Genomic DNA, 72,089 nt, shown 5'->3' on the forward strand with positions numbered 1-72,089 from the left:
ACTAAAGTCTGACTGATACGCCAGCTACACTCGGGATCCGGCAAACCGGAAGTGGTGAGAATCTACCCTCATCATTCTGAAGATGTCTATCGAACATGATAGACGAAACCGTCAATCGTGAGTACAATTCTGTTTATCTACAACCCTGATGAATCTATTCAGTAATTACGCTGGTAGGTCTTTTAACATGTCCACTTCATGACTTTTATACTAATAGGTTCTTTTGTCCATCTCCATCTCATGGATATTCTTCACATGTCTATTTTATGGCTATTGTTCTTGCTGAACAGTTTAGATGCACTTCCTCGTCGCCATTGTTCATTAGCAGACTGATGTTGTAGGTTCAATGAACAGAAGAAGAAGAGAAAGTTTGTTTCCCAACACTTCACGTGCGGGTGCCAATATATTTCATACGTATTCATGGTTAATGCATAATTATGTTCATAACTTTCATATTCTGTAACTTTGTATAATAACTGATGTAGTGTTTCTAGATTATAATATACCACAGACACAAGTACAGGAGATCGATAACTAGGGCTGTAGCTTAACACCCGCCCGCACACCACTCGCGGGTAATTTTTCTGTCGGGCAGGTAAAGTTTCAAAAGTACCTGCCCGTCTGGGTACTATCTTAGTGTGGCAATCAAGCACAACTTGAGTACTGGCTGAAAATTCAGATCCTGGCACCACTGTTAGTGCCGAAGTGCTAACATAGCCTGGTAGTGATTAAGCTAAAGGCCGTGTAATAAGGCATTTACCATGAACCTGTAATTTCCCTACTTAGTAGAATGGCTTTAACTTTGACAAAACTGTTGTTTTCCTCGTTTTTTGCCAAACTTTTCGTTTAAGAAATACCTAATGACAATTTTAATGACTTTTTAGGCAAAATTATTTATACACAATTTTAATTGTTTTACACTTTCGCTGGGATCACTGAATAAACCTTTAATTAAGACCCCTCCCCCCCCCAATCAGCATCGCTATCACTCAAAACACACGGTTCGTCACTTATCACTGATGATGTTGCCACAGTATAATAGCGAAGCGTCTGATTTGAGACAATGTTGGAGGCTTCTGTGTGACTGTTGTGGCTCATTAAATTAAAAAGTCACGTTCTCACCAATTCCCCCTAATCATTGGAATCCGTCCAACAACGATGCCGAATGGCCCTGGCCTGGCCTACAGCTGTATGTAGATATTTTTTGAGAAATTAATGAATTTATCGAAAAAATTTTCGGAGAACACTACTTTAATGCTCAACCCTTAATGAATGAATATAAAAGCTGCCATTTGTATTTATTATATTGGTGACTTAAACAACGAACCTTTATATGTTTGTAAGGCCTGTCAGCTCTATCCGCATCTGTTAAAATAAAAGATAAAGTGAGACTGCATAAATAGTCTATTTCTGGGGTGCAACTGGTCGTATGATAATTTGCATCATCATAAAAAATTGAGTTTAAATTTACAATGGTAGTGCTATAAAGGGGCACAATTTACAATTTGTCTTACGCCATTAAGGGGCAAAAGTTACTGCAACAGAATACTAGTACGCTATTTATGGTGCGATTTTTGAGATGCTCAAACTAGCTTTTCTATGGGAGGGACTGATAACACTTTCCTCCAAAATACGTGTGTAAACATATAAGTTGTGGTAGGCTGTATAAAATGGTGATGTTTCAGATAGCTGAGGGAAAAAGCTAAGCTTATTTGGCGGAGCATTACTCTCTTGCAGGTACCTTAAAAGGTACCTGCAAGAGTGATAGGAAGCCACGGTAATTTATTGTTCAATGTTTCAATTTTTACCAAAGTCATGCAACTGCATCTGACAAATATAGATATCTTATTAGAAGTTCCCGACCGCCTTTGTGATGAAAAATAAAGAAATTAAAATCACTTTCAATGCATCAATACCTAATTAGTGTATTAATTTAGCATTCTTTGTTTCGTAATATTAGTGAAATTGGAATATACTATCATTTTTTAATACCTTGGCCATAGTTATTAATCACCAGAGTCCCTGCATTATAGCTGTCTCCGCTTACTACTCGCTGCTCATTTATATTAGTCTGCTGTTCTACCACACTGGCCTTGTTACCATGGATAGATAATGGGGCACGTGCACTTTCCCCATCCACTATTTGTGATAGTCTCTCTTCTACACGTATATTATCAGTGTGCAGTTGCATGTCACTATCATTGTTGCCATCAACAGATGCCACGGGATTCACCACTATTTGTTCGTTGACTTCAGTCTGGTATGCCAGTTCATGTTCACCTGTAAAGATTCATTGGACAGTCTTACTTAATCCGTATAGATAAGCCCGGTTGTCACTCACTAAAATTTAATGACGGGAGGTGCGGACATATTGACCCCAATTTTCCACCTCCCTCCCATCCAATGACCCCATTTTTGTCCAATATGTCTATGACCAGATCTTGCTCAGCGCTAGTCCGAATCTGAAAAAAAGACTGCGCTAGTCCGAATCAATCTTCGGACTAGCACAGTGTTTTACAGATTTGGACTAGCGAATTGGTTCACAGATTCGGACTAGTACAGTGGTTCACTGTCACTTAGATTTTAAGTTTAAGGCAGGTATTTTCTATAATGTTTACATGCAGATATGTAAAGTGGTATTATTTCCATCTATCTTCGTCCCTGAAAATTATTATAATGCACATACTGCAGTTACTGTTCATTTTCCTATACACAATACACACACTGAAAGCCAAACTGGAGTCCAGGTGACTCTAAAAGTAGAGTACAGCCACTCTGCGACTCTATGTCTAAAATGACTCCATATTGGGAGTCATGGCTTGACCATCATCCTCTTGGAATGGGAGAATATACATTCCATGGTGTCAAGAGCCAAGCAATTACAGAGCCTGACTCCCTTGAAGAGTCATAATTTTTTTGACTCCGATGACGACTCTGAATGTAGAGTCAATTGACCCCACAGGTAGAGTCAACTGACTCTCCTGTGATAATCAGGTGACTCCTTTGGAGAGTCAGTGCTAGTTTACTCCGCTTATAGAGTCACTTGACTCCATTCTGGCTATCAGTGCAGTTCTCTCACCATTGAGGTGTGACCTCTACAAACAGTGTATGTTAGAGGTATACGGCATTTCCTAGTTAACGTCACTGTGTAAAAAATAACCGGCCAATATTTATAGTACTCTTTGAAATTCTAGGAAATATAGTTTTGTAACATGTCCTAAATTTTTAACTAATTTAGATATTTGAAAATATTCGCACTTTGGTGCTTTTTAGCAAGTAGGGCACGGCATGGCATGCAAAATTCCCTGTGTAAATCGAAAGCAACTTTTTGTGACTATCACTCACTTGTAGACCGCTCTCTTTCTAGGGGCATTAAAGCCGAAACCACTTGACTGATATTTTTTTGTACTTGATGTATGTGGGGCATCTGCAGCAAGCCAGGGGATTTCAAGTGGGTGATTATTGATTGGCAAGTGCCATATTTGGTCATAAGTGCAGTCCCCCATTCAATGTGGAGGATAGACTGATTTTGCGATTGATTTTGCTGGAATAGTTTCCTGTTAACCAGGTTTAAGTACTGCAAAGGTCGATTCATGTTTGCTGTGCAGTATAACTACACTATGCGCTTTTGTTGATCCCCGGTTGTGGAACAACTTACCAGCTGCTCTGCGGTCTGCGCCATTACTCAAATAATGATTCTTTTCTTTCATATTTTGTTTGCTTGCTTTTATTTTGTTTGTTAGTTTTATTATAGTGTATCATTACACTCGCTGTGATCTTAATGCAACAATGGCTCAAGGTACGCGTTTTCTAGTTCAAATCTAGTTTTCGTTATCAAAATTAAGACTTTGGTATTAATAAAGGCCATTGTTTTCTCATTGATTTTTTAAAATGTTATTAGGGCTGAAAATTTTTGGGTTGCATATTGTATAGGCAAAATATTGAAAGCCCTGGTTTGGAATCTATATCAATTCAATTCAAATGACATTTTACCACTACCCTACCCTTGAGGTTTTATGTTCAGGCTAATTCGTGTAATTAAAAAGGACCTTGGTGATATTTTCCTGTTTAAAATAAGCAAAAAGTAAGATTCCATAATCATTAAACCATAGACAATTCCTGGTTTGCTCGACACGGCCACACATTTATTACAATTGTTTTCAAACTAACCTAATGTCTGATTGTGTATCTCAAAAGAATGGAATATTCTTGTCTTTTGTGATAAAGCGACAACAGATCGTTTCACAAATATTGTCAAACCAGAACTAGACCAACTGTGTAGAGATCATCAGGTGGTTATATCAAGGGAATTCACGGACAGGCCATGCGACTCAGTCATATTTGCTTTTGATGTAAAATCTGTGAGATGTGGAAAATTAGACCTGTCATGGGAAAAGAAATTGATCAATCACTGTGGACAGAGTATGTACAGGTGAGATATTAAACATACATGTACTAGTTTGTGACCGTCAACCCCAACACGCTCATAAAGTCGGCCCTGGACTATTTTGTTTTATTTCGGTTTTAGAAAATATATATCATACGCTTTCAAATGATATATCATTTGACTTCAAACGATATAAAAAAAGCGGAGTTATGACAGTACTCATTACTCAAGCGCGTGATCCCGTTGACATGGTAACATTACGTAACTTCGCTGGCGAATTTCCACTCCTCCCTACGTGCAAAATAAAAAAGCTAGCCCAACTGTCCCTTAAATTAACATTTATCGATCAATCAAAACAAATGAACAATATATCACTATTCGTCATATGATACAACAAGGATAATCTCTCCTGTCACTCGTGTCATTTTTTACTTATACGTTTAAATTATGTACAGTTGTGTACAACTTACAAAATTAGGCACTTGTCGGCTCCTATATTTTTATATTGGTTGTGACAAATAGCTAGCCAACAATAATACTGAATTCTACAGCGTATTGTGCCTTCAACAACAGGAGTTTTGGTTGAATAAAAATCTGTTTGACCGTCATTAATACTTATCATACATATGATACTGGGTAGCCTCCTTCACAGTCGATTTCTGTCAGTCCTAACACTCGTCGTTCGTAACATACCAATCAATCAATCAATCAATCTTTATTTCATTCAAAATACAACAATACAATAACAGCAAAACAACACATTTGAATGAGGAGATGCTCAGAAGGCCAAAAAGGCCTGAACAAGCACCCCCTTAACCTTAGCCTAAGTTTCTTAATTTGTCTAATAAAATACAATTACATACATACAAACACCCCCCACCCTCTTTCATACATTCATGTAGAACGAACTAAGCAGGAAAAAAATGATGAATAAAGAATATGCAGAATATAAATTAGGATTTCATAACATTTGCTCACGTACGTATATCGCACAAGAAAGCTGACATTTTGTGAATATAGTATAAATGCTAAGAGATCAGTTAATTTTAATCGATTTTTTGTTATAAAGGAGAAAAATAAAAATAAGTAAATCCAAACTAAGAGGTATTAAGTGTACATTTCTATAAGGTTTGTTTTAATTTGGGATCTAAAGAGTTTTACTGATGTAGCCGTTTTGGCCCATCTGTCAATCGAATGCCATTTTCTTGGCCCGGCGGTTCTTATTGTTTTGTTAGCAAACTCTGTTTTTGTAAGACAGATCTTGTAATCTTCAGCGTTTCTTGTGTGATACCTGAGGTGATTCCTCTGCTCAACAAAATAACTATTGAAGGCCTTTGGTAACTGATTGGTATTATACTTGTACATAAAAGTGCTTAGTTCGAGATCATAACTATCATAAACATTAAGCAAATTGTAATTCTTGAAAATAGGGGCTGAGTAAATTAAAAAGTGACTATTCGATATCATTCTAAGGGCTTTTTTTGAAGTTTGAAAATCTTTTCCAAATATTTTTGACAAGTATTTCCCCATGCTAAGATACCATAGTTTATGTAAGGAAGTATTAAAGTACAATATAGTGAATACATTATTCGCTCGGGGACAAAATGTTTCAGTTGGTTTATTACACCAACACCTCTAGATATATTCTTTGAGATGTTGGTAATATGAAATTTCCAAGTTAAATTCTCATCAATTGTCACTCCAAGAAATTTGGTCTTATTCAACCTTTCCAGGATTACATTATCTAATATAATATTTTTAGTAACATTGTACAATACGTGTGATGTTTTGTGATTTGTACCAAGCACCATATAATAAGTCTTGCTTGCATTCACTGATAGCTTATTAGCCTTAAACCAATTATTTACTTCTTTTAATTCATTCATCGCAGACCATCGCAGTCTGGGCGGTGGCGTAGCGTGGGTCATCATATTGGGGGATCAGTGGATGCCACCATACCCCTATGACGCTACGCCACTTATTCTGGGCGCGAGACTAAGAATTGGATTGCTACGAGAAAGTTTTTGTGGAGGAGTAATGTGGAAAGATGGTGGGTTTTATGCAAAAAATCCTCATAGAACCCCTATTAAAAGTTAATTAACTAGAAGATTAGATTACCATAAAAACAAAAAAAGTAATCTTTAGCGGGGTTCTATGTGATTTTTACATAGAATTTTCATCATCTTTTCAGTCTTTATTTTCACTAAATTAAAAAAAAAGCTATGTAAAATACAAATTGTGCCGCGATTGAGTATCACAAATCTATAATGATGTACAGTTGATATTCATATATATTCCTTAATACATAAGATGCTTCAGTTTTGACACAAAAAATTCATTGAAAACCCTCCCACTCGGTAACCAGGCTTTCTTAAGCATGTGCAATAAAACAGCATTAATCTTATTCTATAGTGATTCTAGAAACACTTGACGTATGGCGTTCACTGCTGTGCTTTATTTCGGTGCTACACATGCCTCTTTTTCCAAATTGCTGGTAATTATTGGCAGTCATTTCAAATCATCCCCAAGTCAACGAGGTTCAGGAATGTCCTCTCATTGTTAATTGTTGGTTAATACATAAGTCGTGTTCACACGGTCGGACATAAGCGAGTTATTACCGGTAATAGACGAATTATAACCAGTAATAGTGACTTATTACCGGTATTAAGTGACTTAAGTCCGACCGCGTGAACACGACTATACCTAGACAAAATACAATGCTTTGTAACCCACCACTTGAGTAAGATTTAGCCAAAGCAAATAAGTGAGTTATAACCGGTAATAAGCGACCTATTACCTGTAATAGTGACTTATTACCGGTAATAAATAAAAGTCCGACCGTGTGAACACGAATAAAGACTAGAGATATTCAAAATTCTCTAGGTATAGGTAGAAGTCGTGTTCACACGGTCGGACATAATGTGAGCTATTACCGGTAATAGTGACTTATAACCCCACCTTCCTGCCACCCCATCACCCCCCCCCCACCCCAAGTTACTAATAGGGGTGGCTGAACCAAACGGTAGCTAGGCGCCTCTCAGTGCTTGGAAGCGATCCTGATATTCTACGGAACCAAATGCTTTCTTGTAATCAATGAATCCAATACATAAGTCAAGTTGATATTCGTTTGAATTTTCAATGAGTTGGTTTATTGCAAGTAGGTGGTCCATGGTCAGATGGTTGGGAAACTTTCCCTAAAACCCGGGAAAAATTGGGACCATGATACACTCCAAAACAGGCCCGTACGCGGGATTTTTATGGGGAGGGGAACTTAAAAAGATGGACATTTTTGAATGCAAAGTGAGCTTGCGCAGACTTTTTTGAACGCATTTATCACCAAAAAAAGGACCCTTTGTAAATTTTTCTACCACGTTGGGGCCTTTTATATTAAAAACATTACGAAAAGTGGACCTTTGTGGACTTGCCGCACCCCGAGTATGGGCTAGCGCCCAAAACAAGTGTTCTTAAAAGTGATTCTAAAAGTATCAGAATTAAAAAGCTCATGACATAATCTGGCAACATGTACAAAGTTTTGCATATTTTTAGTATTATAATATTCATTGTTATGTGATTAAAAATAGTTTTTGTTCATTCATTGCAACAAAAGGCAAATCACCATTCATTATAAAACAAACAACTACATACAATCATGCCACTTTACAAGGTAAAAGGTCAAATCAAGTATTTGGCATTGAATAAGTATTACTTTTGCCTGTTAATCTTATAACCTTCGTTCACGGTACAAAAGGCTACATCACAACGTGACTACAAGCAAGCATCCGACGTGATTCGATTGCGCAATCATCCTAGCGCACATACATACGAAAACACTTGCCATATGCAGCAAAGCGGATCGAAGAAAACAACTTTTCTCTTCAATTTCTTCTTTCTTTCCTTCATCCTTGCTTTCCCCTTCGCCAAAAAGCAGAACTAGCGTTTATAGGGATAATCAATAATGAATGCAGTTTGGATTTTATGAATGCAGTTTGGATTTTGTTTTGAAATGTTTAGCACACACAGTGCAGTGGCGACGCCAGGAATTTTTATCGAAAGGGCGGGGCATTAGAGGGCAAAGTGAATTTCAGGGGGGAGAGTCAACAAATTTTGCGGAAAATTGCTGTGAAAAGTCGAAATTTTCGAAATTTTGAACTTTTTCTGGGGGAACTGGGGGCAAGAGTTCGGACTGGTGGCATTCCCCTATGCCCCCTGGCGCCGCAACTGTACTGGGCATATAATATTTCAGCAGTGGCGTACCGTGGCCGCTTCTACCCGGGGGGGGTGGCTGCAGAAAAGGCTAATTTTGCCGCCCCCTTCATCACCCCTCGAAAAGGTTGACCCATTTATTTCTTTTTCGATGGTTCAAAAAGTGAGGAGCAAAAAAGGATTATACGCACTAGCAAAAAAAAACAAAAAATGCTGATGTGTTGGTTTCACAATTTTTAAAACCTTTTTCATAATTTTTTCGCCTATTTTTCTTAAATAATTCTTTTTGCTGCCCTCAAAATTGTAAGCTGCGTGGCATAATGTTTTTGATTATCACTTTACTGAATGTCCTACACCGACATACAAAAGATCATTATTTTGACAATTTAGTGCTGCAACCTCATTTCAAATCAGCTTAGAAGTATCAGCCTCTGTATCAGTTGTGATTGGTAAGAGTTTCCTTTTTCTTGACCCAAAGACTGACAGTTAACTTGTTCACTTTATTTGCTGGGAGTGGCCTTATTTAGGGACCGCTCATTATTAATGTGGGAGGGGGGCCGGGGAACATGGTAGGGGGGGGTTATTTGATTTTCACTTTGACAAATGGGGGGGGGTTATGTGATTTTATTTTTCCTGATAGGGGGGGGGGGGTCATGTGAAATTTAATAGTCATTCACTATTTTTTTAATACCAAGAATCCTGGAAGGTCTCGCATACAGTAACAATATCAATCATACCATACATAAATATTGTCTAACTTGACTTATTCGCACAAAATTGTTCCCATTTTGCACCATATGTCACCATTTTAGCTTCAATTGGGCCAAAAAAATGTGCGCTTCGCGCGCATTTGTAGTTATAAACAAAGTCAACGGCCAAAATGTGCTGGATTCACTATACCAAGTTCAAGAAATATTTTCTTTTTCCTACCCCATCCCCCAATGTCAAAAAAGAAATCTACGCCACTGCCACATGCTACACACACCTCTCACTCCTCACCACATGACCACCCCACCTCCACTGAAGCACACACCTATAAATTTTCTCATCAAAAGTAGGCTATAATGGGCATAGGGGTAGATCCCTGGGGATGGGTGGGGGGTTAAATTGCAAATTTTTGTGCGCTTCGCGCGAATTTATTCCACTTTTGCATCATATTTCATCAATTCAGCTTCAAAATGGCAAAAATTTCCTCGCGCTGCGCGCACATTTGTCCAAACCATCCACTCATTTTGTTGCCAAAAAGTGCTGGATTCCCTATGACAGAAATTGTTTCCCCCCCCATCACCCCCAATGTCAAAATCCCAATCTCTGTGACTGAATTAATTAATGTTTAAGTTTGCTTGAAGGGGGGGGTTTATGTGATTTTGTTTGATTCAATAGGGGGTTACGTGAAATTGATTCATCGCAATAGGGGGTTATGTATTTTCACCCATAAAGCTCAACATTCCTCCGGCCCCCTCCGCATTAATAATGAGCGGTCCCTTACCTTGGTCTTTATTGTCAAATCGCTTTGATCTTTTCATTATAGACATGTTATAGGATTTTTAGCTTAGCTTAAGCGTTTCTTTTGAGTCTGGTCTCATCAGGACAAAAGGTGTCTCTGCACGAAGCCACAGTTTAAACAAACAATCAATCATGTTAGAATCAAAACATAAGAATTGAAAAAAATCCATGCTGTATTTCCAAACACATCACCCAAACACATCACTATAATAGAAAACATAAGAATAAAAAAATATGATGTATCTCCACACACAGCACCGTAATGAAAAACAAAGCTGATAAAAATAAAGTACATCCCACTACCCCAGCAAACACAAAACGTTTTCGACGTTATTCGCAAAAGGTTATAAAAGGTTGTCAGAAAACGTTTAAATGTCGGGTTATATAAAGGGTATATTAAGAGTATAAAACGTTTTCATAACCTTAAAAACATTTTTGATAATTTACTGCTCAGCAAACAAAAATGTTTTACAGAAAACGTTTAAATGTCGGGTTATATAAAGGGTATAAAAACGTTTTAATAACATTCCAAAAACATTCTTGAAAACTTGAAAAAATATTTTGCGAAAAATGTTTGCCCAATATATTTTCAATAACGTTTTAAAAACGTTTTCATGACCTTTATATAACCCGACATTTAAATGTTATTAAAAGGTTTGGAAAAAAACATTTTAAGAACATTTCTGTATTTGCTGGGTTCAAACATTTTAACATAATGTTATTTAAGTATTGACACAATATTTGGCAAAAATGTTTGCAAAAATAGTTTACAATAACATTTTTTTGAAAACATTTAAAAATGTTTTTGTAGTGTGTTTTCATACAAAACATTTTAAAACGTTCTCCTTGAATAAGTTCATCAGGATTGTAGATATCAATTATTGGTAAATTATGCTTTACAAATCCACTTGATTACTCAGGTTTTTAGACGTTTCATCTTCCTACGGAAGACTTCATCAGTAATGTGATGAACCAGCAACACTCCTACTCTCATCTCCAGAGGGTGTAGTTCTTTGCAATAGCTGGTCATATACATGATTGAGTGAGTATGTCCCTTCATCGCGGTTGATAACGTTGGCCCCCCGTTATGAAATACCATGCAAAAGTTGCAAGAAGTCGTACATTGGGGAAACCGGCAGACCTTTCGGGGTAAGACTGAAAGAACATTTAAAAGAATCTGAAAAGTTAACAGAGAGGAAATTCACACGCGCTGTTCGAAAGGAGTCGGTCGATGAAATTAACAAGTCCGCCATCACAGACCATGTTTCGCAACAAAACCATGTTATTGATTGGGACGGAGCCAAAGTAATCGACAAAGACTCATGTAAGCAAACCAGATGGATTAGAGAAGCAATGTGGATCAGGAAACGGGGGGCCAACGTTATCAACCGCGATGAAGGGACATACTCACTCAATCATGTATATGACCAGCTATTGCAAAGAACTACACCCTCTGGAGATGAGAGTAGGAGTGTTGCTGGTTCATCACATTACTGATGAAGTCTTCCGTAGGAAGATGAAACGTCTAAAAACGTGAGTAATCAAGTGGATTTGTAAAGCATAATTTACCAATAATTTTAAAACGTTATCATGACCTTTATATAACCCGACATTTTAATGTTATTAAAACGTTTTTACCTAAACCAAAAGCCAAAATATGACTTATTTAAAACGTTTTTAAAACGTTTTTGTGTTTGCTGGGACCCTATTGGGTAGTGAGGATGTACTTTATGCTATGATCACCCAATCCTTGACCGAGCGGTATCAACCTCATCTGGATACCCGAACTGTTACGAGTCCCAGGATGCTTTCAGTTCAGGCCATGCTAGCGTACATCCTTGCCGCACTGCTTAGGTGCGATTCTGGGGTGACGGGGCCAGCAACCCCAACCCTGTAAACATCTTGCTACGAAAAAGACAAACAAGCCTCGAAAGGATAGATTTAAACGGAGACGACCAACGCATGTCCATCGACTACGTGAAACGGATATGAGTATACTGGAGGTGAACATCAGAGGCCTCAGATCAAACTTAGGAGAGCTTTCCAATTTGTGCAATGAGCTTAAGCCTGCTATTGTCGTTGTTGTGGAAACATTCTTGGACTCCTCAATAAAGGATGGAGCTGACTGCATTACCATCCCTGGCTACTCAATATGCTGCCGCAGGATAGACCCAATACAACAGGAGGAGGAGGGATTGCTGTCTACTGCCTGGAAGGTATCGCAATTTTCCACGACAAGGACCTGGACCCTACAGACCTGGAACTGATGTGGTTCTCAGTGGCTCTTAGATCTCGGAAGCTACTGGTTGCTGCAGTGTACAGACCACCGGATAGCAACAGTGATATGATCAGCTACTTTGATACCAACATATTGTCTAAACTTACCGAGTTCAGCGCCCAATCTATGGTCTTACTTGGAGACTTCAACGTCCACCACATAGAATGGCTTGGTAGTCGCAAGACAGATGCAGACCGACGCACATTAGAGATGTCCAACTCTCTTGGGCTGAAACAAATTGTTACTGAGCCAACTAGGAGGACCAAATCCTAGATCTGGTTCTGACTTACCTGTCTTCAACCGCTACAACTTTTGCAAGACTAGGCACATCAGACCACAATCCTGTCTTAGTTAAGTTGAAGGTGCCCATCTACAGAGATAAACCTTACAAACGGAAGGTTTGGCGCTATGACAAAGCTGACTACTGGGGCATGAGAGGTTTTCTTTCTTCTGCAAACTGGACTCAAGTCTTCCAAACCGACGACCCTGAACAAGCTTGCAGTAACGTTACTGACATCATAAGCGATGCAATGGATATATACATTCCAAGTAAGTTTATCACCAATAAAACTGGCGACAAAGTTTGGTTTGATGACAGCTGCTAGAGAGCTGCAAATAGGAAGCGTTGCCTGTTCAAGAAGTTGAAGAAAAACAACACTAAGGAAAACAAGGATAAGTTTGCAGAAGCCAGAAGGGAATACAATCAGGTTGAGAAACAAGCCAGAAGGAAGTACAACAACAAGCTGAGGGAAGAACTTTCAGATGGAAGCCTGAGCAGCAAAAAGTGGTGGAACACGGTTAACACTCTGTCTGGAAGAAAAGCTAGGGCAGACATACCTGTAATAAAAGATCAAAACCAGGTCTACACTACCGCAAAGGAGAAGGCTGAAATACTAGGACAGACTTTTGATAAGAAATGCCAACTTGAGAATGCAGAAGAACCTGCTCCAGAAGTAAAGGGGATACCACCAAATTTTAAGGACTCCATAGTTTTCAAGGCCAAGGACATCAGGAGGCTCTTGCAAAAATTAGAACCTGATAAAGCTAATGGACCTGATGAGATCCCCAATAGAATCCTGAAAGAGTGCAGTGCTGAATTAGCAAGACCTCTCAGCCGCCTATTTGAGCTGTGCTTCGCAAATGGAGTGTTTCCCAGCCAGTGGAAGTGTGTTTCAGTCATCCCGGTCCATAAGAGGGACTCAAAGTCTAATCCATCCATGTACCGCCCCATCTCTCTTCTTAGCAACATCAGCAAGGTTATGGAGGCAGTGGTACAGAAGCAGCTTCAGAAGTACCTGTTGCAGCACCATCTCATTTCAGACAGGCAGTTTGGCTTTAGACCCCATCACAGCACAGCTGACATCTTAACCATCCTCTCTCAGCAATGGTCCAACTCTCTAGACAGAGGTCATGAAGTGCGTCTAGTTGCCCTGGACATCAAAGGAGCATTTGATAAGGTATGGCACAAAGGACTTTGCTCTAAGCTGAAAGGCAAAGGAGTTTCTGGCAAGCTTCTGACCTGGATTGAGAGCTACCTATCCAACCGGTCCATCAAAGTGGTTCTATCTGGCCAATCCTCAAACAGTACGTCCATCAATGCCTCTGTACCACAAGGCTCAATCCTGGGCCCGCTGCTATCCACTGTCTTTATTGATGATCTGGGAGATGAATGCGAGAACACCATGTATCTGTATGCAGATGACTCCACCCTATTCTGCGATATCAGATCAAGTGATGACAGCATAGCTGCAACAGCGAGCCTCAACCGGGACCTGGAGAGAATGAGGATCTGGGCAGACAAGTGGAAAGTCACCTTCGAGCCCTCCAAGTGCAAAGCCCTGACTATCTCAAGAAAAAGGAATCCAACTAGACTAGCACTTTATTTTGGGAACACCAAACTGGCAGAGCTGGAGCACTAAGGAGGGTAGCAAACAAGCTTGATGTTAAAGGGAGAACCACAGTTTACAAGGCCCAGGTTCGTAGTGTTATGGAGTATGCCTCACTATGCTGGATGAGTGCCTCAACCACCACCCTGAAGCTCCTTGACTCCATACAGAGCAAAGCATTGAGGATTATTGGCGCAGACGAGCAGCAGGCAAGAATGGATCTTAACATCCCCTCTTTACATCACAGACGACAGGTGGCTGCTGCATCTGTGCTCTACAAGATGCACACCAGCTTGTGCCCGCCAGACTTGAAAGCATTGCTGCCCAAGCCTTACGTGATCAGACGAGCCACTCGCACCAGTCTCTCAATGCCAAGTCATGCACTGACTGAGCCAGTCTCAAGAACCTTGTCAACAGGCAGAACTTTCGTCCATGTTGCAGTACATGTTTGGAATGGAATCCCGGATTGTGTAGTTGGAGAGATCACTGATTATGGGGCTCAATCCTTCAAGAGCCGTGTACATCAACATCTTTTGGGATTATGATTTAGCAGAGGGTTCTTGTCACTCTCCTAACCTGCTGTGAACCACTCATTAGCCCATACGGATTACTAATATAGTGCCCTGTTGCCTATATAAGTGCTTGACATGGTCATTCCTATTGGGCAATTGTTCACCTTGCATTTTATAAAAAAATAAAAAAAAATAAAAAAAAAATAGAAAACGTAATAATTAAAAAAAACTATGATGTATTTCCAAACACAGCACCCAAACACAGCCTATAATAGAAAACATAAAAATTTTAAAAAAATCCATGCTGTATTTCCAAACATAGTACTTTATTAAAAAACACAAGAAATTAATAAAATATTTTTATGTTTTCTATTTGCCGTTGAAGTGACGTAATTAATCGGATTAACTACCATAGCAATAGAGGAATGCAATTTTGAATATATCGCCCTGCACTACAACATTCACGCGGTACCATATATGTCAAAAAAGGCTGATCACTCGCACCTGTAAGATTAGTATCTTTGAAAAGAGCGGTATCGTATTCAATTTATGTTTGCTGACATACACAGGTGGTGAGTGCAATCTGCTTGTAGTGCAGGTCGATCTACTCAAAAATTGTATTCCTCTATTGCTATGGTATATATGGCCAGTGTTTGTATTGTTTCCACTATCTGGTCATTCAATGAGTCTAGAGTCCTCTCTTCTGGACATTCATCTGCCAAGAGTTAGAACTGGTTTTGCAGCTGCAGTTGAAATTCTATTTTCTTTTCCTGCAACTCTAGGTTGATGCTGCTGGTGTTGATTTTAACTTGCTCATTACCATCCTGTGGTCGCTACCTACATTCACTTTGCTGATGGTGTTTACGTCTTGAATGAAGTGTGAACTGTCTGTGAGAATGAAATCAATTTCATTCTTTGTGCCTCATCTGGGCTTCTCCAGGTCCATTTCCTACCTACTGGCTTTTTGAAAAAAGTTTTCAATATTTTCAGCTTGTTAATACTGATTGAGAATTCGATGAGTCTGTTACCCCTACAACCTCGTTCTCCACTCCCAAATTTTCCAATTGTGCACTCTTCTCCATCCTCTCTTTTCCAACTTTGGCATTAAAGTCACCCATGACTATTGTGAATTGAATCTTGTTGTTCTTTAGTAGTTCAGTTATTTCCTCGTAGAGTTTGTCCACCTCTTCATCGTCTTGTTTATTTTTACTGTCAGCTGAGCTAGGCGTTCATTTATACCTTTGACTTCAGTTATATTTCCTGCGATACTTTTGTATATCAGGAAGCCCTGCTTCACTCTTGTCATTGGTTCTAATGTGGTAGAAATTATGGCCACTCTTTAACTCTGTGAATTCATCTCCTCGTCTTCGGACTTCACCCAGTACAGTGATGTTCTATTTTACCATTTCGACTTCTTCTTCCAACTCCACTAGTTTTTCTACCTGCAACAGTGATCTCACATTATTATGTTGTGATGGTCAAGTTCCTTTGGTGGCCTGTCCTTACCCAGGTATTCTTCGCACCCACTATTACTTTGACGAACCGCCACCTTGGTCCGGAGCAAATGACCTGCTGGGGGCTGGGGGCCTTTGCCTTCTTGTGTCAGTCATGCTGGAATAGTTGGTCCTACCCTTCCACACTGGCCCAATGTGGGATAGAAGGGGATTTTATATCAGAGCTCCACCAGGGCGTGTCCACACGCCGGTGGGCCTGCACGCCACATCTCTGGGATCCAATGCTGCTCCGAGATCCCTTACTGTTTTGCCTGGGTCCGTGTGTTGTCGCTGGGAGGCTCTGTAAGAGTATTGATGTAGGAGAGGCTGTGTACTGGCAGGGGAAGGCTTACACAATCTGCTTCCCTTTTCACCTTACAACTAGCCAGCGGTAGAAGCTGGAAGCAGAAATTGCAAGCACTAAAGTACATGCTAAAACTAGTCTACCTCGCTAATGCACTAGACGCATCACAAGGTTAAATACCACTAATTATGTATTACACGGGTTTCAATGGGAAAATGCCTAATTTCGGGTGGAATTTTCTCATATTCAGAACGCTCACAGTTCAATGCCACTAATATCAGGTGAAACTATATGATTTAGATGCCAAATGATCAAAAATTCAACATAGGTTGACCTGAGACTTTTCTTGTTTTAACGCACTGAACCGTAAACACCTTAAAATGACAGTGCGCCCTCGAAGCTGAAAGTTACAATATGATAGGGCGAATATTTACTAAAAACCGAAGCCGTGCGTATGAATGTTGGTACTATTACAACAAAAATGTCATATAATGAGAGAAAATGTACCATTTTGAAGCATCAAACTCTAAAAAGTACTTTTTTTGTTATTTTACTTGATCAATAATTTCAGCGATTTTAATGCAGTCTTTTCGAATGCCATGAAAACAAATAGTTACTCGTCGTATTTCAATGTATCGCCCAGGCCTATTAGTGGTATTTAACCATTAAAATCCTGTGTCCAAAGGACACCAACACACATTCTTATGAAACACAGCCCAAACACATAACACTATAATACAAAACATAAGAATTCAAAAAATGAAATATAAGAATAAAAAAATCATGATGTATTTCCAAACACAGCACGTAAACACAGCATCATAATTGAAAACATAAGAATTAAAAAAAATCCATGATGTATTTCAAAACACAGCACCCAAACAAAGCACTTTAATAGAAAACATAAGAATTGAAAAAACATGCTGTATTTCTAAACGCAGCACGAAAACACAGCATAAATAATAGAAAACATTCATCCGATGATCGAGGACGCCATTTGCTCTGTTTAGGTGCTATGTCCGAAAACACATCATATTTCTGTCCCTAAATCGTGCAGTATTATGTCTTTTTAATGCAGTAACGGCTGCTGAAGAAACAAAGAAAAAGTAAATATTATCCGATTATACTAAAACAGATTATTATTCTGTCATATTGAACGTTTTATTCCGAATAAATTTGGCCTATCGGGAACTGATATTTAAATAAACAAAGCACAAGACAAAACAAATAAACAGTCATGAATCAATCAACCTTTCTAACGAAAATGTTCTGCATTAGTATGAATTTTGGAAAGAAAGTACTAAAACTGACTAATACCAATAGGCCATAATGAACTTTAGTATACAAATAATAGGGATGCTCTCTTATTTAAGGTTATTAATTATTTTAAACTGTTGTGATTTGGTAGTTCACAGCATCTTACGAATGGCAGTGCGCTTTGGCAAAAACTGCATTACTCAATTCATAGCGAGCGTGTAGAAGAATTAAAATATCACAGATATACTTTTATAGGTGCTGCGGTTCTTGAGTTACGTTGTAAAGAGGGCTGAAACAACAACACTTTTGTAAAACGTACATAACTCATTGGCAACAATAAATTAAGCTAGTTTGCAAAATACACGATTTGTAGAATGAACTTTTGCAAAACATCAAGGTGTTAATTTTCAATAATATATTGATCTAGATAATGAAAACCGATTTTTTTTTGGTTGCTTCGACCAACAATACCTCGTATACCCTTAAAGAGTTAATTGTCGATAGCCTGGTATTCCCTATAGGCATTATTTTGCCATGTGACATAAAACAAACTGTATAGCCTACATACTTAATATTCAACTTACATTTGCAGAAAATCGCTAAGATGCGTGGACCGTAACAAAATCTTCTCCGACCAATGACGGGTAACTGTGAGCAGAAACAAACATCCACCTGGAAAATCATACATGTATGTAGTTACACCACCTCATGATTTGCCAGACTGCATATTAAGAGTTAAATTACGGATCATTCAGAAAGTTATGCACACCTAAAAGAGGCCTATTAAATAATGTGCTCATCCGGAGGATTGTAAAATCAAGATTCAGATTTTTACACCTTTCTTGATTAGTGTCATGAATGTGTTAACATAACCTGCTAATGGTTAAGTTTTGAATTAAAATACAAACAAAAATAAACCCATATTTGTAAACCATAACTGCAACTGTTATGGATTTTATTTCACAATTTCACCCGTGTTCGCAATTTTAAAAGGACAGAACTCTTTGTTTTTACCAACACGGCCAAACACTTTGTTTTAATATTTGGGCCTCTGGGCCCTAGCCTTGAACATCTTGGCCCAAAATAGGCAAAAGGCATCTGAGGGTTAGGGCCATACGTATGTGTCACATATGATCCCTAATGCCTTGCACAGTGTCATCGCCCCGATATCTTCATGGCAGAAATCGCCATGGTAGGTTGAATTAGCCCGGTGACTGACCTCGCTGTGTGTTAGTCGAGCATGGTACACCATAGGTCATATGGGTTTAGACTACCTTCACGATTGGCCTATACACTGCGCTATATAATTCGGCACATATAAATCAAAATTATTGTCAGTTTTTGACTCAAGACGCAAGCTAGTATCTCAAAGCGCAAACTAACGACTATCATATCTGTTAAAAATATATATTCAAGTGCAAGGAACCACATCTGGTTTCTTTATACGAAATCATTTACGGGAGATATTCATCATTTTCAAACCCGGTATCCAAAGATTTATCGTCTGAATATCAATCGTGCATAGCACATCCACGTGTATCGATCCCGTGTATTAATTTCAGTGTCTCTTGCTGTATAGTGTAATTATTAACCGGGCGATGTCGGTGTGCCTTGTAGTTATAGAGCTAGTCTTCTCACTCTGGTGCCCTCTACTTTAACATTTGGAGTCCAGGGGTCCATAAGATGACATAATGGGGGCTCATGTATACTTCTAAATGTAGAATACATTTAGGACTATCAGTGTACCAACTACCCGGACCATCTACATTTTAAATACTATGGGATCCAGGGCCCAATATGTTTAAACAAATGGCCGGGCTCACAGATGGTACAGTGATATCACTTCACCGTTATACCTTTACATGGGAACATGAGCCTCATTAGGTGAGCCCCACAGGTCAAATACATGTATTTTGGGCCCCAGGTATCCAAATGGGAAAACAATTTCTAAGCAAATAAAAACAGTTGCCAGACTTTAAAATTAGTAACTGTTATTGCACTTTCTCATTATTACCCAGTGGAAGAGGTTTTAAACATGTCACTATAACCGTATTATACTTCCTGTTGTCAAGCACAGATCTTGATTTTAGGAAAGCGTAACCCAAAATGAATTATGGTTATGATTTATAACTCCATTCTGATCTATGTTAATATCAAAACTGATCACTTACTTTCTCGAAGACACGTGCTGGCAAATTGCATACATTTTATCAAACTTTTGAATAACGTTGAAAACCTGCTTGAATTACAAAAATGCGTCATATATCAACATTATTATTACCACTCATTTCTACACTGCAGTAAATGATATAGTTAGTTTATGATTAACTTCAGTGACGTCAGTAACTGAGATTAGAATTAAAGTAAAGATGGTTTTCAAAATATATGGTTTATCAAATGTTGCATAGTATGAAAGGTCATGGTATTTCTAGAAAAATAATAACACCCAGATATATATAATGGTGTTGCCGGGGGAGGGGTAGCTGTCCTCCCTTGTGAGAAGTCTGATGCCCAGAGTGATGCTATCCACCCTGATATTTAATCAGGCGCGTAGCCAGCTTTGGTCGGAGGGGGGGGGGGGGAATAAAATTTCGGGGGCACAGACGAAAAAATTACAGTTGCATCATACGTAAATACATGGACGATGTACGCGCGTAGCGCGCAAAAATGAGATATTTTACACTATGTTTGTCCATTATCACGATGGAAATGTGCTTTATATTTACAATGTGCGCAAATTTCGCATTTTACACTATTTTGGCCCATGATCGGGCTCCTTGCCCCTTTTCTTTTCTTTTGCCCTTCTAAATTGCTCTTTTATTTTTTGTCAGAGGGGCACTTTTTTTTTTTCATTTTTTGTCAGGGGGGCACTCTGTCCCACCTGCCCCACCGCTGGCTACGCTACTATATTTAATATTTATATGCCTTGTTTGTACTTTTTAGCCCATCGTCAAATTTTGCCCCCATTCCCCTTGAAAGTTGCCTCGCTTCCCCCCCCCCCTCGTTCCTCCCTCCTCTGAAAAGGTCCTGGCTAGGCCATTGTATACATACTAGGGTGTGGCGAAAAACACTCCATTTCTGTGATCGATTTGGAACTCTCAGATCATTTTACTAGTGTACATATTACTAGATTTTCACAAAATTCCTACTTATATCTGTAACTACTTGCTATTTCTTACTGTGTACCTCTATGTAGAGAAATCAGTACAACCTGGGAAAAAGCTGGAAAAATAGATATTCAGATGACATCATAGCCAATATTAAACACTTTGGGTAGTTAGTTGGACCCTCCAAAACACCACCAGGTAGTAAAAAATCTCAACTTTGTTATACAATAACTGTTCGCTACAGACAGGTATATATGTAGGTAAATATCTATGGTATTAAGATTTGCTAAATTAAGAGGCAGATGATAGTCATGGTAGTATGGAGCATTTCTTCAGTTTTACTCAGTCTATTTTTGCATAGATATATGAACTGCAAAAGTACAAAAAATAATTGAGATACGATTATAGAATAGCTCTGATTTTACCAGGGGTTAAAGGGTCATGTGACATCTGATTTGCAGTAATTTTCAAGGCCATGTGACCTTTTGACCTCTGGTCAAAACATGGCTACCCGAAAAATATAATGTCCTTTATGTTTGGTAATGTTGCAGTTCATATCTATGCAACAAGACCAAAACTGTGCAATTTTACTGAGTAGAACTGGGGAATTCTCCATAATAATACCCCACACCCTTAATTTAGCAACTTAAATATCATCAATATTTAACTACATACATGTCTTTAGCAACGTATAATGATAACATTTATTTGAGTCTGCTAGATTATTTTGTGATGTTTTAGAGGGTCGAAACAAACTACCGAAAGTGTTTAATATTGGCTAGAATGTCATCTGAATGCCTACTTTTCCTAATGATTTCTCTACATACAGTAAGACATAGCAAATAAGTAGGAATTTTGTGAAATTCTACTGCCTGGGTGAAACATATTTCGATCTTAATACTGATATTTCAGCACAATAGTAGTATGTACCCCAGTAAGATTCTCCGAGTTTCAAGTCGATCCGAGAAAAAAGTGTTTTTCGCCACACCCAAATGAAGCCGTGCAATTTTTCGTGAATTTTGCACCGTAAAATTTAGATACTTCTTTTGTCTTAGTGAGCACGTACCCACTTACTTGGAGTTTTGAAGTCAGACATTTACCCTACTTACGGAAACGAATGCGATTATTCACTTGCTTCAAGTTATTAGTAAGTGACAAAAGGCTAGAATAAAAGATTGGTCACACCTGGGAGGCTAACACTTCAGAATAACAATGACATACGAAAACAAAACGGATACGGAAAAAGAAACTGAATAGATAAAAGACCCTTATTATCTTTCAAAAGAGCGGTATTGTATTCAATCATTGCAGATTGCAGACATAAGTCGTGTTCACAGGGTCGGACATAAGTTAGTTATTACGGTAATAAGCGACTTATAACTGGTAATAGTGACTTATTACCGGTAATAAGTGACTTAAGTCCAACCGTGTGAACACGACTATACACAGGTGATGAGTGTAATCTGCTTCTAGTGCAGTGCGATATATTCAAAGATTGTATTCATCTATTGTCATGGTAGTTAATCCGATTATTACATAACTTCGATAGCGAATAGAATACAATTTCTTGTAATACCAGCCACATACACACATTAGTCGTGTTCACACGGTCGGTCGGACTTAAGTCGGACTTACTATCGGTAATAAGTCACTATTACTAAGTAAGTACAGTGTGCGCTGCCGTCCCGATTTCCTCTTCCCATATGGTGGAATATAAATGGCATATTCTTTCACAGGCTCGTCGTTTTTAAAGGAGGACTTCGTGATCCTAGCATCCTCTTTGTACGACATTTTTCAGTAGATATCCACGAACAAGCTTATTTCCAAAATTTCAGTTGATTCCGATTTTGCGTTTGCGAGTTATGCATGATTATGTGTATTACACTGCTCTATAGACAATGTGTTGTAATTTCGTTCTGGTGCACCAGAACGAAATTCAAATTTAACGATATTTTTGCTAAACGAATTAATCTGCAAGAAATATTTGGTACATAAACATTATGTAGCCAGAGGTATCCAGTGGTGTAAAAATCTCAATTTTTTGGGAAAAGTGGGGGATGAGGCTGTGGATCACGAAATGCCCCTTTAAGACGCAGTATATGGCCGAGAAATTTGAGTTGATGAATCTTGACTCTGGCAACCAGTGGATTGGTGTTGGTCAGATTGTAGATGGTTTCATTTGTAATCCGGTCCACACGCTTGATGTAAAACATGACTCTGTAGCAAGATGTTTCAAAGGCATTGATCTTGTTTTCCATGTCCTTGTGATTAGCCATGACTCACACCCGTACAGAAAGACAGTAACACAAGTTGTCTCAAACGGCTTGATTTTTGTTTCCATTGTCAGGGACGGGCTTCTCCAAAGGCGATCCAGTTTCCAGAAAGCTGCTCAGGCTAGTGCTTTTCTTCGTTTTAGGTCTCCAGCACTAGAGCCCATCTGGGAACCCAAGTGCCTGAAGTCGGTGACATGGTTGATGGTACTACCATAGACTTCAAGTGCTGGTTGGGCGTTACAGTTTGCAGTCCTATATTATGTCTTAGGTGCGCTGATGACAAGGCCTAGATCTGCTGCTGCAGTTGCAGTCCTAGTAAGCTGCGACTGGGCCCGGGCTATGGAAGATTCCAACAGGGCAATATCATCAGCAAAGTCCAGGTCATTCAGCATCCTAGCAGAATGCCTGCTTGATCTACGTGGGTAGGTAACAATTCCAGCGTCAATTTCAGAAGTTGATATCTTCGGAAGGTAGTCTACCAGGATAATGAAAAGGAATGGTGCCAACACATCACCCTGAAGCACTCCAGTTGTTATTTGGAAAGGCTCTGAGATACTTCCATCTACCATAACGGCACTATTGGAATCCTTATAGAGCACCTGGATGGCATTTACCACAACCTTTGGTATTCCATAATGCCGCAGCACTGAAAACATGACAAACCTGTTGATGGAGTCGAAGGCTTTTTAAAGTACACAAAAGTGACTGTCAAGGGAAGTTGGTACTCCTTGAAGCCTTCCATGATCCTCTTCAAAATGTGTATTTGCTGAGCACAGCTGCGACTTGATCTAAAGCCAGCCTGGTTGCTTCTAAGGATCAATGTGAGGCCGGATCCTGTTCAAAAGGATCTTGTTGTACATTTTTGCGGCAATGCACATAAGTGAAATACCACGGTAGTTTGTCATGAGAGAGAGAGGTCGCCTTTCTTTGGTACAGGAATGATTATATTTGTGACCCATTGACGTGGAAGTGTCAGCGTTGAGAATACTTCCATACAGAATTCGAGAATAATATCAATCATGCTATCCCCTTTCCCTGAAGTGCTCCAGCAGTTAAAGCACAGTCCAATTCTGCTGCCTATGTTAGAGTTAGGTCACTTGTTACCAGTAATAAGTGACTATTACCGGTTATAAGTCTCCTATTACCGGTAATAACTCACTTATAACTGTGTGAACACGACTTGCAGTGTTATAGCATGTGTTGTTTCTCTATAGGTCATCATAGGGCAGGTTATAGGTCACCTGGGTGAGGTGAAAGTTAGGCATCCATTTTAAACAACATGTGATATCATAATAAGGTTTCTTGGATACATATGTAATGAAAGTTGACCTTTGACCTCATGCTATAAATTGATTCCATAACATTCCTTTATGATCTCATTAAGAATGTACCTACTCGTATATCTTTCATGCTACATATTTATAATTAATACACACACAGGATTGCGTAACATCATTAGCCTAAAATATATGGCCGACACACGCTGCATGAAAATGCATGGAATAATACATATATATATATATATGGTCAAAATGAGGTTTTGTTATATATTTTCTCGTAAATATAAGTATGCAGAGTGCTGCCGTTTGGAACAGTGGTATAACATAATCTGCCAGCTCATAAAACACCCATTTAAGAGCTGGACATTTTGCAGTTGTTTTATAATTTATTTTCAAATATGTTGTTTTTGACAAAGAAGGCTTTTTTCTTCTATGGCAAACTATTCATTTTAAAACAATTCTGTTAGCGGATCAATATGAAACTACTTTTTTTTATCAAAATCAGATCATTTGTCAATTTTTGTTCCCCTGTGGAATCCAAATGTTCACATTTGACCTTTCCCCCATAACTCAAGAACTGTATATCGGAGATTGATCAAACTATACTTTTTGTGAATCCTTATGACACCCCTGCATAAGTGGCCATTTTGGATTTATGCAAATTAGGCACTGTTCCACTACTTGGAATTTTTGGGGACTTTTAAGGCCAGAGTAATTGGAGAGAACATAGACCTTTTCGAGCATCATTATTTCTGAATTGTACATGTATGTCCAAAGTATATATAACTAACTAACTAAACTGGAAAGGGAATGAGTCAAGGAATCCCATAGTGACGTCAGATTTTTTCTAAAATCTCGAGTTTTTGAAAAAATCACAAAAATTCACTTTTTTGTGACAACTTTAAAAAAATCCGTTCGGTGTAAAAAAAAATCAGCTTTTCATGAAGAAGAGACATGAACTTAGGGAAGGTTTTTTTTATTTTTTTGAAATTTGTTTCTTTTTTCGAAATATTGAAAAGAAAAAAAAACTGTGAAAAAAGCAACTTTGTCACTCTATTAAGCTACAAATTGCACATAATGGTGTATATTTTTGCTTCAAACAAATGTTTTGAAAAAATGAGAAAACCTTCCCTAGACTTTGATGTACTCTAAACGATAGCAAAAAAAGTTTACCTTTTGCTTGCATATTTGTCGAGTTATATTGTCACAAAAATCGTGCAATATTGTCAAAAGTGAACTCTGAGAAATCGGCGTTTTAGTAAAAAATGTCAAAATTATGCACAAATCGTTCTTATATTTTAAAACGGTAAGACTTTTTGCACCAATGAATCTATAATGTCTGCTTTTAGTGCGCCAAAATTCAAAATAAATAAAAAATCTAAGTGGCATTTTGACTGCAAAATTTTGTTTTGTTTACACCATATTTGCTGCCATTAACAACATACCGAATGCGTCTTGCCTGCGTTGGACATACGCGTAGAGTTGCGCCACGTCACGCAACGCGGATCGTGCGCGAAATCACAATATTTCGCATTCACGCATTTCTGACTCATTATTTCCCGCCAATTTACAAAGCTGTCTTGAGCCATGTGACTTTTTAGAGTTGAAAAGAGTGAAATAAACTCAAGCAAAAATACGAATAAATATTAGCAAGTTGTATTTTATCAGTTTCAAGTGTAAGAATACATCTTAGTGTTGATAAATATCAAGAAATCTCAAATTCGGGCGTGGACGAATGTGTCTTCCATTACTCTGGCCTTAATATGTTCTTTAATATACTTTTCTGAAATGAATGGTGATAAAATGGTATCTGTTGCAATTAGTGGTGGGTGGTTCCTAAATTTGATTGGCCTAACGACTGCTTTTTCATTTTCGATCTTTTTGAAGAATAGTATTGCTTCCCTTCAAGTCCTAAGGTTGTTGAAGGTCAAAGACGTTCTGTTTCCACACAAGTTTAAAGGCACGTCCATATTTTACCAAAGGCGAACCTGGGATTCAATCTTTATTCGTGCCCAAAACTAGACAAATTCATCATGTACTTTCTAAGTTCTAGACCTCTTGCGTGTCGGGTGAGCGCTCTACCACTGAGCTACACAGACTGTCCCTGATAAACAAGACTCAAAAGGTCTGGGGGTTCAGGTCCCCGCACAGGCAGATATGTCCGGAGTTTTTACTCTGGTATATCTGCCTTTGCATGTAATGTTTCCATTTGTAAATTCATGTTTAGTTGTGCTGGCGTGCGATGCGTGGTTCTTCTTCCCCCTGTGTATTATTTACTTTGTTTTCTTTCATCTGATACCACGCGGGGGTCATACCTTCTTGGCATTTTGAGATATAAAAAGGACATATGTGAATATTGACTCGGGTGTTATGAGGAGTGTCACCCCGCATGGGGAAATATTTTGTTTATATTCTTTACTTTTTTCCTGTTTCATTTGACATCACTCGGGGTCATACCTTCGTGGCATTTCTAGATATGTCCATTTATGATCAAGGCGAGTCAGTAAGTAAGTTAGTAAGTAACAGCTTAATATATGCTGATTCATTTCATGGTTCAGCAAAAACATGAAATCAGACAATACAATCATGACACTGGGTCACCTATGCATACTTGATCTTTGTAATTATATTGTTTACGTATTTTTTGGTTATCACTGTCTGTACTACTGATTGTTTGTTGATAATAGTACAATTGTATTATGAAATATACCGTAAAACCTCGTCTACAAACATAGTAGTTTTTGATGAAAGCAAAATTAATACGACACAGCCGAAAATATGCCAATAAAATAGATTGGTTTCACAATAATACTGGTTTGTATACACGTGCATCGGTTAATTATTCGCTCAAACTCCACAATGTTATAATTATGTGTGTAAATTTAACTGCACTGATACTTTAAACATGTTAAAGGTGGGTAACCCGTTACTCTACCCCCATCAACATGCAGATTTTAATATCAGGTGAACGCTCATATATTTGTCATTAACATATTGAAATTAGGCGTTCCAAATCAATACATTTACGAAGAAATCATCAAAAACTATTGAATTAGTCTTTACTGTGGCGTATATCACGTTTGAGACAAAGTCGACAGTTTTTTGATGATATCTTCAAAAATTCGTAACTCCTACATAAACTCAACCCAGGAGGTATCGAAACGATTATAGATGGTTAGATATATCGGGAACTGAAATATATAGCAAAACCTTATTTAATGTATATAAAGCGCAGCTTTCTCCTGCGCATTTTTATACCTCTTTTGTTGCTCTACGATATCATTTAGTCGAGTTTGAGTGGCTTCAAGTCGGATTTTGAAAGTGGCTTAGCTCCTATTCAAGCCAATGGAAGATAAAACATCTTGTTCAGAGCATGCGACGACGAATCCAGGCAGTGATAGACAGTGATGGTTGGCACACCAAGTATTGAGATGTCAGCAGAAAGAGTTCATGAGATAAGTCAGAGATAAGTAAAGGGTAGCAAGTATTGAAATAAAGTAAAGTTCATGGTTAAGTAAACAGAGCACATCGGTGTCCTTTGTCTTGATTTTGTTTGTTTGTGTGTGTGTACACGACGAACGCATTTCGTATAGGAGCTAAGTGCAACTTTCAAAATCCGACTTGAAGCCACTCTAGCGCCCATAACTGGACCAAATGATATCGTAGAGCAACAAAATAGGTGTTAAAATGTGCAGGAGAAAGCTGCGCTTTATATACATTAAATAAGTTGTTGCTATATATATTCAGTTCCCGATATATCTGACCATCTATAATCGTTTCGATACTTTCTAGGTTGAGTTTACATAAGGAATCTAAATCAAATAGCTTCAAATAATAGTATCACGTGTCACCCTGTGGGTAAAATCGAGTTCTCTATCATCGTTTGTCTTGCCTGAACTTGTTTATAAAGGGATCCGGTCACTGGTCACTAGTTGATTGTGTACGGGGTGTGTATGTGTGTGCTATAATTAGATTAAAGTTTCGTAAAAAAGATTCCAAAAGCTTCACTACTAGTTAACTTAAACATCATACTGCAGTTACTGTCCGTTTTCCTATAGACAATACACAGTGCTCTCACCATTGACGCGCGACCTTTACAAATTGTGTTTGTTAGAAGTATAGACATTTGCCTAGTTAACATCACTGTGTGAAAAATAACCGGCCAATATTTAAAGTATTCTCCAAGCTTCTAGCAAATATATTTCTTTAACATGACCTAACAGCTAGGTTAGATGTTCAGAAATAGTCGCACTTTGGTAAAATATGAGTGAGGTCAAGGCATAGCTAGCTCATAGCTAGCCAACTCCCCGTGTTAATTGAATGGAGATTTGACCGAAAATATTGGTAACGGACCGCTCACTTCTGAAGGATGCCACAAAAAAACGGTACAAGCTACATTTAAAGTATTCTATGCAATTCTAGAAAATATAGTTTTGTAACATGTCCTACATTTTTAGCTAATTTAGGTGTTTGGAAGTTTTCGCACTTTTGTGTTTTAGGAAGGATCTGTAAACGACAGATAACACCAAAAATATGAAGAAATTATTTCCAAACCGTGTTAAGTCAACAATCATTAGGTTGCTCATTTTCAAGAATGCTGGTTAACAATAAGCAGACCATTGTTTCATTTCGTGAACAAAGGCCCACATACTATTGTAACCTTGCGTTTCCTTTATAATTGGTTACCCAACTGAAACTATAATACCAACTCATTGCGATACCGTACAGGTAAAACAGACACATGTGCACAACCAGAGAAGATCTGACTTAATCAGTTGAGCTGTTTTCAATGAGTGTTATCTTGGTTTAATAGCTTTTAATGGTGTTTAAGTCCTGCAAAGGTCGTGGTGAATTCTACTGTAGACATGACTGCATCATGTGGTACTTAATCTTGGGTAGGACACCTAAGGTCACCTGAAGACGTTCAGATCAAGAGTCATCGTGGGGTAAAATGAGGTCAATATGCCCAAGTAATGAAAAAAAAAGTAAAAATACTTTTTATGGGAGGGATGAAATGGGGACCCAAGGATACCAATGTCAAAAGTCAAACGTTGTTTTGATTTGGCAAATACGTGTTGTAAATAAATATGAATGTGTGGGAGATTTATTTAAAAGAACCAGAGGTCTTCCGATGCCAAAGATCGAGGTCAAATTTTACATTGCTCCGATTTGACTTAAATTTGGTGGCAAATGTCACTCATTGCCCCCCCCCCTAGTTAAAATTCAGGCGAAACTACTGTAATCGGCACCATCGGTAATTTTGTTAATAGTAAGAAGTTTACTTTTTCAGGCACATAACTGTGGTACTTTTATGTGAGGAGACAGGGCCTGATAATCCAGTTGACTACATTGACGAGTATGGCTCAGAGGAAGTCAAGGACTTATTGAAGAAATGCGAACATCGATGGGTACTTGTCCATGTTGGTAATGATACAGTCAGTGAGGATGAAATAAAATGTCTGAAACGGTGCATAGATGACGTCACAGCTGAAAATTGCGGTAAGCAAGGATGATATGAACTATCGTTTTATCTTTTCTGTTTCAGGAGCTCTATTGTTCAGAAACGAAAACGCAAGGGCTTATGTGAGTTGATCTGTTCCTTGAATTCATTGTAGTACCAATCAGCTTATTTCAATAGAGGTAGATGTCTGTTGTTAATAAAGGCTGGATGAGACAAGATTATGGAACACCCACAGTGTGTGGAAGACCGGTGGTTACTTTTAGTGGTCTAGCGCCCCTTTCGCTGGTCAATGAATGACAAATAATATACATTTAAGATAGATTTGAGTCTGGCAATTTTGCCTGAAGCAATTATCAGATTACCAATTCCAATGAAAGAAATCCAATTAGTTTCACTTCAACGCATTTCTTTGGTGTTGCATATTACCAGGGATTACCAAGTTTTGAGGTGTATTTGGACGAAAATAATTCCCCGTTTCATCTCTACATAATCATATGATCGATTTTTGCGCAATTGCACGAACAAGTATACGTAGGGAGCACGGTGGCTCAGTGGTTACGGCCTTGGACTCATAATCTGAGAGCTTGCTCGACGTGCGTGGGTTCGATTCCCCGTCCCACCACCGTGTTGCGCCCTTGGGCAAGGCGCTTTGCCTCGATTGCCTCACAGCACCCAGGTGCAATGCTTGGGAAGCTGTTAGGGGTAGTCACAGTCGTTGTATCGATGAACCCTGCGCCACTTGTAGGCTGCAAACGTGGTTCCGACATATTCTAATGACGGCGGAATAAATGTTTACGGCATCAAGCGCTATATAAATGTCTACATTTTATTTTGAATTATTGGCAACACTGATTACTAGTGATTAATGTATATTTATACGATGGGCTATTTTCGCGAGCCACTCCCGCCTAGGCGGAAGTACCTATACACCCAACGCAAGTCAATTGGAGCCGTGCAATTTATCGCGAATTTACGACCGTAAAATTTAGACACTTCTTTTGTCTAGATAAGCACCAACCCTCTCATCTCACATTTGCATGTCAAAATTAACATAACTCCCGAAACCGACAACAGAAATTATCATCGTTCAGCTTTTCTGTAGGAAAAAAAGACTAGAATAAAAGGATTGTTCACACGTACCATGCTAACACTTCAAAATAACAATGAGATCCGAAACCGAAAACTGAAACAGAAACAGAAAAGATAAAACGACGGTAAGTATAGCATTATGTGATTGTTGTCCAATACATTGTGCGCACCTAGCATCATTATTCGTCGGATTAACTACCATAGCAATATTAGATTAATACAATTTTGAATAGATTTCCCTGCCCTGCATGTGAGCAATCATTCATTGAATACAATACAGCTCTTTTCAAAGATACTAATCTTACAGGTGCCAGTGATTAGCTTTTTCTTCGATATCTATGGTTCAATGCATTGGTATCATGTGGACATTGAAGTGCAGGGCGGTATAGTCAAAATTGTATTCCTCTATTGCTATGGTAGTTAATCCGATTAACTACATCCCACATTGTTGGTGTTGTTACGGGTTGTTTTACAATCAGGGTACACAGATTGTCTCACTGGGGGTGAAAAATGAAGTGTCTAGTTTTTCCTCAATTTATTTGTTTTTGTGTTGTAGATGGGTCAAAAAGGAAATCTGTAAAAATTTTAGGCGTCAAGTGTTCAGAGTTTAAAGTTATGCCAGAAACATGTTTTTGATACACATGTTTCTGTATACCCCATTTTTCGGAGAGGACACATTTTGACGGAAACCTGACATCCAACTTTCAAACATGTGATACATGGAAACTAAGTGTAAGTGGACTAAGTGTTTATTATGAGTTTGTAGGATATATATAAGTGTTTTTCAAGAAAATATAATTTTAGTCTTGGGTCAATTTTAACTATGGATTACGAGCTTGTATTCGGAGAGGACATTATTTGACGGAATTTTCAACATAAATTTGAAGGAATGGTACAATTAATGAAACAGTCGCAATCTTACGTGGTTCTCAATTTTGAACAATCATGTTTCAAACATTACTTCTGAACTGTCAAAATATGTTTTTATGGTATTGCTGGCAGTGATATATCATTTGCAAAGTTCACAAAGGTCAAATGAGACAGCTATTTTGTCCCAAAATCATACAGAAATGTATATTTTCATCATTTGCTAAGCATTTCAAACAGTTTCTTTGTGGCTGTAGGTGGAACTAATAGGGGACAATAATTAGGCATGACAACTTTTAATCACAAGTTAATCTAATATTTGAAACAGGGCACAATATGGTGCTCAGCCCAAATGTACCCTGATTGTAAAACAACCCTTACATAGATATGAACTGCAGTATTGCCAGAAATAAATGAAATATAATTTTCGGCTAGCCATGTTTAAACCAGAAGTCAAAAGGTCACAAGGTCTTGATAATTACTGCAAATCAGACGTCGCATGAACCCTTAAACCCCTGGTCAAGTCAGAGCTGCTCTAAAATCATATTTCCATGTATTGTTTGTACTTTTGCAGTTCATATCTATGCAACAAGACCAACATTGTGAAATTTGACTGAATAGAACTGGTGAAATGCTCCATAAGGCTACCTCTACCTACCCCTTAATTAAGCAATATCATCGAATTTAACTTTATACATGTCTTTAGCCAATTAGAGATTGCTTGCTATTTGGCGATGTTCTAGAGGGTCCAAACAAACTACCCAAAGTGTTTAATATTGGCTATGTCATATGAATACCTACTTTTCCCAGGTTGTTCCTACTGTTTTCTCTATATAGAGTCATACAGTAAGAAATAGCAAATAAGTATGGGTTTTGTGAAAATATACTGCCTGGGCGAAACATGCTCCGATCTTACTGATATTTCAGCACAAGTCGATCCGAGAAAAAGGTTTTTTTCGCCACACCCTACTATACAACCTGTCTAAAAAAATTTGTGCAAGTGAAAAGCGCCCTCTTTGGCAATTAGAAAATACCGTTGTGACATTATGCTTACATCAACGACAAGGGCGCAGTCTTAGCTCTCAAATGCCGTTTGTTCTGTTCAATTTGCTTATTTCAATCTCGAGATATGTTTATTTAACAACGAAAGGGTAAAATCACAAATGTTCCACTTTTGCTGGGGAAGAGAGCTGTACAATCCATCGGGGCTCGTGCATTAGACGCATCTACATCCGCGCACGTGCATTTGTCTAATTTCTCACCCAACAAGTAATACGCGTTCATTAACCTATAAGTGTGTAATATTTGTTTGTCTTTTAACATGCCTTAAGTGACAAAGAGAACAGTATTTACCACGATAAAATCATTGACATGCACATGTATTTAATTTTACAGCAGAATGTGAAATATTTATTTATCTTTTAATCTGTTTTAAGTGGAAAAGAGAATCACTATTCCTGTATCATTATAAAACAGTAAAAACATGTTTGTATTGTTGTGTAATTGATGCATTCTTTTGATTTCACGAAGGAACTCTTGATAAACTATGTACAGCCCTCTTCCCAAGCATGCCTAGTAAAAGTGGCACAACTGTGATTTTACAGTCGTTTTTTTTTTTCATTTTTCGTCGTTAACTAAACATATCTCAAGATTAAAACAAGCGAATTCAACAAAACAAACGACATTTGAGAGCTGAGACTACGCCCTTGACGTTGATGTAAGCATCATATCACAAAGGTATTTTCTAATTGCCAAAGAGGGCGCTTTTCAATTGCACAATTTGTTTTTAGACAGGCTGTATATAAATTATACCGATATGGCGGATAGTGTTGAGAGGCTAAGTCTAGTATCATTTCGGGCCTTTGTCGAAAACACGAGAATGACTTTAGTTTTGTCTCAAAGCTGAATTTTGTAAATAAAGACACCCAATTAATACTTGTCACTTGCTATTTGCAAATAAGCTTCCAATTAGCCCTTGTTTTCTAATACAGACAATTTCTGCATTAATGTCTTTTGTGCATTTTAAAGAAAAGCATTATAGTACAGTTCTAATCTGCTATTACCTTTTCTTTGCTACAAAGCAATGGTTTTTGAGTTAACCAGCTTTTTTTTCTAATCTATATATTAATCCTCAATATTTTTCTTTATGTAAGCTTCAATTTAAGCCATCTGAAATGACCAAATTGTAGTTTATGGTCACTTAAATTTGGTCTACTTGCGTTTTCTTTATAGATATAAGCACAGATTGTCACCATTTCCGCGACTCCGAATCCTGATTTCATTTTTACTTTGCTTAAAACAAATGGAAAAAGATATTTTAAAAAAATCTCACAAGTTAGGCATGCTAGGTAAGAGCTACTAAAATATGAAAGAGCTACTAAATGTAGAAGCTGATGGTGGAGGTAGAACTTTTTGAATAACCCTCGTATATTATACTTTCTTTGTCCGCGTAATTTACGTTAGAATTTCGCAACTGAGTGTTGTTTTTTGTTTGTTTAACAATTCGTTTCTGTTGGTTTTGCATCTTTCATTAGGACCTTTCAAGCACCGGTTCATTCTTCTCGGAGGTAGAGATAGTAAAAAGTCTAGTATTGGGAATTTACTTCTTAACAAAAATGTGTTTGGTAAATCAGAACCACCTGAATGTATCGTCGTGGAAGGAGTTGTTGATGGAAAAAGAATACTCGTTGTAAATACAGCAGCTGTACAATCGGAGACAGCCACTCCACCTTTCACTGACATCCAGATGAAAATTGGTGAAGCTCTACTCACGTCGCCTGGACCACGAGTGTATGTTATGGTGGTTCATGAAGAACGAAGAACGTGAGAACGATATGTCAGCTTGTTTGAATGTCTTCGAAAAACGCTTCGGGAAGGCTGCTCGCAGGTAATTTATTTGGCGGGACCGGGTGGGGGTAATTCGCCAGCGAAGTGGTTACATAACTCCCTGGTAACTGAACCACGCACCTTTTGGAAATGGTAGTACATGCCATAGAATTTGTGTTGCAATCATTTTGATCGTGGTGCAGAACTCGAAAGCGTGATCCAGTTGACATGGTGATAATCGGATTACACATAACACTTCGTTGGCGAATATATAGCAAAATATGCGGCCATTATTACCTATGGTTGTCCGATTTTAATAATAGAGACCTTTATGTTATGACTTGCTTTTGCGATAATTATACTTAGCGGATTAGTCTTGTAATGAGTTGGACTGCTGCTCTTGCGATAATTCGTCAAACTTCAGTCAACTAAATTTGTCTTAAGCTTTGTCCATACAAAAATTATACAAAGCACTGTCTCGAAACATAACTCAATATCACTCCAGGATATCACTGCATCAGTTGGTCCCAAATAATTTCACAATGGATTTAATCTTTGAAAAAACCCAATAATTTTGTTCGTTTCTTGTTTTTATTCGTCTTTTACTACAGGCATTTGATAGTGGTTTTCAAACCGAGAGATAGGGCACGTCAGGCCGTTCCAGGTGTTTTACGCCAGATAAAGAATGAGTTGGGTGAAAGATTCATTTTCGGTACTGTTGATCTCCAGCACAAGATCATATCTCTTGCAAAAAACGTTGAAACTACAAGTACGTACGCACAACCTATAGCTCTACAGTGTTAAACATATTTCCGTAAATAATGGCAAAACTGTTAGCAACTGCGGATATATTTTACAGAATTGGTGTTTGTTTTCAAAAAAAACTATGATATATAGCCCCGTATAATGTGTTTTAGAACTCGGGGGAAATCTTTCATTAGCGAACTATATAACTTTGAAAAGCTAAAAAGTTGACCTTTAAAAATCCTCACGGGATCGAAAAACGTACACTGGAAGAGTAAATGTTACTTATAAGTTTAACACCAGGATTATGAAAATAAATAGTATCAAGCAAGTTGGGTTTTACTGATATTTACTGAAAAAATGATTGCTTTTCATTGCGGCGAAAAAATGTTGCTCATTTCAACACCAAATCTGAAAGGTTCCAGTGCCTAATTAAATGACTGTGTGAACCTTGTATATCAATAGCCAGTGAGTGACTGCTCCCTATTCCAGATTACTATTGGTTTTGGATTTAAAAAATTGTTATCTTGTTTTGCCAAATGAAACATAGCTCAATCCTAATCCTTTGGTTAGTTCTATTAAACTGACAACGTCGAACGACGACATCTCTAACTGTAAAGAATCATTACCGAAAAGGTGAATTGGTAATTTCTAATTGATACTTTTCCGTCAAGGACATTCCTTTAAGGCAAACACTCAGGGGCAAAGTTAACGATTGTTCAAGCAAATCACTTCTACAATAGTTCTTTATAATTTATCTGATCACTAGGTTATGGGATACATTTAAAACATTTGGGGAGTACATTGATTTAATTTTTTTGAGAGACCAGGTTTTCCAAAACAATGATGTTTGGTATAACGCCTTTCAGAAATTTTACTGCCGTGTATTAGTTTCTTAAATGTAACCCGTACGAAAACTCGGGACCAGATCCTGGCTGCGAAGGTCAATTGTGGAACTCTAGGGTATGCGCGTCTTAGCTACAAATCTCTGTGTTGTTGATTAATGGTTTATGGAATGATATGGGGCCGTAGTGGTCAGCTACAACCTGAAAAGTGTGCGGAGGCTTGTGGATCATCGTCAGGCGTTGTGCCTTTTTTTTGTGACACTTTTGTGAGGAAAACGCCAAAATGGTGTTCAAAACATGCAAAATGGGTGTTTGTTTACTATTAATTAGATGTCGATCATGTCGGACTGTGTTTACCGTATTTCTGATGAGCAATATCTAAGTTATTATACTTTTTTGTTGCAGAAAAGGAAATTTCTCTTGTGCTTATTGGCCCCAGCAGATGTCGATCATGTCGGACTGTGTTTACCGTATTTCTGATGAGCAATATCTAAGTTATTATACTTTTTTTTTTCAGAAAAGGAAATTTCTCTTGTGCTTATTGGCCCCAGCAGGAAAGGCAAAAGTCATACTGCAAATAACATTCTCAACATACCAGACGGGGATCATGTATTTGACACAGAAAGACGACAAGGAGCTGCCATCATTAGTCGCGTTTCAGTGGCTATGCGTACTATCGGTGAGAATGAAGTACTCATTGCGGATACACCGAGTTTAAAACCACTCGATGAACATGTATTTAGAGAAATTGAGAAGTGTATCTTTCTTCCTGACAAAACCGTACGACCAATCGCGATAGTTTTACAAAGTGATCGTGACCCTGGCGTCAACGAGCTTCGCTTCATAGAGTACATTAGAAACAAACTGCCAGAAGATCATACAGGGTATGTGTTACTATTGTATTTATGTATTATAGATTCTTGGTATTGGTCATATGAGTATTAAAGTCTTAAAAATCGGTTTAACACAGCAAAAAGGTATATAATCATTGAGCCCAATTAACAGTCCGCAGATAATAACAGATAATCTACAACATTGATGAGACACGTATTATGATCACCATAATGTTTCAAAATCTTTACATAATTTGTTTTGTTGGGTTTTTGTTTCAGGAAGCTTATCTTTTTATTCAATAGGAAAGACTTCTTGGATCGCGGAAGGCAGAGCTTCAAAGCATTTCTCCAACGCATGCGTGGAGGTCCGTTAAGGGATATACTTTCAGCTTGTCACTGGAGATGTGTCGCTTTCAAAAATAAGAACGTGGAAGTCCGGTTAGATTATGCGTCAAGGTCGAATCAGAATGAAGTTCTGATGGAGCTGGTGAAACAAGTGATGAATCTCAATCCTCGTTAGTATAATTAACATTACTGTCCAAAGTGCTTTCTAGTTTTGGAAGAACAGATATAGCATGTTATTGTTTACTAATCAATAGTTATTAATTCAGAATAGGTGCCGCTCGGGGCTGGACATTTACTTATTTTATAGTCCTACGCGGGGATACATTAATTTTGGGTGGTTGTGCTCCCCCGGAATCTCGAAGTGGTAGGTCTTTGGGAGCTGACGAAGCACCGGTTAAGGGATCATTCAGAGCTGCGAACGGTCAAAAATCAAGGGTGCTTTCTTGGCTTTCTAGCTGAAACTTACCTGATAAAAACCCAGATAATATGTGGCTAAAGAGTAATCTAGGGCTTTTTTTTGGTCAAATTCAGGGGTATTTTGGAGCTGCGCGGTCCAAAAACAGGGGATTTCCCGGGAGAATGCCCGTATGGTCATTTGTGTTTATTGCCCCCAGGGTGATGCTGCATTGTTGGAGTATAGACAACTGATTGGATAGGCTATTATACATGATATAGTGTCATGTGATCTAATCGAATTGGCAAAGGGGTGTTCTTTATGAAAGCATAATCATGTCAGTATTTAATATAGCATTGTTATTCATTTTAATTTATATTTTATATTCATCTGCAACTTGAACTTTCTTTCTTAAAGTTTAGCTACATGAGACTTACCTTGGTTTCATCTTTTTCCCTTGCCAGTTCTCAACTTGGTTCTCCTTGGTCATACGGGTACAGGGAAAAGTGCCAGTGGAAACACCATTATTTCAACAGCGATGGGACGCAATGACGATAGATTCAATGCAACAGTGGGGCAAACATCGAATACAGAGGAATGTCAGGTTGAAGAGTTTTACATAGCAGGGAGGAAAGTACAGCTGGTGGATACACCAGGCCTATTTGATACTCGTCCTCAATATAGTAACCAAATGACCATGGATGAACTTAGTAAGTGTCTACTGTACACTTTACCGGGACCCCATGCCTTCTTTGTTGTTATCAATGTTACCATGAGACGTACACCCAAACTTCGTGAATCACTGAAGATATTGAAGCAGGCATTTGGCGATGAAATGCTTAGGTAAGTCCACCAACCGTCCTAACATTTTGCAACATATTATTTTATAACGACAACTGCTTGCAGTACTTAAAAAGTTCATTTTGTGGGAAAATATGTGATGTGTCATGTCAAAAGTAGACACTTTTGGGCAGGATCGTAAATGGAGAAATAGCCAAAAATCTGCCCGGGGTGATTTTTTTTTCATAATTTGGGTTTGTTGCGAATTTGTGATGTTAAAATGTTAAAAATATTGTCTGATAGTTTCAGACCGGAATATAACTGGCATCTTGTATTTTTTGAGACATTTTTCAAGGTAATTCCTACTCTCAACATTGTCAATAATATTTTTAAAGGCCGATATCTCAATTTCCAATTTTATATTACCATAACTTACGAACTCATTATCTTCGCTTAGGAATGTCCGATTTCAATGGGGAAAATGGCGTTATGGAGCAAAATATCTCTATATTTAAGATATGTAAAAACCTCAAAATTTATAACCTGCCCAAAAGTGTCTGATTTTGACATGACACGTCATGTAATTACACTTTGATCAGCTCGTAATCGGCGGGCCTTATAACATCACGGATTAATATTTTATTTGAGAATGCTCTTGTGACATCTCGGCAGAAGCATCACAAATTATTAATTCAAGTCCTACACTTTGTCTACTTTCTTTAACAAACAAAATATAGACCAGACAGGTCAACTAATAGCACTCTTAACGTGGGTCTACTTTTCGGCATAGTGGTAAAAGCCTAACATTTCCCGACTATTACGAGCTGATCAAACTTATAGTTGCACCTTCAAACAAAAATAAAAAAGAAAGAATTACTTGCTAATCAAAACAAAGGAACAACATGTCATGTGTAATGATCTATCTACCAAAAAACGTTTCAAAACGTAAAAAGGGGCCAAGTTTAAAAATTCTTTCCTGTGTGGCTTTTCACCCTTTTTTAAACTTGGTCCCATTCAGTATAGTAGTACCGTAATAACATGAAGAATGAGTCCTAATTTATACATGCAACAATTAGGTTTAAGACTGTTCGAAAGCGGTGCAATATGACGTAGGCTATGTATTATCAAAAACATTTGACGGTTTATGTTTCATTATATTGCGTGTTCATAAAGAGTAGTAGAGTATTATATATAAATTTACTTAGCAAATTGACTGTCTGTCAACCTGCTACATATAGGCCCTACATCTGTACATAAGGCGCAGAATCGCACAAGACGATGAAGAATTTAACAAAGTGAGTATTTGCTACTTTTGCTTAAATCAAAATACATTATAACGTCTTTACGGAAAAACTTCAATCAAGCACGAACATTAATTAATTTACTCTACAAAATGAACACTGACAACTAAGAAAACAAACAAGCAGCCTAAAGATGACTTCGCATGAGTCTTTAGAAACTTTCATAAATGGGACCAAGTTTAAAAAAGGGTGAAAAGCCACACAGGAAAGAATTTTTAAACTTGGCCCCTTTTTACGTTTCGAAACGTTTTTTGGTAGATATTAATTCTTTTTTTGAGGTAAAAATATTGCGCGGTAAGTGGTTCTTTGTAGCCATGCGAGGCGAACTAGTTGGATATCCATATTTCGCGGTTAATGGTTCTTTGATTTGCGGGGCAAACTAGTTGGATATCCATATTTCGCGATGAGTGGTTATTTGAAGCTTTGAGGGGCAAACTAGTTGGATATCCATATTTCGCGGTTTGTGTTTCTTTGTAGCTCTGCGGGGCAAACTAGTTGGATATCCATATTTCGCGATGAGTGGTTTTTTAAAGCTTCGAGGGGCAAACTAGTTCGATATCCTCATTTCGCGGTTAGTGGTTTTAACGACCCGTAAATAACCACTCAAATCAGCTGCATGGGGTAAAAGAATTATTAAAAAAATTAATAGCTGAACCCAATAGTTCAGCCAGGGACTGGAAACGACATATTGATGACTATATATAGAGTGTATTCAATAAACCCAAGCGGAACGAGAGCTGCTAAGTAACCGCTATCCGAACCATAAACACATGCATGATCAGGCAACGAGTGTTCAATTTCCTCATAGCATCCCACGTTGTACACACGTCAGTCGAATTTGGCGGTGTTGGTTTGTTAGCCCTCCAAGTTATAACATCGTTCAATTTGTGTTGAACATTGTATGTTTGCCTCACTGTAATAACATAAAGATCAGTCTGATCAGTGTGATATCATTATTTCAAGCCTACATTATATACGTTATATACGTTATTGTAGACTCATTTGAGTTGCTCGTGCAAAGAACTTCACGACATAAAAGGTTCTTTCACTGATAACATTTTATATATAACTGTTGTTGTTGTTTTTATTATTTATATTTGTTTTATAAGATTGTATGTGTGTAGACGTAAATGGCAGGTAAAGAAAAATGTATCGTTTGTAAAAAAGAACATGCAAAAGAAACATCAAATTTTCTCATGTAAAATATGTAAAAACTATGTGCATAAGAAATGTATGAACCTCAGTCGAAAGGAAATTTCGTTACTTAAAATAGATGAATATGTATGTAATAAATGTTCCAAAATCAATGATGTGAATATAGATAATGATGAGGATTCTGATGGCGATAATGACCTTATGAATGAATCTGGAGAAACAATCCACGTATCGGATATTATTATAGACAAATATGATAAAATGATGTTTAATCCAATTAGATTTCAAAATAATAACAAAAATGACGAATTTATTGAAATGAACAAAATACCAGAATGCAATTATTTAACACCGGAAGAATTCAGCCAAAAATATATTGATACCAATAGTGAACTCTCCATACTGAATGTTAACATTAGAAGTATCAAGAAAAATTTTGAAAAATTGAAAGAAAACATTAAGACCTTAAATCACGAATTTAACATCATTGGCCTATCTGAAACCCACTTAAAAGAATCGCCATCCGAATACTTCAACTTAAATGGTTATAATATGGAATATACAAGCAGAACAGAAAGAGAAAAAGGGGGTGTTTGTTTATATATTTCCACTTCAATCAAATATAAACTGAGATCTGATCTTTGTATTTCAAACTCTAATTTTGAATCTTGTTTTGTAGAAATAGAAAGAGAAAATACACGAAATATGTTAGTAGGTGCTATTTATCGTGCACATACGAAAATTGAGCATTTCATCAAAGATATTGGTCCTATTTTTGATCAAATAACTAAAGAAAATAAGGAATGCTATCTAATGGGGATTTTAATATAGACTTGTTAAAGGATGACTGTCACAAACAAACTCATGAGTATCTTAATCTTGTTTATTCATATTCGTTCATGCCAACAATTTACAAACCAACTAGAATAACTGAACATAGTGCAACCATTATTGATAATATACTTACAAATAATCACAACGATGTAAACTCAGAAATAATAGTTACTGATGTCAGTGATCATCTATTAACTATAGTACTCAAAAATCGGGCAGTAAGAAAAACATCGCCTGATGAAAGAAATTATTTTTATAAGAGGAATCATAATACTTGCAATATAAATAATTTGAAGCAAAAACTTTCCAATGTGAATTGGCATGCTGAACTGGATAATGAAGATGTAAATGATAGTTACAATAAGTTTATACATATTTTCAATAATGTATATAATGAATGTGTGCCTTTGACAAAACACAAGAGTAATAATAAAAAAGAACCAAAATTTCCTTGGATAAGTAGAGGTCTTCTCAAAAGTATAAAACTAAGAATAAGATGTATAAGAGGTATATACAAAAGCCATGTGATGAAACGCTTGAGTCATTCAAAACATATAGAAATAAGTTAAACACGTTAATACGAAAATCAAAAAGAGAGTATTATAAAAAGAAATTTGAATCTGTTAAACACAATCTACAAAAAACATGGAAAACAATAAATAGTATTATTGGACGTAACAACAAAAGAAATATGCAAGCTAAATTCAAAAATGATGAAGGCGAAACGGTGTCAGATCCCCAGAAAATTTCAAATGAATTTAATAAATATTTTGTTAACATCGGACCTAAATTAGCTTCCAAGATTACAACAAATGGCAAGAAGTACTATGATTATTTAAAGAGCCCATTAAGCAGTAGCATGTACATGAAACCAATTGTTGATGAAGACGTTATAAAAATAATACATAAATTTAATCAAAACAAGAGTGCTGGTCACGATACTATTGGTAATTACGTGGTAAAAAGGATTGCAAAGGAAATATCGATTCCATTAACTATTATATTCAACCTGTCTATTACTGCTGGTGTAGTACCAAATGAGTTAAAGATCGCAAAGGTAATTCCCATTTATAAGAAAGAAAATCCAGAAGTTTTCTCAAACTATCGTCCAGTTTCTGTTCTGCCATGCTTTTCAAAAATACTTGAAAGGCTTGTGTTCAACAGATGCATACATTACATTGATAAATATGAAATTCTAAATGATAAGCAATTTGGCTTTAGATCTAAACATTCTACCTATATGGCTATCTTGGAATTTATTGACAAAATTAGTAATGCTGTCGAAAACAATGAGACAACTGTTGGGATTTTCTTAGATTTGTCAAAAGCCTTTGACACTATCGACCATAGTATTTTATTACATAAATTGGAACATTATGGTTTTAGAGGAAACGTTTTAAAATGGTTTAAAGATTACTTACATAATAGAAAACAGTATGTGTATTACAATTCTTGTAAATCTGAACATAAAGATATAATATGTGGAGTACCTCAAGGCTCCATCCTAGGCCCATTATTGTTCATTTTGTATGTTAATGATATCATAAATACTTCCACCATTCTAAAATTTGTCTTGTTTGCCGATGATACTACTATAACTTATTCACATAAGGACATTGTGTCCAAATACGATCTTATCAACAATGAATTAAAAGAAGTAAATAATTGGTTTAAGGCTAATAAGCTATCAGTGAATGCAAGCAAGACTAATTATATGGTGCTTGGTACACATCACAAAACATCACACGTATTGTACAATGTTACTAAAAATATTATATTAGATAATGTAATCCTGGAAAGGTTGAATAAGACCAAATTTCTTGGAGTGACAATTGATGAGAATTTAACTTGACATTTCATATTACCAACATCTCAAAGAATATATCTAGAGGTGTTGGTGTAATAAACCAACTGAAACATTTTGTCCCCGAGCGAATAATGTATTCACTATATTGTACTTTAATACTTCCTTACATAAACTATGGTATCTTAGCATGGGGAAATACTTGTCAAAAATATTTGGAACAGATTTTCAAACTTAAAAAAAAAGCCCTTAGAATGATATCGAATAGTCACTTTTTAAGTCACTCAGCCCCTATTTTCAAGAATTACAATTTGCTTAATGTTTATGATAGTTATGATCTCGAACTAAGCACTTTTATGTACAAGTATAATACCAATCAGTTACCAAAGGCCTTCAATAGTTATTTTGTTGAGCAGAGGAATCACCTCAGGTATCACACAAGAAACGCTGAAGATTACAAGATCTGTCTTACAAAAACAGAGTTTGCTAACAAAACAATAAGAACCGCCGGGCCAAGAAAATGGCATTCGATTGACAGATGCGCCAAAACGGCTACATCAGTAAAACTCTTTAGATCCCAAATTAAAACAAACCTTATAGAAATGTACACTTAATACCTCTTAGTTTGGATTTACTTATTTTTATTTTTATCCTTTTAAAACAAAAAATCGATTAAAATTAACTGATCTCTTAGCATTTATACTATATTCACAAAATGTCAGCTTTCTTGTGCGATATACGTACGTGAGCAAATGTTATGAAATCCTAATTTATATTCTGCATGTTGTTTATTCATCATTTTTTTCCTGCTTTGTTCGTTCTACATGAATGTATGAAAGAGGGTGGGGTGTTTGTATGTATGTAATTGTATTTTATTAGACAAATTAAGAAACTTAGGCTAAGGTTAAGGGGGTGCTTGTTCAGGCCTTTTTGGCCTTCTGAGCATCTCCTCATTCAAATGTGTTGTTTTGCTGTTATTGTATTGTTGTATTTTGAATGAAATAAAGATTGATTGATTGATTGATTGAGGTCACTTCACATGATTAAGCTAAACAGCCTAATTCGGCCCTGATTTGGTAAAATGATCTAACTTGAAATTGAGATTGCTGTTTCGAAAAAAAGAACTTTAAAGTTTGAACACTTGACGTTTTTCTTTTTGAATAAAATAAATTATTAAACCGATCTAATGTCTTAGAAAATATATAAATATCATTATTTGGTGCAGAAAAAAGATAAGAGTCCCACGTAACATAACATCGCATGGTAAAAGGTGAAAAGTAATTGAACAAAGTGGTGTTGTTCAACGATGTTTTAATATAAAATTATACACTGACGTTTCGTACAAAAGTACTTTATCAAAGTGAGCAAAAACAACCGTGACACTCCCATCACGCGCCACTACGACGAGATTTCCCATATTCCGTCTGATCTTAGAGTCACTGGCCTTCTTAAACCTCAGGTTCAGATCACTAGCGTTGGTTGAAGGAACAACATACTATACATGTACGAGGGCAGTCAGTATGTTTTAAGAGTTGACTCGTGACGTCACATGTGGATTGTTTTCATGGCATTTCGCAATGATTACATAAACACTGGACCTTTGTCTTTCAAACAACACATGTAAAAATTATATCATACACATGATTACGTAACAGCATTAGCATAAAATCAATATACTAGGGACACTGCCAAATCACGCAAAAAAGGCGGGCCTTTTAAATTACAGAAAAACACGTGTTTACAATGTCCGAAAACAGCAAAAGTACAAGGTGCATATAGCTAGTTTTGGGAAGGAATAAACACTAGGTCCTCCGTTTGCATTTGGTAAAATATGAGACTTGCCATTAAACTTTGGTGGAAATGGGAAGTCTGGAAACTTCAACAACTTTAGGGCTTGAATGGAAGCAAAATTATTCTGCAAAAAAAAAAAAAAAAAAAAAGCAGTTATTACAAATGACATTAATTATCTCTAAAATGAAACAGACTAAAATATAATGACTGGTCACGTGTGAGAGCTGGTACTCAGTGCGATGATAACTGGTGCAAATGAAACAACAATCTGCGCATGCGCAGGTGGGATGACCGATACAACATGGTGGAAATGCACGAAAATTGCTAAATTCCATGTAAATAGGGCCTAAAATATTACAAAATGCTATGAAAATTGTAATTTAAATATTCATATGAATTTTTATGGATAATCTCAACCTGAAATGAACAGAAAAGTTTTAAAATAAATTTCTCATTCAAACGATGGCCTCTCTCTTTGTACCGCTACTTTTTGTATAAATGTAACAATGGTACAATAACAGTTATAGTTTAATCACGGATTCAAATATTTTCTAGGGAGACTCCTGTTTAAATGTTTGGAGATTAGTCAACAGAACTGGCAAAAAATTTAAATTTCCACGTTTGTTATTTTTGGCAATATCAAGATTTTAAAGAAAGAAAAGCCTTGTTTTTATCAAAAATAAGACATATTTGACCACGCATTTTAAATAAACTAAAATCTTCACAGCCCAACAAACATGGTTTAATGAACTGCTAGTTTGTGTTCTATTACTGTTCCAAAAGGCAGCATTCTCCATTCTTTAATTCCCGAGAAAATATAGAAAATACCACAATACCTCATTTCACCCTCTTATTTCCCTTAACAAAAACGCCTCAATTTCACCAGGTGACTCTAGACCATTGATTTTATGCTAATGCTGTTACGTAATCATGTGTGTGATAGAAGTTTTACATGTGTTGTTTGAAAGACAAAGGTACAGTGTTTATGTAATCATTGAGAAATGCCATGAAAACGATCCACAAATGACGTCACGAGTCAACTCTTAAAACATACTGACTGCCCTCGTATACCATTACGGCACCCTTGTTGGCCCTGATAGCATCGGACTTAATGTCCAATTTTCTGCATTCAAACTTTAATTTCCTTTTGGTCACGCCCTGCCCATTTGGTAGATCTTCATTCTCTCCATTATAGCAGTTTTTTGTATTTATTTCCTGTGTTTTCTCATTTTCTTTTTTCCTTCTTTCTTTCTCTCTTTCTTTCTTTCTTTTTCCTCTTCTTTCTTTCTTTCCTCCTTTCTTTCGTTTTTCTTTCTTTCATAGGCCTACTTTCATTATTCCTTTCCTTTTTAGTTCTTTTTCTTTTCTTTATTTCTTTCTTTTCTTTTCCTTCCTTTCTTTTTTTTCTTCTTCTCTTTCTCTACCTCTTTCTTTCTTCCTTTCTTTTTCTCCTTCTTTCTTACTTTTCTTTCTTCCTCTCTTTCTTTTTTTATTTCTTTTTTTCTTTCTTTCTTATTTTCTTTCTTTCATAGGCCTACTTCTTTCCTTTCCTTTTCTTTTTCCTTTCTTTATTTCTTTCTTTTCATTTCTTTTTTCTTTCTTTCTTTCTTTCTCTTTCCTCTTTCTTTTTCATTCTTTACTTTCTTCCTTTATTTTCATCACTCTTTCTCTTCCTCTTTGCATTTCATTTAATATCTAGAGTTTGTCTGCGACCGCTTTGGCTCGCGCTGCTTTAATTTGCGTGTTTCGCGTTTCTCATTTTTGTTTTCCGCGCTCGCAGACATTCTCTATTTTGCTCACTTTGATAAATGTGCAAATTTCAAGTTATTGTCAATTCATTTTAAGCCAGTGGTAAGCAGTATTTCCAAAAAGGGTGTAGCTTTGAATTGATGTGATGGGATTCAATTTTATTCAATATCTATGCTGACCAACAGATCGTTCTACGGTTTCACGATTTAAATGACTATAGGCCTATGCCCTAGATTGTCGAGAAGGCATTGATGCAAACATCATGCATGTGAAATGTTCCAAAGGTTAATGAACGAGAACAGATTAACTTTATCATGTTTGTCTCCCTATGCATGAGTGCGTATATTTATGGCCTTTACAATATTTTCTTATGTTCTTGTTAGGTATGGGGTATTATTAAAATAACAAATAGTTATATTAAATGAAATCCTGGCACAAATAAGTCGTCTTCATTCAATTGTGCTCTCTTTAAGGTTAAATACAATTGATTTTCAAGGCTTGATTCCAGAGGGGCGTAAGTTAATAATGGAAACAGCCATGCAGAAAAGAATGAACTCACGCGTACAATAGTGTATCAATCTGAACTAGGGCCACGGACAAACCGCGGCTCGTGAGTCATCCTATATGTTGCAGGGATAGGGAAGGGCCCGGGGAAGGGGCGACCATGATAGGACCATATGGGCTGATGGGGGGGGGGGGGGGTGATTGTGGGCAGCCGTTTTCGGCAATTTTCCTTTGGATTTTCTAAATTTTCAATTTTTAAAATTATCCGGGATGATATCTGTCGTGAAATAAATCAATGCTTCTATAGGCTATAATAGGCCTAGTATGCATATTTATACCCTGATTATGCAAAATATAGGCCTACAACAATAACTACAACAACAGTAACAAAACCAACAACCAATATTTTGTTAATCTAATTTGTAAAAATATATTAATAGGCCGCGCCTATTAGACTAGTATAGCCTAAAAATTCCTGAATTATATAATGAAAAAACGGGCAAAAACAATCAATCGCTGCAGTCAGAAAGAAAGAAACGAACAAGAAAAAAGGAAAAGTGAGAGAAAAATAAAATAAAATAAAATAGATGGAACGGACCACATAGGGACTCGAACACGTACCAAAGTTTTCCAGCTCAAAACTATAGTATTATATATAGTCGAACGTGAGCCAGCGCGCTAACCGATTGAGCTACTGAGTGATCTGTGAAATCGATTGATCTCAAACTGACTATTATGGAATAGTGCATACCAGGCTCTTATGATAAACAATCTCATCACCGCTGTAAATGTCGGAGGTATCGATGGCGAAAAACCTCGATTTTTGCAAAAGTAGCTTAAATTTGGAGTGAAATTCAAATGGTAAAGGAATCGACATACTTTTGAGAAATAATGTAGGCAGTTAGAAATCAAAATTAATGTTCCACAATCCAGATATCGATAATGTAACATAACAGTGTTTTGTGGTCCAAGATTCTCGAAAATTGTTCCCAAAAACGGGCTAATAAAATTTAATCGGTACTGTTTTTGGTTCTTCCCCATGGCAACATTATTTCTTTGGTCGATTTGTAGTACAATACAAAAAAGGAGAAAACAATCACTCGGCGTAGTTTTATACGGAGCGAATATTTGAAAAAAACTGCATGGAACGTGTTTTTGATCTTGTTAACATGGTGCGTAAAAATGATTTAAACGAAGGATTTTCAAACGGATTCTAAAAATTTGTATAAACACACAAAAATAATGTTAAGATACATCCATGCACCAGCATTTGACTCACTGCGATATTTGATTGCTGAGAAAACGCGGTTTTAGAGAACAACTTTATACGTCTTTTATACGTTTTTTATACGTTTCTTCGTGCAAGTAGAAATAGCTTGTACACTTTCAACATGGGAACACGTTTTGACGTATCTATAATTAGTAAAAAGATGTAGCTCAGCGGCCAGCTAACAAAAAAATGTCTATAGTAGGCCCTATACGAGAAACAAGATTTTCTCTCTGAATTGGCTGTATTTTTACGTGTAAGAAAATCAATCGCATTATCGTGTTCACTCAAAAATGTAGAAAATAAATGGGCACTTCTGGGTTGGGTATCTACAGATTCTATAGAATTTAAGTATGATATATTTTCGATGGTAATATATTTTCACTTTCAAAGTTTGTAGTTTTCATAATTGCAATTTCTGAATATTATATAAAAAGCACGAATAAGTCTATAAATGTAAGAGTATCGGATCATTTTGAATGTTAATAAATGCGAAACGCCGGCGGTATACACCAGCAATATCAGAGATTGCCGCGATTCTTGCAGTAGCTTTTATGAATAGAATACAATAGTGGATACAATAGCGGATACAATAGCGGAACAATAGAGCTCTCTTACGGGCAAATAAACCTCGTCGCGTTTTGCTAAATTTCACTCCTTTAGTAACCGTTATTTTTAAACTTGGCAAAACATCGACCGATGTTTTTAATCAAACCAGTTCCATTAATCTTTCACACGTGACGTCACTGAATCTGTACATTTGGGACATAAATCAAGTATGGAGACCAAGGCATCCTTATTGATTATTAAGGTGATTGATTTTTACATTGCAGACACACTATCGTCATTTTCACGCATTTAGATGAGCTTCAAAGAGATGACAGACGTATTGAAGACATCATCGCGGAAATCAAGGCAAGGAACGATATTGGCAAACAATTTGTAACAGAGAGTGCAGCGTATGTTACATTCGACAACCGTCCTGCAGGGCGCACTGGTAATGAAGCCGTCAATTTGCTAGAAGAAGTAGATATCATGCTTGCTGTAAATGGACACAAACGCTTTACCAACCAGGACTATAAACATCTGGTCAAGCAACTTCAATGGTATGGCACAGGTTATGCGCAAACTGGTCGGTATCTGGTTGGACGCAATCCACACACTGCTATTGCTGCAGGTGGTATGATAGCGGGAGCAGCTGCTGGTGCAGCGGTTGGTTCAGTAGTCGTGATACCCGCAGCTGCTGTTGCTGTCACATTGGCATACATTACAACGCGATGGAAGCTGATGCCATAGATAAGCTTAGACACACTGTTAAGAATGTCCGATTATTGACAGCTTTTTTTTTTTTATTGAAACATCAACTTGCCGTTTTTAATTATTGGAATTTCCAAATTTTAATTTCGTTTTGAATATGGCTCCAAAAATTGGTATCAGCCATAAACCAAAATATTTACCTTTAATTTATGGCTTTTAAAGGCAGCACAAAAGTATGTCTGTAAAAACAGAAAAAGTAATAGAGAGAGGTTGCGATTCCATACGTTGTGGTGTTTACGCCCATGGAGCTATAAAAGATGGAGAAGAAATAGATTACATAACGCATTGAAACCTTGTGCCGATTTGAAATCTGACAAGCTATTCATCGAAAGGTACCTTTTGTTTGGGACAAAGGGCTTCCGCCATTAAATCGGTAAGCTGACCCGACAGTGTATTAACGCTTTACCTAGCAGGCTACTGTCAACAAGTGATCAAATGAAAGTCGCGTGAAAGCGCTTACTGGATTGAAAAGTACCTTTTGTTACCATAACACACAAGGCTGTGATTGAGTAGCCGTAAGCACAAAAGGCACACATTAGCCGCTGATGTATAGTTCGTTGTCACCCCACTGACATTAGGTGCTTCATTTAAATAAATTGAATGCGCTTGTTGATGATACACATCAAGGCTGCCATGTCTGCATGTCTATAGTACTGTATAATGGTAATAGGTACGTAGGCCTATACATGTAACATATAATAAGTATACCGGTATAGGCCTATATAAAAGTTGTTTCACAAATTGACATTTTATTTTATTTTATTTTAAGAAGGAGAATGTCATAAACAGTGGCGCACTGAAGGGGCAGTTCTTCTGTGAGAGGTCTTGGGAGGGATGAGGTGGAGGAGGGATATGAAGAATGAGGGGGACTGGAGGAAGAGAGAAAGAGGAAGAAATAAAAGAGAAATACATAAATAGACGTAAATAAATAGAAAGGTAAGAAAAATGATAGGAATGAGAGGGGACAAAACGTAAGAGGGGATGGAGAAGGGAAGGGAGATAAGAAGAGGGAGTGATACTTTAGCAAGGAACGAATAAGTACAGAGAAAGGAAAAGAAAGGAATGACAGATAAATGTAGGCCTTATAATAATTATTATAGAAACTAAACACAGCCCCCCATACACACATAGGCCTAACACTAACAGCACTATAGGCAGCCATTCGATGATGTCAATGCCTTTATGCGTTACGTATTTAAAACGCCCAGTCAGATATATTTTACACCTGCCAAGCACAAGTCACCCAATTTCGAAAATTGGACGTTGAATGTACACTCTCATGAATATTGATTGGCAACATTTTCCAATATGTCAGCGCTCAAATCGGACACAATAGAACAATAGACCATTCTTTTTTTTTAAAGCGAAATTGCAATTATATAATTTTTATTGTTACAGTCTGTATACGTGATCTACATACTCGCATACTATCCGTCGATTTGTGTGTGAAAGTTCCCGCACAACAAACGTAGTTGCGATTATTATTATTGTTATTACTACTAAAAAACATTTATATGGCGCTCCACAAAGCACAGAGCGTCTTACAAGAAAGCATATACAAATTCAATTCAAGCAAATATACAAAGTAATTCCAACAATTGAAGCAAAATCATGAAATACAAAAATATACAATACTAATCTGGATAAAGATGAGTTTTGAGCATGCGCTTGAACCAGACACCGACTCCACATCTATGATCTCAGTAGGGATCTCATTCCATATTTTGGGAGCACCTATGGCAAATGATGCATCCCCAGCCTTTCTAAAAGAGCGAGGAACCCAAAGGCGGGTGAGATCAGATGAGGAACGAAGCCGAGATCTGAGACCAAGCGCAACACTACTATTCAAGAGATGAATTAGATCAATCAGGTAACCTGGAGCTTGAGCATTAATGCATTTGAAAATGTACAGAAGTAATTTGAAATGAACCATTTGTATAACTGAAAGCCAGTGAATCTCGTCAAGTAAGCTGGCAGATGTCTGGTCCCGTCCACAACTAAAAACCAGGCGCGCAGCTTAATTTTGGAGGCGCTGCAAACGCATAAGATCTTTCGCACGTGCACCTCATGACCTAGTAAAAGCGAATTGGCGTAATCAAGACGAGACAGTAATAAAACCTCTGACTGCGATTGACATATCTGACACAAGTACGCACGCCTAACGCCCGTACTGCGAGTCGACATAATTATGTTGTTTTGTAGCTGCATCACGCGGTTAGTGTAACATGTAGCCAGAGACCTTTTTGCCCACGAAGAAAGTATCATTCTGAAATCATACTGTACATAGAGTCCGACGTAGAGGCCTTAGAATTACCAAAATATTTGTTTCTTGCAAATATTTTAATATTCAGGGAAGCAATAATGCCATTGCTGAAAAACATCTACGCTACTGGTTGTTTTTATCGAGTTATAATGTTACCAAACTTATGTCATGATGAAATATAATCATTTTTGAAGATAAAATGTGCTGAACTTAAAAGATTGAACAATGTTTAAGACTTCCGCTATTCATTTGAAATAATGCAGCTCCTCTATGGAGATATTTTCCATGGCAGCCATCTATGATCATACTTATGAGATTCCACCAAACAAACCTTGGGTTTTGAGGTCTTATATTTTTTGTTGTATGTCAACAAATTTTCAGGATAATCTTTTTCATGTGGTTATAAGGAAATATAATGTTCCAGATAACGCTAGTTAATAAATACATTAAGAAAAAGCACCTTAAAATTGCACTTTCTGTTAGTATTCCTTTTTGGACTTAAACTTTTTAACCTGTTCTAGCAGCCCTATATAAAACCGTGACACTCGAAAGGCCATGTCTCTAGAATGAAACGTCCGATTAAGATTATTTAAACGCCAAAATGTTTCTTTCATCAATTCCCAGTCAATAAGTTAGGTCTGAATCAATTTAAAAGTACTTCAATTTTTAGTGGACATGCCTACTAGTAGTTACTCAGCAATTTTCTATAACATATGGTTCAGATTTATTCTATGATTGTTGCTTTTAATGTTGTAGGATCCGAAGTAAGTTAGTTAAATTAAAGTAGTACTAATATTGTAGCATCAATGGAGCCACCAGTCACTGGTTCCAAATTACCTTGAAAATAAACAGTTTGTTTAATACCTGTAATATATGTAATGCCCGTTTTCAATATTAATTTTGGAGTTATTTTACGGTATTTTTGGTTGTTGAGATATCCAAAAAGAAATGACATTTTCATGCAAATATTGCTTATAGAGGGTGCACACCAGTAAATAGCCCCATTGATTTTCTGTACAAACAGGGTCCAGTTCTTCAAAACTTACCCTTTCTGCAAGTAGAAGGTCAGATGAAGTCATCTATTGTAGAAATTATATATTTATGGAGTCCAGCATTTTTTTCCAGAAAAATGCCGAATAGATCACCCTAGCCCATACAGCTTACGCCACCTTGCAAATAGCTTGGTGTTTCTGAAATGTAACACATTTTGAAAGTTTAGCCAAATCGTCATAAAAAGTCGGATCCTGCTCATTTTTCACAATCTATTTCCCAGGCCTAAATGAGGATTAAATATGAATCAGAGCCTAATAAAGGGTTCACAAAAAATAACTCCCCCCTAAAATTACAAAACATTTTTTTGCATAACTTGATATACATTTCGTTGATTTGAAAAATTTAAAAACCTGTGAATAAAGGAATTGTTTTTCTACTCTCCCAACGTTCTTTCGTCTGAAAATCTTTTTGTTTTGGCCAAAAATAATCACGTTTTCTAAAAATGATGCTTTCAGAAAAAGTTGCACTTTTCAACATCCTCATTTATGTCAAAATTAGCTTCAACAAATCATTATTTAGCACTACGTGATGGTTGCATGGGTGACTAAGAGTTCGGAGACAAAAGGTGAAGGAAAAAACCCCAATTAAATCAATCGTAACATTGATACCGAGAAAGTTTTGTACATTACATGTATCGGATGTTGAAAAGCGCAACTTTTTTTAAAGCATCATTTTTGAAAAATGTGATTATTTTTGAAAAAAAAAAATATTTTAAGAAGGGATAACTTTGGTAGGGTAGCAAAAAGATGCCTCTATTCACAAGTTTTTAAATTTTTCAAATCAACAAAATGAATGTTAAGTTATGCAAAGAAATGTTTTAACTGGAAGCCAGTGAATCTCGTCAGGTAAGCTAAAAACCAGGCGCGCAGCTTAATTTTGGAGGCGCTGCAAACGCATAAGATCTTTCGTTGATTTTACCATTTTGAAACACCGGCTCAATAAAATCTTCTAGAAAAACCCCGTACATGTCAATTAGTCATTGTTTTATACTGCAAGATGATTGCATGGGTGACTGGGTAATCGTATACATAAAAATTAAAGAAAACAAAAACACCATTAAATAAATCAAAACATTGATATCGAGAATGTTTTTGTACATTAAATGTATAGGATGTGGAAAAGTGCAACTTTTCTGAAAGCATCATTTTGGCCAAAACAAAAGATTGTTTAAGGAAAGAACTTTGGGAGGGTAGGAAAATGATTTCTTTATTTACAGGTTTTTAGATTTTTCAAATCAACGAAATGTATGTCAAGTTATGCAAAGAAATGTCTTGTAATTTTAGGGGGTGGGGTTATTTTTTTTTAACCCTTTAGTTGGGTTTTAAGCCTTTTCTAATGTATTACATTAAGTCGTATTGCACTTGTCCTCCTTTGAAACACTGACTTTTTCCTCCCCAGGGTGTAGGAGACTTGTACTGGTGTGCACTCTAGAGTTCTTTACAAACGAGATGAAACTAGGCAGTGTTCATACAACACAACCCAGCCGTGCCGTGCCATTAAGCATTTAAATCAATGACAGAAAATGACCCCTTTCTTAATGACCACAAATCACTGCTTAACTGTTATGCACCAGCTAAGTTAAATGCATATGGGCAGGTCCGTGTGATATTTGATTTGTAAGAGGTATTTGGTAAATGACCCCTAAATGACATTTGACCCCTAATCGGAGTTTAACCTTTGTTCACCAGCTAATGTTAAGAGCCACGGCATCGCCAGTACGTGCATTTTCGATAATAAAGTTTTTTGGTTTATACGTTGGTAAAATATTTCCTCCAGTAAGGGATTCCGAACAACCACCCCTATGACGTCACAGGTTTGATGTACACAAAGGGTTTCCCCTAAAGATCGAAATGACCAAAATAATATTGAAATAAACATCAATAAAACTCGAAAAATTAGCATTACAATCCAGGAATGCATACCTGTGTACCGGTATAAATAATAAGCACATGAAAATTAAATCACATACTGGAAGGCATTAAAACTGTACATGCATGAATATTATAGGAAAAATGTACAACCACAGGAGTATTTGAAAGCTGTACAAATGTATTATAACTAAAAAAATTCAAACATGATAACATTTTGTAAATAATCCTATTATGAATTTTATTTTGGGGAATTAGTCATGGGAAGGAAGAGCGAGGTACCAGATTTGGAGTCCCAAGGGATGAAGGAATGAACGGAAACGGGAATGACAATCTCTAAATGAACAAGGTGAAACAGAAATTACGTATCATAGAATTTATTAGGAAATTACATTATCAGATAAACTGATCAAAATAATATAATGTACTGTATGTATTAATATAAAACCTTACCAGAGTTACATCACATAAGTAGTATAATTTAATATGAGTCACGTGCAAGACATGATGACATTAGAATCGTCATCATGTTACCAGTCTAACTATCCATCGTGAACCAAAGTTGAGTAGATGTGCATCAGTCGCAGGGCTAGCAAGGAGTGACGAATTTATTAACGGAGAAACAAATCCTTGATTCACTCAGTGCAATTGATGCACAGAATTTGAAATCAAAACGTTCACTTGATGAATGGTTATTCATGGCTTTGATCAATAATCAATTATTGACTGAATTATCGTCACAACAATCCTGTACACATTCTGAAGCTATTTGTACAAAAATTGAATTTATTGCAGACAAAAATTATAATCCCAATCCAGCGCACAGGAGAATTTCATAAAAAGTTAAGTATTCTATTTCATGGTCATTAATGTACAAAAAATGTACATGTGTATAATGGCGCTATCAGTGCCCGATTAGATAACGACAACTCTTTTGTTGTGTTACTTTTTTCATTTTAAAATAAAAATGAAAGGACATGGTATGATGAGCCATCAGTACCGGTACCCATCGGGGCACCTATATCGCTATATAAGGGTGTATGAGCATATAATTGTATGTTGTTGTTTTGTCTAACAATATTCAGTGGCGTAGCGAGGGGGGCACATGCCCTGTGCACCGCCTTTTTGGGTGCTGCATTGCTCCTGGTTGAAAAATTTTGGGTCAACAAATTACGTTTAAAAATGTGTGATCCCCTTTTTAGATTCTCGAGCGCATGGAGTAAACAAAAGAAAAATTAACAATTTCAGAATCAGTTTTTTACAAGTTTGGGGCATCATTCTGTTTCTTTGCCCTGGGCGCCACAACCTCTTAGCTACCCTACTGACAATATTAAGGTAAGCAGAGGTTTTTTTAAAAAAAATCTAGAATCATATGCACTGTACAATAAAATATTTAAATGTTTTATGTTCCTTTCATCTTTGTGTCAGTTTACTCCAGTATTTGTAATGTATTTTTTTTTCTGTTACGTTTTGACTGGCCACCGTCATGACCATGTAGGCCTACATAGTCAAAGCAAGGTTGAAATATTCCAATCAAATGATTTGTCACAGTCTACAGATTCCAAGTTTGTTCGGCTACGTGAACCAAATTTCGAAAACTACCTTTAGGTGAGGGCAGCCCACCCGGCTTTATGCCCTCCCCCAGTCATGCCAGTCTGAACTATTGCCCCCCATGTAAAACTCAAAATTACGACAATTTCTAATTTTTTTATTTATTTATTTTGCCCCCTGAAATTCACTTTGCCCCCTCAATTACCCCCGAAAAATAAAAATTCCTGGCGCCGCCACTGTTCTCCTAGTGGAATCCACGGATTCTTGCCATATAACTTTGTCAGGGCTGTCAACTTTTTTGGAATTGCTTGGCGTGAGACAGAGCCGTACCGGGATTTGTTGACTACAATGTTCATTTTGACCCATGATTATTTGAGCCATAGAATCTAAAAAGCGGGAGGGAGGTAGGAGCAACAAATTATTTTGATGATGCGTGAGATTTTACTCATTATCCAGCATTTTGCGTGAGATTTACTACCTAGGAGTGAGATTATACGACCTTGGCGTGAGACCGTGAGAAAGTGACCCAATGCGTGAGACTCACGGCCAATGCGTGAGAGTCAATGAGAGTTGACAGCCCTGACTTTGTATGATAAAACCACAATTTTGTTGACGAGAATCTTTGCGAGAATTGATTCTCAGATTCTCGCCGAATGTCTGACCCTGCAATTTTGTTTTTACTGAATGCACTGGGTGCATTTAGTGCTGCATTTCCGGCGACTGACTGACAAAAGTTTGCAGTGTACCCATACCCACCCCCGCACTCCGTGCATCCGCAGGTATTCTTGCTTGTCAGTGAACTTTAAAAACGCCCCCTTTTACAATTACATCTCATTTCGCGAAGTTTTTAAGGGAAACACCCCTTTTTTAGCCATTTCGCGAATTATTTGCCCTTCGACAATACCCCTATTTTCCCTAAAACGTGAACGATATTTCTAATATACCCTGGCAGAAACACGTCGTAGGCTGCTCTATGAAAATAGCCTTTTTGTCAATTTCCCGAACACATGGTTTGAAAAAACCTGTGTTTCTCGAATCGTGTTTCTTCTCGAAAACACCCCTTATTTCCCGAAATTTTCGACGGGCATGAATACCCGCGGATGAACGGAGTGCGGGGCCAGGACCCACCTCAACCTGTCAAGAACTAAATGATTGCCCTATTTAAAAAAATTTGGCTCCTGATCAAAATCTATGAATGACACTCACATACAAATATTTTTTATAAACAACATGGCTGTGTGGACACATGTAGTAGTAGTCATGATTGATACATGTGCAGTACAGTAAGCAAAAGAATTAAGGTAGCAGTTGTGTTCACCCCTGTATATCCTAAATAAAGACAATTGTGTCAAAATTAAAACATGCAGCCAATGACTGTACTCTTTAGGTCTGATTTAAGACCTTATTTGTTGAAATTGGTTGAGAATTAAAGAAACGGTGATCCAAAACCTAATGAAGGTACGAAATAAAAAGTTGCACTTTTGTGTTCTAATCAATGAAAGCACGATGCTAGTTTTTCGTGCTAATCAATGAAAGCACGGCGCTGGTTCTCGTGTTCGCGAACGCTTTGTGTACAAATCAATAGGACATGCAATGTGGCAAACTGCAACTTTTATGTTTGCATCTTCATTGGATTTTTGGATCGTCGTGTCTTTATTTCTTGAACAATATCAACGAATGAGGTCTTAAATTCAAGCTAAAAAATGCAGCTATTGGATGTTGGTTCCAATTATGACACATCTGCCTTTGTTTAGGATATACAGGGGGTGAACGTAACTGGTACCTTAATTATTTGGCTTACTGTATGTACTGCACTGCACGAAGGCTCAGCATGCGCTGTGCAGGTTGCACATTATGCATGTTCATGATGTTACACAGACATACTGTAAGGTACTAATTTCGAGGAGCATAACAAACACCAAATTGGTGTCATAACAAACACCAAATTGGTGTCGCACAGTGTCATCGACCCTATATCTTCATGGCAGAAATCGCCATGGTAGGTTGAATCCACAGCCATGATTGGCCATTTGGTTCAGACCTTTGAAGCTCTTTGAGACGAATAATTAGTCGAGGGACATGCCCGGGGGACATGACTAAGGCTACTCACAATAGCCGGGGAATTGATCTTGGTTGTGCGTGAATAAGCTTGTATACCCCATTGAGGTCAATGGTCATCGACTTTTAAACTGCCTAGTAGTGAGTGCAGCTGTACTACACGATGTAGTCCATACAGGACCAACGCAATATAAAATTAGAGTTTTGGTCCGATTTTGAGTTCAAAGCGCACGGCCAATTTTCAAAGCGCATTCTAGCGACCATCATATCTGTTCAACACGTATTTTCAAGTGTATGAGACCACATCTGGTTTCTTGAGAAAAATTCAATTACGGGAGATATTCATCATTTTCTAACCCGGTATCTGAAGATTTTCGTCTGATATCAAAATCGTGCATAGCAATTCACGTGTATCGATCCCGCGTATTCATTTTAATGTCTCTGCTGCACCAAATAATTATTAGCCACGCGGTGTCGGTGTGTGTCGTATGACCTGACCTTCAGTGGTCATGAATGGATTCAATAGATAACCTCTGCCCCACTAATCCCCAGCTATTGTCTGAAATTGCACCTTGGAAGATATATTATAACAACTCAGTCCCTCAAATGATAGTCATATAACGACCAAAAGATAAACGACTGACTATCATTGAGGACTGAGTTCCGCAGTCTAGATGTTACACATGTCATGCATCATGCTTACAATCAATGATAAAAACATACACATAAAACATTTTCTCATTTTTTTTTCACTCTCTAGCATGTGCATACCGATGCTAATATTCTTTAGAACTTACATTATTTGTCAAAAAGATTGGTTTACTGCTAAATCCATTGGATTTATGACCACGAACATGACAGGTGCAACGTCTAGACAACAGGTGATCGAATCGAAGGCTAATTGCTTATTGATCACACGTGGTAAAAAGTCAATCCATAGCCGAGAAATGTATTAAAAAATCAAGGCATAATCTTTAACATATAAATAATCTAGCTCATAGTTCACTAAAAATATAATAAAACTACGCAACAAGGCATAATAAGTATAATATATAATACATTTCTTGATCTATTTGATATACTCATCTAGTTATTTTTATATTGTTTACGCGCGGTAGAACAATCAGCCCGCCGTAAATAGCTACTCAAAATACGCCCACACGGCTCATTTATGCGCCCAAATAGATGGCAATATTCCGCCCGCTATACAGGTTCACTGTATTAACGAAACCGCCAATGCGCCCAAACGCCGATTGTTAGTACACCCATTCGGTGTAAAGTATGGCAACACGTGTAACGGCAAGTCGTAAACAAGACGTCATCAGTTTTATGAATGAAAGTGGGCGTAGACGTGACGTAGACCAATAATCTAAAAAAATCACTATGAATTCACTTTTTTTGGCTCCGGGATATTATAAATTTACACAGAAAGCAGACATTCTGAAATTTTTAATAATATAAAAGCTTTTAAAAGTCTTCGCCATTGTTGTTGTTGTTGTCGTTGGATATTCCTCCTTTCTATTAGGAGCACCTCCGAAGAGTAAATTAGTTCAACACATAATTATATAAATCACATAAAACAGTCACTAATAATAAAGTTTACACTTTCACATAAGTAGTACATCAAAAATATTATATACAAAGTCAAAGTTTATGGCGATTGCAGCAGCGCGGTGCAAAATCGGCGGATCAAAAAAAAAAAGCTAATTGTGTTCCAGCATGTCCAGATCTAAAGATGAGTCAGGAAGTGTTTCAATATATTCGTTCATACAGTGAGGGCACGCTCTCATTCCATCAGGTATCACGGTCAATCTTACTCTAAATTTGCCATATTCAAGACAAGTGGGGCAGTATTCCGCTTCAGGATCAAACTCAGAATCATATACCCGCTCAGGGGGATGATCTGGGAGATAAGGGAAGTCACGTACAATCAGTCTCCAGGGTGAAACAGGGTCCACTCGGATATCTGTTCCAGGAGGGGCTGGCACCAACTCGCCAGTTGCAGAACTTTCATCGAATTCAGACGAGGGTTGTACAAGTGTCACAGGCTTAGTTCCAGGGGGAGTTGGCAGAGATTCAGACCCTGGTGTTACATGCACAGAGTTTTCTGCAGAGTTTTCAGCAAGTATGTTGTCAGGTGGCTTCACGTTCAAGTTCGGATCAGGCTGGCTGGCAGTGATTTTCCGATACTGCCTTAACAAAGTTTGGTCAAGTTCACGGGCAGCACGACCAAGTTCAGGTCCAAACGTAGAAGTCGGGGACGAAAACGCTTCGAGAGGGATAGGCCTACCAAAGCGGCCCAAGACTGAGGAACTAGGTGTTAGGTTCTCAGACTGGACTACAGCTACAGACGGATTATTTTCCTGTCTATGCGAGTTTGGAGAAACCCCGGGAAGTTTCGCCAACGGGGTTTGTACCACACCGACAACGCTAAATTGAGCCGATACATACGACGAGGAAAGTGGCCTTTTTTCAGTAAAGTTTTTCCTAGCTTTCCAGAGTTCAAACCTTTTCCGATCTCTTTTCTTTGTAGACGGTGATTTTTTCTTCTTTCTTAGCTTATTCCCAGTGACATCCGAGGAGTTCAATGGAGCAGGCGTGGCAGTTTCCTCACCTGTTGTACTCGGTTGAACTAATGGTTTTTGCCGCGGGTCTTCACACGTGACTGTGGTAGCGCGAATATTCAAATCCGGTTTCACTGGTGTTTTCCATACGATATCCAAGAAAATTTTATTCTTGGTTTGTTTTACAGACCACACCGGTTCCACATTTGAAACATTCAGCGCCTGCAACACCTGGTTTAATCTGCCAAGTCCTGAGAAAACCGATGAATCCATGTTTTCTCAGATGTGGACGAGGAGAAAATTCCGGCACGTCCTACACAGTCGGCCATCTCAGTCGGCCATCTCAACGCCTACACAGTCGGCCATCTCAACGCCAATTATAAAGCTGTAATTTTAAAGCTGTAATTTTTTCGCCTACACACCCATGTTTATGTCAGTAAAACTTTAAACTCACCTAAACCTTTCTTTATTTCTATTCAATTAATATTTCAATCATTTAGACTGCCCGAAATTTTAATAAATAGAGAGAAATAGACTCATCAAGATAACACTATTCGTTTTCGACGAAATGTCAATCATTATTAGTGATGGGCAATACACGATATTTTACGTATCGCAAATTTAGTCATGGGCAATCTTTTTTCTTGCCGAAAGATGCCATGGAGCCCCTGTCGCTCCTGGATGTTGGTTCAAAACCTTAAAAGTTGGCAATTTAAAGGGGGAGAAATAGTCACGATTCAGTCCTATTTTGTACATTAAAGCTTATTTTTTACCGACTGCAAACGAAAGCCTGGTTTCCTATTGCCCAACCGATCATATTCCTCAACTTACCGAACCTTCAATTCCCGCAATTCTCCCGACAACATAAGTCAATGTAACATTAGGAGATGAAGTAAGTGTAAAATTAATATTTTCTAAAATTTTATATTGCATGCTATTTTACACCTGTATTTTGTTTCTTTTGAAAGTAAAGTCATTGTAAGGTAATTAATTTATTAGAATGTGGATACACGATTCATAGACCAAGCGATTCACCACATTATCTTTAACAACATAATAGTTTGACAGTTATATTAATTGTTATATTAGTTGCGATGAACCAATAAATGTTATGGTTGCATGAAAGTTCATCTGTTTTGGTGGACTTCATAATTAATACCTTTAAATTCTGAACACTGACCCTGAAAGTCCCGATTCTTAGAACACCGTCTCCCGCGTACAACCTCGTCGGGAGCAGGATTTACTTTAACGCACAAATCACGCGTATTTACGCGTTCACGCACTTTGCGGACCCCTTCAAATCATAAGTCTCAAAGTACAACGCGTACAAAATCTTGAAAACGTACGCGTTCAAATATTGCATGATTTGAATATAAAAACACCCAATATTGTGTATTTATTTTCGGCTCTTGGTGGTTTCGTATTATTCGGGTATTATTTTCTAGACGCATTTACATATACATTTATTATATCTAACCCGAACTTTGCTTTTCATTATGGATATGATATTCATTGGATAGCCTTTGACCTCTGCACAACCTCAATGCTCCTTTCACAGTCCCAGTTTGGGTTTATAAGTATATATATTGGCTTCAACGTTATGCGATGCACACTAAACAAATATAGGGGCGATTTATTTACTTATTCATCATGCATCAAAATCTGACACGGACATACCTTTGTATCGAGAGCCCGGGGCACTTTTTCGGTTTCGGAGAAACTACCGAGGATGCCAGTAAAACTCATGATGCAGAGTGCGCAGTCCGGGGGTTATAAGGGCATTCGGTGAGGGCTAAAAAGAGCCAAAAGAAGCCTCGAAAATTAAATTTATATTTTAAATGGCTTTGTTATTTCAAAAGAAATAACAAAATCAGTGATTGGTGACTCGTTGCTATTCAAATGGCAAACTAAGGGTCTTTGGGTGACGGATCGAAAGAAAAAATAAGGGGTCTTTTGGTGACAGAATATGTGCTCATAACAAAATATGGGGTCTTTGAGATGCTGAAAAAGGGGTCTTAGCGGCCCTACATACACGTCACCTCCAATGTGGGGGTAACCCCAGGGTACACAGATGAGAGTGTTCCAAAAACACACACATTGTCAAAAATTTCTTCCAAAATAGAAAAATACCCCTTGGGCAATGTTTTTGACCCCTTCAGAGGAAAAATTCAGAATTTAAAGAGTCCAAAAAATCTGAGAGTACCCCTTCAGCAAAATGCTTAAAGAAAACCCTGAACAAAGGTACTGCGAATTTGAAGTCAATCATTTTGTTACTTGCTACATGGTTTGCTGCCCTCTTGTGGTGTAGGTTCCATTTCAAAAAGGTTCCACCACCTCAATATTGGTTATAAGTTTATAACCATTGTCACCTGAGACTTTGCTCAGGACACCTTGATATTTACTCGTTATCACGCCTAAAGTGAGAACAAGGCACGATCATTGCAAAGGGCACATTTCATAATTGTTGGATTACATTTCGTCATTTGTGGGTTGCAATTCGTAATTTGTGGATTGCTGAACATCTGAAGGGCATGGCTTTGCTCTGTTTAGAACATGTAGAATGTTTAGCGAACAAATGACATGAACAAAACTCGTAAAGTTCAGAAGGGTATAGCTTTTAGTGAATAAAGTAAGGTAATGCAAATTTGCAAACCCATGCATCGTTACTTGGTTTGCTACGGGCACTAAAAAAGTTCGACCATCTCAATATTAGTAATTGCCACCTAACACTGCGCCCAGCAGACTTTGATATAAATACAAACTCGTTATCAGACCTAGAATTAACTGACAACAAGACACGAATGTATATTTCAAATTTTCTTATTGTTTTATTTTATCATAAACTACAACTTACGTCTTAGAACAGGAAAATATATTCAATATCCTAAACTATTCCCTAAACTTATCCTTAAGTTACATTTTAAATTCAGCATGTACTTTGTAATCAAGATGCGGAGAGACGCAAAATGCAACCAAGACGATTGATGACGAGTCACCATGGTCACCGCCAACTGCGACTTGCGCTACCAAGACAGCTCAAGACAGAGAGCGGAAGAATAATTAAATCTATCGATCATGTCCGAGTGTAACCGGGGAGCATAAAAACAGTCCGGCTTCCTTTCGGAACATCATATTGGATTTAATCGGGACAGAAAAATAAAAAATTAATAATGTTAGGGAACAAACAAAAAGTCCCATGACGTCTTATCAACGAAAGGTCATTCAATCCCGGGACTCGATCTTGGTCAATCGTGGTTGCGTTGTTAAAATTTGGATGGATTACGAATGCACTCTAATTTCGTACAATTTTTTTAAATAGAATCCCTACTCATTTATTTTTGATCCTGTACCTATTCGTTTTGATGAGATATACTCTTCATTTTGATTAGATTTATTAACACATTGAACAGAACCGACAAACTATATCAAAATGAATAGTTTCCATTTTATTGTAACGAGTATCTATTCACATTGATAAGATCTTCAACCCATTATTTTACAAGATTATCCATTTCATTTTGACACGATTCTATAATAATGGACATGATCGCCGGTAAATGACAAGGCATTCATATCAAATTTGATAGGTTTCTTATCATTTTGAGGAGAATATGTGAGTCATTGTGAAGAGAAATCTTGTATATTCCCATCTGAATAGTTTCCCATGTCAAATTTGACATATTTTTATTCAAATGTGAGTAGAACGTTTTAAGAGTGTGAAATAGATGATGCCTTCACGCTTTAATACTTCATAAATAAAAAACAAAACAAATTGAAACGTTTATTCGATGTGCGAGTTGATCATCCAACATAAGACTCGTTGTTGGCACAAATTGTTGTCATCATAACCAAGTGCACTATGAAGAACAATGTGTTACTAATTCTAAAACATCCATTTCAGCATGCAATATAGTACAGAATAAGCGCAACTAATAATGTAGGGCTACTTCGACATTTATTTACAAAGGGCAATTATTATACACTCCTGGTTATACATTTTCAAAAGTTTTTGTTCATAATTTGATCGCGATAGTTCGTTCTAGTTATGTACGAGTATATACAATTGGTCAATGTTCTCTTATATAGATTAAATAAGGATTAAAGCAAACTATGCCAAAGTTTATAAGGTTTATAATAGGTTTATATTAAGTGGTTAAAAACAGATAACAGTTTTCTGTTAAGTAGCCAATGTCGTCAACCGATTTTAGCAAAAGATTGAAGCATAAAGAGAGAACATACATGTCCTCATTCAATTCTGGTGAAAATATGGATAACAACCATGATTATCTAATCTTATATTTTGTTTACCATATGTCTGATGCCCTGGTTCTCAACATGTCATGTAACTTTTGTGCTGTGAAAAAAATTAATTCGCCAAAGGTTAATCATTAATTGCTGTATTAAAAGAGCCTAACCCTGTGATCAACCGTTATGGGGACGTTAATTTGTGTAAGCTTCGCTCCCAAATGGTTGTCGGTATATGTTATATACCAATACTTAAATAGGCTGCTTTAACATCACTGATATTGACCAAGTTATATAGCAATAAAAGTATATTTTGGGTTTCGATGCTTTGAAATTTTATATTTTTTCACATTGTATGACACTTTTGGTGAAATATTACCAAAATTCTATCCAATTGTAACTTTTAGCTTTGTAGGTGCACTGCCATTTTAAGGTATTTACTGTTCAGTGCGTTAAAATAAGAACGGTTTAGTTTTTGATCATTAGGCATCTAAACCATTGTTGGTGTTTTACTGTGAGAGTTCGGAATATGAGAAAATTCCGCTCGAAATTAAAGCCATAATGTACGGTCTTATATTATGAAATTGGTTAATTTTATTCAAACCTGATTTGTTTGCATATTTGTAATGTTTAGACATGCAACTTGCACCTAAATGGAATCGGCCAAATTAGTTGTCTTTGTAGGTCAACAGAGCATAAACTGCATGTTAAATGGCCAAATAACCAGGGTTGTTTCTTTCACTTTACCTTGATATTTCAGCTTAAAATGGACAGCAACCCTTCCCGGCGGTTATTACTGATATTATTTCAACATTTTGAATAAAAAATAACAAAACTTTAAAAAAGACGGAAATCGTATATTAAGGCTTTAAGTATTTTCCATTGAAAAATGTGTAATAGGCAAATGGTGGCATTGAACCTATACCGTCCCCAGCTTTTATATATAAGAGGTCGACAAACCGGATACCAACTCGCCGCCTTTGCAGAGTAAATTGGACAGATTCTTTTCAAGCGTTTTGATAAATGAATCGAGTGTAGTATTTTTAAGGATAAAACAGGGGCATGGGGGGAAGTAGCCTTTGAAATTGTTTATTGACAGAGATAATTCAATCCGCAAAACAGGCTCTTCAACGTTATCTTTGACAACAACAAACTTTGAGAAGTATAACACAGATCCTAATATGATACAGGAAATTGTTATTGCCCAAATTATTAGTACTTTGATGGCATAATCATGATAATGGCACGTTGTACATGTGGTGTTTGTATCTCCGCGTTTCTCATCATATAGATCTTGCGTCGTTTGTGATGACTTCTCGGGGTTATTTTGCTCAGGTTTGTGCTCCCCTCTGTGAATTAAAGAGTAAATAAAAAATAAAAAATTTAAACATGGTCCAAGTAGTTCCTTGTACAGTGTTGTAGTAGGTCAACGGGTCGAAGCACTCCCTATGGCTCGATGGCCCCTGTACGCCCCTGAATGAAAAAAAATGGCGTGAAAAAGGATTACAGTGGCACAAGTGCGCCTTTCTTCAACATGTTAGTACCATAATTTTGAAATTATCAAGTATTCATGTTTTTTTCGTCAAGACATCGAGGAATCTGAATATAAATACAAAGTTGGGGTAAAAACAACAATTGACAAAAATGACAAAAAAGGGAATTTTTAGCAAGTTTTTGGTACATCATAGGAGAATACGACAACTCTCGTTGTTCTCCCTTACATTACGTGAACATCGAATATATCCATAGAGAAGGTTGGTCAAAATCCATATATTACTTGGATATTTAAATCGGCCGAAAGAACTTGAAAAAGCACACATTTTATCAACTAAAACGGATCTGGATTTTCTTTGCTTGTAATGTATTAATAAATACATTACAAGGTACATACATATCAAAAAAGTCAATTTCTCGAAAGAAACAACGTCGGGAGTACACAGCCGCGTTAATACTTTCACTAAGGGGAGGCCTTAGCGCATTGATAAATTGTAAGGTATGGGCACCCAGGAGAAAATTAAAGCCATATTATAACATTTGCTGAGGAAGACGCCCTCAGTGAATTTTTAAAATTCCTTTTTTACACGATTAAATTGTACTTTATTAAACCAATATACCCTGCAAAAATCAAGACTCTAGGTGCTGTAGTTTTGTCAAAATCCGAGATTTTGAATAAAACGCCGGAACCGGCGCTTTATTATTACGATGGAATTATTAGTCGAACGCATACACGATGTTCATAACACTCAGTACGTACACGGCGTGCGGGACGGTGATCTACACAACAAAGGGTCGTACCATAACATGACCGAAGGAGTGGTACGTATTGGCGACATGTGCGCTGGTAGTAAATTCCAATTTTCTTTGCTTTGCCGTAGTTGTTCGGCGCAAAAATAAAAGGGATATATCTGAAAGTAAAAGCTAACATTTTATGGCAAAGAAATACTAATCTATTTTATTTGAAAATGTTATAATATGGCTTTAACCAAAACCTGTAATGCCATTTGCATCTTCCTTTGACAATAATTGTCATCATTTCGGCCATATTAGCATTAAAATTTGCTCCCCCCCCCCCGACTGGTCAACCTATGCTTTCCATGCACGTGAGATCACCAAAATGAGTGATGTCAACGCGAGGTTTTTAAAAAGCTCAAAAACTTGAATAGGACCACCCCTTCAACCCCCTATAGTCCGAAGCCCACTTCGACAAACGTAACTACACTGTTTTGCGAACGTGCAGTGACTTTTCCCGCCTAAAATAGCCCCTGGTACTTCCGTGATAGTACTTATACTTCCGAATAATGAAGTCGGAAAAGGTCCATGTGCTCTTTCATTTCTCTGCAATTAAGAGGTTAAAAGGTAAGTCCACTGCGTATGTACTTCGTAGTGACGATTGGATATCTTACAGTTCGTAATCAGTCTCTCCCAGCACTTACAGCACTAACACACTTTTGTTATAGTGTGTTACTGCTACAAGTAACACACACCAGTCCATATCTTGGCGGCGCCCTTCAAATGAGGTCATTTTGTGGTCACATTTTACAATGTTACTGCATGCAGTAACATAGAAAACCATTAAAAAACATGGCTGCTAAGAGTGTTACCCTACCAAGTAACACTTGGAAAATATTGGCCATAACTCCCTGTTTTCAATTAATCGTCGCACATACAGAAATGAGAGTCGCAAATGCTTTTCTAAGTACTGCCGATTTATCAGTTTTGACCCTGAACATTGAGCCTCATATCTTAGTAACTAAATGTTTTGTGCGCAGAAAAATGTTAAATTTTTGTGATCTTTAAGACCAGACTAAACAATTTGATATGTTTTGGGTTAAATTGCAGAATGGTTCATTTTTGTCTCCTGTGGTCCTTTTTCACGATGACAGGGTTCAGACATACGTCGCAAACAAAATGTCAGAGAATACCCGAATTAATAAAAGACTCTGGTTGTCATCTTTCACGCAAACTTGCCAAGTGACATTTAACGTGGCTGTGTACTCTAGACAGTGTTTCTTTCGCAAAATTGAGCTTTTTTTGAAATATATTTACTTTGTTATGTTTTTTTATAAATACAAGGAAAGAAAATCCAGATTTGTTAACTCTAACTGCTGTATTCTATTTCACTATTTCACTCGTTTCCGCAATTTAAAAGGAAAGAAAATCTTTGTTGTACCATCGGGGTACACGCGCGCAACAACGCATCGCGTTTTGTAGTCACGCAATTTGTTAACGCACAGATACGCTACGCATACGCAACGCTTATCTGCATGCGCGGCGCATCTTATGGAAGCACCACGGAAGCACTGATTTCACAAAAATGTGATTTTTTTTAGATGTGAAAGTTCTTTCCCCGATTTAAACATCAAGATATGAAAAGATTTCGCCCAACCTTTTCAAGGGGCTGTGGATATACCCGATGTTCACGTAATGTAAGGTAGAAAAACGAGAAATGCCGCATTCTACTGTGAGCTTCGATCAAAGTTCAAAATGTGACCACTTTAAACTTCAACGGCCTTTATTTCAATGTTCATTTTCTCGGTAAAATGAAGATTTAGGTACACGATAACTCAATAAATACAGGTAAGCAATTATGCTCATCATAAAAAGCATGATCGACTTAAGAAACGGTTTTCTCATTTTTTTATATGTTGGTCTATTTCCGATTTTAGGCATCATTTTGTGCAAATAGGCGTTTGTGAATTTTAAAAAGTTCATTTTGATGCCATTATGGTCAATATCTCAAAAAATAAGGCCAATATCAAAAAACTAAAATACGTGTTTTTGGAATGGTGCCTCAACACTAAGAAAAAAACAAAACAAAAATGTCTGGAAAGAGTGCTTTTTTGTTTTGATGTACCGAACAAAAATTGCCAAAAAATCACCTTTTTGTGATTTTCCTCATAATTGTTGTTTTTACACCAAATCTGTATTTATATTGAAATTCATTGATGTCTTGCCTTTATAAAAATGTATACTTTTATATGTCTTATGGCACTTTTATGGCACTTTTACTACATGCATGTCTGAGAGTACACAGCCTCCTTAAATAAACACATACTTCCAAAAAAAACTAAGTCCTCCAAAAGTTTACAGTCTACACCTTACACAGGCTTCAAGCTTTGGTTAATCGAACGCTCAATCAGATAGATCTGCAGGGCTTACTTACATTTGAAAAAAAGTAATGTAAGCTCTCTCGCGTGGGTAAGAGGGAAAATGGCCAAAGCGCTCCCTGTAACACGATGACTGACATGTGTAACTTGAATACTTCTATTGCGTTTGCAAGAACCATAGTTGTTTAAATTTGTACATAAGCAAGAATAGCGATATCAATATCAAACATTTTCCGGACCTTTTGTATGACCAATATTGCCAAAACCGCGGTAGTGTAGCTGCTTCATATGCACTTTGAATGGCATCTTTGTATTTCCGTAATGTAGATCCATTGTCGAATATTTCAATTGGACCGTTGTCGAATATTTCAATTGGACCGCCAGAGTACATGTATGCTTCGAATTCCCCAGACTGTCTTATCTTCTCTATTTTACGTTTCAGATTGTCCATCTGAAAATCTCTTTCTAGTCCTTTTGCATTGTTGTTTAAAGCAACGACTCTACCGTCACAGTCCTGTACCAATTGCTGAACCCTCGGATGAGCATGCGACCCCATAAAACTGTTCAACGTCATCCCTCGAAGATAGTCTTGTCCGGTGAGAACCACCACACTGTATCTGTAATGAATCGTGTGTAAAAATCAACGAACATTTGGTGTAACACAAGGTCTTGTTAATATAGATATGTTGGTTTCACTTATGGAATACAAATAACATTATGATTTATTATATTAACTTATTATCATATTACAGTCACAAAAGTTTGGAATATTTTTATTTTTGTATCAAATGCAGTTTTTAATCATATTAGGAACAGGTTTATTGTTCTGGAGTAGTGCTCAGTTGAATTTAATTTAAAGATATGAATGTCCGTTGATGTTTACATCACACAGTATATCAATTAAACAAAGAATTACCCGAGGAAGCACATTACAATGGAAGGACCACACAATCGCAACCGTTTTTGGCGGTCTCGTTGCATCACAAAATTAGATTAAAGACACTAGAAAACTTAATTGTTTAAACAAAAAATCAAACTCTCACTGTGATTTGTTCAGATAAGCCTCTTGCTTGAGAAAACACATCTCAATATTTGGTGTGTCCACCCCTTATCAGCTCAAGGTCATTTAGGCGACGTGACATTCCCTCGTCCAGGTTTGCCAAGGTCCCAATTACCTCTGCGTCGTCTCGGAGCATTTCGATGGCTCTCCTGCGGCTTGCAGTTTCAAGCCGCAGCACGCCGATGAATTAATATAGCGTGGCCTTATCCCTGGTTGCGAATTCGCGAGCAGTTATGGGCATCGAGTTCGCATCATCTTGCCATCTTCTTGCTCTGCGGTTTGCCATTCATTACTCAAAACCAGCAAGCAATGAGGGCGTGTCTAAGTTCATGCAGGGTGATTGGTTGGTTGTCCATGTTACCTATCCTGCGGGATACTTCTGCCCATATGTAGCCGGGCTCAAAGCCGATCAGATCAGGTGTTCTACA

The 72,089-nt window shown here is 37.2% G+C and overlaps 2 protein-coding genes across 2 annotated transcripts; both read left to right on the plus strand.

The window, feature by feature from the left end:
• The first annotated feature begins 14,361 nt into the window (after nucleotides 1-14,361).
• LOC140163624 (uncharacterized) lies at nucleotides 14,362-14,805 on the plus strand. The gene has a single exon (XM_072186939.1). It carries the CDS (start codon nucleotides 14,362-14,364, stop codon nucleotides 14,803-14,805), a length of 444 nt encoding a protein of 147 aa, XP_072043040.1.
• A 19,875-nt stretch (nucleotides 14,806-34,680) lies between these two features.
• LOC140163626 (uncharacterized) lies at nucleotides 34,681-50,371 on the plus strand. Its single transcript, XM_072186940.1, has 6 exons — nucleotides 34,681-34,790; nucleotides 35,341-35,498; nucleotides 36,836-37,202; nucleotides 37,431-37,666; nucleotides 38,355-38,733; nucleotides 49,909-50,371. The coding sequence occupies exons 1-6, from the start codon at nucleotides 34,696-34,698 to the stop codon at nucleotides 50,369-50,371; spliced, it is 1,698 nt and encodes a 565-aa protein (XP_072043041.1). The 5' UTR covers nucleotides 34,681-34,695.
• The last annotated feature ends 21,718 nt before the right edge of the window (nucleotides 50,372-72,089 follow it).

Source organism: Amphiura filiformis, chromosome 11 (genome assembly GCF_039555335.1).
Source record: "Amphiura filiformis chromosome 11, Afil_fr2py, whole genome shotgun sequence".
In the NCBI taxonomy this organism is placed as follows: domain Eukaryota; kingdom Metazoa; phylum Echinodermata; class Ophiuroidea; order Amphilepidida; family Amphiuridae; genus Amphiura; species Amphiura filiformis.

What these genes read in the sequence shown, in the direction of transcription:
- LOC140163626 (XM_072186940.1), top strand. Translation starts at nt 34,696, where the DNA reads ATGTTATGGTGGTTCATGAAGAACGAAGAACGTGAGAACGATATGTCA. An exon ending in AAAAAACGTTGAAACTACAA is followed by an intron (nt 35,499 to 36,835) that starts GTACGTACGCAC and finishes TTTTTTTTTCAG; the next exon opens with AAAAGGAAATTTCTCTTGTG. An exon ending in CTGCCAGAAGATCATACAGG is followed by an intron (nt 37,203 to 37,430) that starts GTATGTGTTACT and finishes TTTTTGTTTCAG; the next exon opens with GAAGCTTATCTTTTTATTCA.
- LOC140163624 (XM_072186939.1), top strand. Translation starts at nt 14,362, where the DNA reads ATGGAGTATGCCTCACTATGCTGGATGAGTGCCTCAACCACCACCCTG.